This window comes from Tyto alba, unplaced genomic scaffold, assembly GCF_018691265.1.
Source record: "Tyto alba isolate M040663 unplaced genomic scaffold, T.alba_DEE_v4.0 Super-Scaffold_14, whole genome shotgun sequence".
In the NCBI taxonomy this organism is placed as follows: Eukaryota; Metazoa; Chordata; class Aves; order Strigiformes; family Tytonidae; genus Tyto; species Tyto alba.
In genome coordinates, this window is record NW_024881276.1 from 58,163,143 (window position 1) to 58,218,654 (window position 55,512).

The 55,512-nt window shown below is 40.9% G+C and overlaps 2 protein-coding genes across 6 annotated transcripts; both read left to right on the top strand.

The window, feature by feature from the left end:
• The first annotated feature begins 2,166 nt into the window (after positions 1 to 2,166).
• On the top strand, positions 2,167 to 6,763 carry TMEM139 (transmembrane protein 139). Its single transcript, XM_009965477.3, has 4 exons — positions 2,167 to 2,207; positions 2,417 to 2,519; positions 3,539 to 3,847; positions 5,191 to 6,763. The coding sequence occupies exons 3-4, from the start codon at positions 3,600 to 3,602 to the stop codon at positions 5,597 to 5,599; spliced, it is 657 nt and encodes a 218-aa protein (XP_009963779.2). The 5' UTR covers positions 2,167 to 2,207; positions 2,417 to 2,519; positions 3,539 to 3,599; the 3' UTR covers positions 5,600 to 6,763.
• Positions 6,764 to 8,576: 1,813 nt separating this feature from the next.
• Positions 8,577 to 28,091, top strand: CASP2 (caspase 2). 5 transcript variants are annotated; one of them, XM_042788853.1, is made up of 12 exons: positions 8,577 to 8,651; positions 8,972 to 9,122; positions 14,381 to 14,548; positions 16,255 to 16,330; positions 17,789 to 17,883; positions 19,373 to 19,549; positions 20,733 to 20,861; positions 21,381 to 21,471; positions 25,111 to 25,260; positions 25,350 to 25,459; positions 25,784 to 25,843; positions 26,075 to 26,170. In XM_042788853.1, exons 1-11 carry the CDS (start codon positions 8,632 to 8,634, stop codon positions 25,814 to 25,816), a joined length of 1,200 nt encoding a protein of 399 aa, XP_042644787.1. In that variant the 5' UTR covers positions 8,577 to 8,631; the 3' UTR covers positions 25,817 to 25,843; positions 26,075 to 26,170. The 5 variants fall into 5 exon arrangements, with proteins under 5 accessions (XP_042644787.1, XP_042644784.1, XP_042644788.1 ...); XM_042788850.1 differs by lacking the exon at positions 25,784 to 25,843 and having other exon boundaries at positions 26,075 to 28,091; XM_042788854.1 differs by lacking the exons at positions 25,784 to 25,843; positions 26,075 to 26,170 and adding an exon at positions 21,586 to 21,647.
• The last annotated feature ends 27,421 nt before the right edge of the window (positions 28,092 to 55,512 follow it).

Below are 55,512 nucleotides of genomic sequence, written 5' to 3' on the forward strand. Positions count from 1 at the left end.
TAATTGCTCGGGCTCTCAGAAATTGCTTCAGGACAAGGTTATAGGGAAGAACAGACTTAGTGATTACAGGGAGATTAATCATGCCGTGGTATGTACGTCACAAGCCCTTGGGAATAAAGCAAGCTTTTCTGCATACCAAGCTGATAAGTGAGCTTACTGTAGGTACTAAGTTAATTAGTAGCAGTCTGGGAAGGAGGCAGAGTAGATAGTGAGATGAAGTGGGGGAAAGGTGAAATGCTTCCTAGAGACTGAATGAAGAACAAAGATCAACAGTGAGATACTGTAAGAAAGAAAATTTTAAAAAGGAAATCTGTTGTCTTAACTAAAGAAATCTGCTGTTAAAGGAAGTCTGGTCGCCACAGCATGACTGAACAACAGAGAACAGAAAGCTTTCTATAAAAAACATCACTACTGCCCATGAAAGGGAGACAGTTTAAGATGGCAGTATAAATGTCCTTGTTTTCTCTCCCAGACTTCTACGCCTTCTTTCACAAACACTGCATAGTGATACGTCTTAGGCCTTTCCCAAGCCCCTCTGTGTTTTTTTGAATCTTGTCATCACCAAAAACTTCTTGATACAGCTATGTGATCATTTTTTCTTTGTTATGGATCCCCACACACTGTAGCCAATGACAGTCTGAACCAGACTATGGAGAGAATCAAAATGTCAGACAGATAAAAATTTCAGAAGTCCTTCAGAAATGCCAAAAGGCCTCACTTAGAAGCACTATGTTGCTCAAAAACTATTGCAAGGGTTAGATCATAGAAGTTCATCCTGCTTTGTATCCTCAGATCCACAAAGCAGTCAGTATCACATTGATAAACATGTTCAACTAATGCATTCACAGGTGCATGGCAAAGCATCATCCTTGTAAATGCACAAAAATCATTCCTAAGGATTCAGTCCAGTCATCCATGCAACTCCATGGGTAAAATATACAGGAGTTACTGAACTCTGAATTTCAACTGACATAAGCCCTGCAGAAAGGGATCTGGGGGTGCTGGTTGACAGCAGGCTCAGTGTGGATCAGCAGTGTGCCCTAGCAGCCAAAAGGGAAAACCCCATCCCGGGGTGCATCAAACACAGCATGACTCACCTTGAGTACTATGTGCAGCTCTGGGCCCCACAATCTAAGAAGGATGTGAAAGTCCTTGAACGTGTCCAGAGGAGGACAACAAAGCTCTGGCTGGAAGGTATGTCTTGTGAGGAGCTGTTAAGATCTTTGGGCTTGTCTAGTTTAGAGAAAAGGAGGCTGAGGGGTGACCTCATTGCTCCCTGCAGCTTCCTGAGGGGGGGGAAACGGACAGAGAGGTGCTGATCTTTTCTGCCTGCTACCCAGTGATAGGATGAGTGGGATTGGTTCTAAGCTGCACGAGGGGAGGTTCAGACTGGACATTAGGAAACATGTCTTTACTGAGGGTGGCCAAACACTGGCACAGGCTTCCTAGAGAGGTGGCTGATGTCCCAAGCCTGTCAGTGTTGAAGAGACATTTGGACAGTGCCTTTAATAACATGCTTTTATCCAGTCAGTCCTGAAGGGGTCAGGCAGTTGGACTCGATGATCATTGTAGGTCCCTTCCAACTGAAATTATTCTATTCTATTCTATTCTATTCTATTCTATTCTATTCTATTCTATTCTATTCTATTCTATTCTATTCTAATTCTATTTCTATTTCTATTTCTATTCTATTGTTATTTTCAGACACACACTAAAGGTTCAGATGATAACAGATTTCACAAAGTAATTCTGTACCTGTTCTGTTGCTTATCAGTATTCCTCATTCCCAGATACACCAGGGAGTAAAAAGGATTTTAACCCAGCCCTCTGTGAAAAAATTGCCCATTGCCTCCTTTTTTCCTTTTGTTTGTAAAATCAAAGAGGGCATAAAACAACATCTGTCAAACAGCACCCAAGCCGGATAGAAAAATGTATAGATTTACATTTTACAGAACACATAAATAGTTTTATGCCATGCTATGTGGACTGGGGCAGCAGTCCTTCTTGCTTTGTGAGGCAGAGATCAAGATTCCTCTGCTATGTGACAGGGAGAACATATTTTTCAGGGCATTTTCTCCCATTAAAGTGAAACAGACCAAACAGATCCAACACAGGTGAGCACTCCCCCACTGCTCACTCCGCCCTCTTTCCTAATGAGTTTCCTGCTTTTGTGGGACAGACCTAGAAGAGCTGTGAAAGAGTAGAAGGTATGTGATCATCTATAAATTGCTTTGGATTCAGAATCTGGAAAATTTAGTTTCTAGTTTCCTACACAAAATTCTTACAAGGGGATCTTCCCATCATTTGGTACCTTCCCATATTCACTAGTTTCCAGCTTTTAGTTTCAAAAGAAACCTTCATTGTCTCTACAAGAAAACTGCAAACAAGGGAGTTCTTACTCGTGTCCCATCCTCAGGTCAGAAGGGGAAGCAGCAGGGGCAAAAGAGCTTGCACATTTTACCTGTGATGAAGAGAGAAGTTGAAACATGACTGCTCCTACCTACCAAAACCTCTCTCTGGTAAGTATACACTGAAAAAGAAAGTGTTTCTTTTTTTCTGGCATTTGTATATATCCATTTAACTATTTTTGCCATAAATATGGAAGACATGTAGTGTGCAAAGGCACACAATGTAACATGGAACTATATGAAACTGTATATTTGTTTGGAGATGCATAGTCATAAAAAATATTGTGTCATACTTTTTTCCTTCACAGGGGTCTTCATGAAAACAGTGGGATATATGTAGGTTTCTATAACACATGCAAGATGACTCCTTAATGAGGGTATTCTTGAATACCACAGATCACTGGTATTCAATCCATATTGACTGCACAGTGACAACTGCTGTTTCTTTCACAGAGGTGGGGTTTGGAATGGGGGACAGGAGGGGCTGTCATGTTTGAGAATGGTGCGAAAAAGCCTATCAACAGAAAAAGAACTGAGGATATAGGCAAATATTCAAATGCATGCCTACATTTTGCTAAATGACATCTGCCAGCTATATCTAGAACCTAAGTAATGTTATTGTTATAATGATACACTGAAGTTAGACACTCAATTTACTGGGGCAGGCATCCCCATTAGTAAGGCTACTTTTCTTCCAGGACCCAAACTAGTATCTGAATGTTCATTATGCAATGTACAAATGTCCAGACTTAACCTTTAAAGTTATTTGGTGTTCTACTTTTGTAGTAACCTCAAATCTGCCTTCTAGACTGTTCTAAGTTCTATTAAGAAGCTAGACATTTTTACATAAGCCTGGCAATAAGTGCTGATGGTCTATTTATGCATTTTATGTCTTGCAATTGTGTATCCAAGCATTCCCATTATTCAGCATGCATTCCCATAGGAAATTCTAGTACCTTTACGCTGGCATGCATTTATGCAGATTTCCCAGGCTTATTGCAGGTATGCATGTCTGCGTGTTCTCATGATGGTATGTACTTGAGTATGTGAGTTCTTATTCTGGTCACGATACTGATAACGTATTTGTATGCTCATGTTTCATGTTGAAAAAACTATTCTGTCTTCCACAGTTGTCTGTCCCCTTAACTGCTCATCTGCTCTCAACCGTCTGCTACAACCATCTGTACTATCATGTGGTTAGAGACACACTGGAAGAACATCCGTCAAACCTTGTTGCTTCTTTTCACTGCTGCTCTTCTCATTGGGGTCACCATGCTGGCCATTTCATCTAACATCAATCCAGTCGGCTATTTCTTCCTAGGGGTAGGGGGATTGTGCCTGATCGGCTATTTGCTGAGTGTGTTTGTTGAGTGTTACCTGAGGAATCAGCACCAACATGATACAAATGAGATACCTCCAAACAGGCAAAGCCAAGCAGGGTAAGCAGCAACCTGGTTATTCCTCTTACTTTAACTCTTTCCTCAGCCATGGCCATTTTACACATTGTTTTGCTGCCCTTCCCCTAGGGCACCAAACACAGACTCCATTTCAGAAGGCAAAAGCTCTTTTTGGATTGTTTTCTTTCTTTCTTCAGGTAGAGGCTGGAAATGTCTATGCCACACATGTCCTGTATCTTGTCCAATATATATTTTCTTCCCCCTGAGAACAGATCCACTAACAGTTCCCAAGGTTAAACAGATCCAGGACTGGTTTTATTTTTCTTTGAGTAACTGAGTCTTGCCAAACAATGAGTCAGACAAGGAAAAGGGAAAAATGCTGAAGCAATACTGTATCTTAGCTGGGCTTAGCTCTATAAACCTTATCTCCAGAGCAACTGTTCTTCAGCAAACTTTTAAAAAGGAATCTGTAACTGGGTGTGTATCCAGTCTTAAAAATCCAACTTGACACTAATAAACCCTGATTTTGAGAGGCTCTCAATACTCCTTCAACTTTTTGGCTTCATGTACATTTGCAGGTTCTCAGCATCACCTAATTTAACCCCAGTTTGCCTAGTGTAGTTGAAGAGTTTAACTTTACGTGTCTCTGCTTTCTCGTTTGTATAATCCAGATAATCATTATCCACATCCATAAATGACTTGACATTATCAAATACAGGGTTTGTAGGAGGGCAAAAATGTTACGTGTTTAAAAGAAGTGTACATTCAGCTTTGATACCTTGGGGGCATGCTAGAAAATTAGTGTCTGTTTATTTAAAAATATGACCTAAAAAGGAAAATGTTTCTAAAGTAACATTTTTTTTCTGCAGGTATTATTTTTAGCACAGAAGAGTTATTCCTTGTTTACACTAAATGAAAAGACTTACTTTTCTCCATTTCTTAAAAACTGATGAACATTGAGCTAATATATTAAAAAAGCAAGGTTCTGTTTTATTCCATGAAATAATCGGTAGTTAGTAATTCTTAGTAATAAATTTTAACTGGTAGAAGATTTTAAATGAGGGACATCAAACTAAGCTTAAGATACGGAATTCACTGTGGTATACAGATACACTGTAGGTTTCTTCACTTATTCTGGGGAGTGTGGGAAAATGGTCAGATAAGCCATTCTCTAGACCAGAAAGCAAGACATTAAGTTGGCTGGACAAATGAGCTGATCCAGTGGCAGAATATCACACACAGTAATATCACATGAGATATCCTGCCTCTGTCCCATCTACTGACTGTCGCAGGGTCCCTATAGTCCATTACCTGGACTATCTGCTTCTGCATAATCTAAGCAGTAAAATAACCAGCAGAACTGACATTGCTCTCTTTGTGCATAGGGTGAACACCGCCTATGAAGCACCCACCTACGAGGAGGTGATGACCATGTCAGTTCCAGCAATATGGACGATTGCATCCAATCCAGGCTTAGTGCCCTCACCACTGAATGAGCCTCCTCCTTATAACGTAGTTATTGAATCATCTGCCCAAGAAGAGATTATGGTGGAGGCTCTTAGGGTGTCAGTGGCATCAGACAGAAGGCGCACCTCTGAGACAGACACAGGCTCCAGAATGCAGTTGCAGCTGGTGCTGCCCCCAAGACTGCAGCGGTTTGTTTCTGACATCCATGAAGTGAAAGGTATTGAAAACAGTTTTGAGCCACTAGAGCCACTCACTCCACCACCTGCTTATGAGAGTGCCATCAGCGATGAGGTCTTTGAAGATGCCTTCCAGCCCTCCATATTATGATGAATTTCACTTTCCACGAATGCAGAACCAAACACCCTCCACAATAAAGGGTGCTCCTAGAGGGAAGATGAAAGAGCTGAGATTTTTCACGCCTGAAACTGTGAAAGTTTGTCTCATCATTCTTTGAACCAGAGTTGAACTACAGACACAGCTTCTGATGCCACTGGAATCTTTTTGCATAAAATATAAATCAATGAAATACCACAATACTTTGTCTTGGCAGATACATAAAACTACTGTGAGGGAAGTTGTGTTATATATGGCAATAATTCTCAAACTGGAAATATACCTTTATGGGGCAGGAGAGTGAATCCTGAGAAGAGACAAGGTTGCCAAAGCAACTTCAGCTGTGCTGCACTGGAGCATGAATGAGGGGAGGGCGGCTGTCTTCATCTGGAAGCTGACACCATCCCTTGGGGTTGAAAAGCTGATGGCAAGCATGGCACCATGAAATGACTTCTTTTTTTCACAATGTTCTCATCCCACACAGGCTGCAGTGGTGGACAAGAGGGAGGTAATAGCAGTTTTTCTCCTGTAAGAGAGGCCAGCAGTGGGCTACATACATATATAACTGTCCTCTCCCCGGACCACCAGTCTTTGCAGCTCTACGGGAAGGTGTATTTCTCTGCTGTACTACAGTCCCAGACAGATTGCGTGAGATACTTTATTGTCATCATGACAAGTATTTGCACGGAAAGGTCAATGCTCCTCCAGTCCTCCGTAATGATGCTGTGCATGGAGGCTTCTCCCTGGCCTCTGGAATGGGACAGTCTGTCTGCCGAGGCCACAGCTGCAGTGGAGAGCACCTGAGAGTAACTGTCCCGAGGCACATGCGGTCTTCATCATGACAACTCTTGGTTGGAGCCAGGTTCTATTTCTCATTGATCAGTGACACTGTGCAGTCTTTTAAAATGGGCAAGCTGAACTGATAGGTTCTGCAGCGTTAAAGTGGTCCGCACTATGCAAAGAGACATTCGTGCCTGGTGAATGTCCAGATAAAAAAAAATATGGTGGTCCAAATTTCCTTATGAAGGAGAGTAGCAATTGACACAACCTTGTCACATACGACTGCATTGATCTTTAATTCATATAAGGAACCACCAAACCATAGGCTAGAAGCAAATAAATTATTTATTGTTTCATTCTTTATAGTTCGAAGGAAAAAAAGACCTTTTATGTTGTTTAGAAATAAACAGGACCACATTAAAAATACACAGTGGCATCATTAGTTTTTCCTCCCAAAAAATCCACTCCATCCTTTTGCTTGCATTCTGTTTATTTGATAATCCTGGTTTGGAAAAAAAGAGAGGTGTTCCATTTCTAAGTCCTCAGCTGAATCACTTTAATATCATTAATGATGAAGCAGCTATGATACCTCTATCATAGTGTTAATGTAAAGTGGTAATTAATTCACTCGCTAAGACTCAATTTTGGAGTTTCAGAAAGCAGGCATTCTTTATTACAGCGCCAGACACACAGGGGACAGCTCCTCCAATGTGTGTGTGTGAAAATTAAATCAACAAGCATTTATACTACCTTAATCATACATATTCATTGCATTTTTATCATATTCATAACTTTTCTGGGAACTCATTTAACATATTAATGTCTCTTGCGCATGTCTGTTGGAGTCTTCAGGTGGTCGTCTGGGGTCTTCAGATGAAGGCTCGTAGTCTTCTTCACTGTGTCTGCCACTTGACCCTTACTTCTGCGCAAACTCAGTCCTGTGGTCACATATATCTTGTCCTTCAAGGCTGACCTGGTCTGGTTTTGTTGCTAATTTGCAGCTTCTTTATTTTTGTTTGCACCTGCCACTACAAGGCCAAAATGACTCCATTAAGATTATTTGAGTTCCTTATCCTACAGTTATTCTAATTATTCCTCAAAAGATCAGTATTTGTTCTGCAGCACAATTGTTAAATGGTTAAAACATCTTAAATTGATCTTACTAATTGTATTCCACAAATATCTATTTTGTAATAATCTTAGTTCACAGGTATCAGTATTATGAGAAACAAATTTGCTGATAGAGGCAATGTGATTTCTTTAAAGCCAATCAATTCTTGCATTTTCTTCCTTTATCTACAAACACAAAAAAACAAACCACAATAAAAAGCACACAGGTATACCACGCAGGAATAGAAACTTTGGCTCTAAACTGGGCAACCCAGCACCTTTCTAACTGCACCACATTGCCAGGAGACAGAAATTCAGATGACCAGCACAGATAAAAACTAGCCAGAACAAAGACCAGTAACATCACCAGTTATGATCACTAGCATTTTGCCTTCAGCATCTCTAAAGGTTATTCAAGCCTTTGGACACGTGTTAAGTTTTAGTATGTGAAACTCCTGTACACCAAGGAACAACTGTCTGAAGCTTTACATGACAGAGCTGTAAATTTGCTTCTGCTAAAAGGACGCTCACTTGCTTTCCCCTTCATATTTCACGTGCTCTGCATGTTCTGCGTGCTCCCTTTCTCAGTTTTAATTTCTGAATGCTACTCGAGCCCTTTTTTGATTTCAGCTGACTTCAGCTGAAACATATGTCAACAAAACATATGTAACAAAACTCTGAAAAAAAAAAAAAAATCCCTGAACCGGTATGTTTGCAAGGAAAGCTGTGTACTAGTTAATTCTACTTGAACGCAGAACCCCTCCCGTTATTCTGACGTGCAAGACCCTGTGCCATAACCCCTGCCTCTGTATCACCACGCTGCACCCCGACTTCCCGCGGGCCGGTGCCGGGCCCGGGCCCGGGCCCGGGGCCGCCCTCACAGGCCACGGGAAACGCCCCATCCCCCGCGGCCGGGCCCAGCCGGAAGAGACGCAAAACCTCTTCCACCCCCCGCACGCCATGGGGGAAAGTGTTATTTGCGCATGCGCGCAACGGGTGGCGCTAATGCTGGTTTTGTTTCTCTGACGCAAAGGGAGGGGCGGTGTCGGGGGGGGGGGGGGACCGGCCTTCGCCTTGGTCATGTGATTTGAGGAGGCGGGTCTAGCGGGTGGGATCGCTGGGGCCGTCGGGAAGGAATGAGCGCGCGCGTGGAGGGGTGAGGGAAGAGCGGCGGGAGGGACTCGCGCGGCACGGGCCGTTTGGCGGGAGCTGGTCCCGGGGGAGCGCCCAGCGCCCTGCACCGGCACGCAGCTTTGCCGCCGCCTCGCCCCGGGTGCTTCGGGGGCCGGGGGTGGCGCGGACCGCGCCCTTCGCCGCCCATCTGCCCCGCGGGGCGGGCGGTGGGGCCCCTCTTCCGCCCGCTGTCAGGTGGCGGCTGCCCGCGGAGTCGATCTGCTTCTTCCCGAGCAGAAAGTCGGGAGGGGTAAGGGTGGCTCTTGCCGTTGAGTTTGGCTTAATTCTTCTCTCTCCTTCCAGGGTACTGGCGGCGTGCGGCATGCAGCAACGTCACCAGGAAGCGCTAAAGAAGAACCGGGTGGTGCTGGCAAAACAGCTGGTTCTGAAAGAGTTGATGGAGCATATGATAGAGAAGGACATCATCACCACGGAGATGATGGAAATGATACAGGTACGCAGGTTATACTTGACTGCACTGTGAGCTTTATTTCCAGTTCAGCTCATGTTGTTCTTGGCAGTTGCAGCATGGTGAAACTCATCTGTGTGTTACCGGCATATTTTAATGTGATTACATTTGGAGAACATGCAAAGCAGTGTGAGATTTGCTTGTAACACGGATGAGAATTGTAAGCTGCTTATGGCAATACGGATTTTGTCTGAGATTTACTAAATTGTTGGCTTGCATGTTGGTATGTAGTTGTGGCAGGGCACACTTCATGGGTCAGGTGGTATCTTCCAGTCCTTTGTTGTCATTTTGTGCCTCTCTTTTTTTCCACTTGTAGAAATGGGAATAATACCTATTTCTAAAAGAACACTGTGCAAGTAAGTAAATTAATGTATAATAAACGAGCTTCTTGTGACAGCTTTCACTTAAAAAGTTTGTACTTCATACGTGTCTTTGTAAATTATGTGAAGAACCTTACATAAGCTAGGACTCTCACTCTCGGGTGACAAATGCTGTTTGTAGGCTTTTGTTACTTAACCTGAGCAGTGGGTACTGCGAAGAGAAGTCATGGGAAATAGCTTGGGATTATTCCCAGAAGTACAGTAATGCACTGAAGACTGTGCAGGATGGAGATACAGGTTTTCAAAAAGAAAGCAAACTGGAAAGAAAATGACTGAAGGTGCACATGAAGTGCATCTTGGAGCTCAAGTAACCAACTGAGGGGCTTTTTAGTTCCTTATTAAGGTTGATGGTCCTGTTATAAGAGCGGATGCTGAAAAACAGAATTATGAGCTATTTGCTGGGCACTAGTGCAGAAGGTATGAACCTGAGACTGATAAGATTTTTGAAAGCAATGAAGAAATAACTTCCTGATGAATTTCAACTTGCTGCATGTCAAAGACAATGTGAAATTCATCATGGGACCTGTCATGGATACCTGTGCTCAGTTGTGGGAGATGCAAGCAGTCTTACCTGAAATAGCTCCAATGCCTGGTGAAAGAGGACAAAGACACAGAAAGACAGTGAAAGTCAGATAATGAATTGAGAACTGATTGTACAGGTTTTGGCTGTGATGTTAATTTCTTAATAGTAGCTTGTGTGGGGTTATGTTTTGGATTTGTAATGAAAACTGTAGATAACACAGGGGTGTGTTACTGCTGTGCAGTGCTTACACAGCATCAAGGCCTTTTCTGCTTCCCACACCACCTTGCTGGTGAGTAGGCTGGGGGTGCATCAGAAGTTGGGAGGGGACACAGCTGGAACAGCTGGCCCCAAGTGGCCCAAGGGATATCCCATACCATATGACATCACGCTTAGCATTAAAAGCTGGAGGAAGAAGGAAGGAAGGGGATGACATTCAGAGTTAGGCTGTTTGTCTTACCAAGTATGATGTTGTCTGATGTATGAAGTTTGTCTTCCCAAGTATGATTACACATGATGGAGCCTTGCTTTCCTGCAGATGGCTGAATATCTGCCTGCTGATGGGAAGTACTGAGTGAATTCCTTATTTTGCTTTTCTTGCGTGGGTGGCTTTTGCTTTACCTATTAAACTGATTTTATCTCAACCCACGAGTTTTTTCACTTTCACCCTTTTGATTCTCACTATCATCCCGCTGGGGAGGGAGTGACTAAGTGGCTGTGTGGTGCAGCCCATGGGGATTAAACATTGACACTGCTGAAGTACAGGTGGTTCTAGGGACGCTTAGTTGCTGGCCTGCAGTTAGTTGCTGAAGTAGAAGAGGAAGGGGAGAGGAATAAAAGGAGAAAAAAAGTCCTCTCGAAAGTAACATAATGCCAGAGAAAATAGTCTTTGGCAAAATGCTGCTGTAGTTAAGAAGTGTTAGACAGAGGGGAAGAAGACTAAGGGAATCTTCCCCTCCGGGTGTAATTGGATAAAAGGAGATGCAACAATAGTTAGTAATGGATTATCAGTAAAGAGAGTAGTGTTATGATAGATAAGTCAGGTAAATAGTAATAGCTTAGTGGAAAAATGGTGCGTAATACGACATACACACATAACTAAGAGCTTAGATGTATGTAAGTGGCAATAGCGGCCTGAACAAGAGAACAAAGTGACTTGAACTACTGCTGTAGAGTATGGATCTGGAAATTGCAGCAAAAATAAGAATGTGGCAGGGCTAGAGGAAACCATTCACAGCTGGAACAGCAGTACTGCAAAATATGCATTGTACCAGGAGGATAGAAATGAAGGGAACATTTGCAGGATAGTACTAATCATAACAGTGCTATTAGATAAGCAAAAAGTATTGTGCATTAAACAAAAAAGATCACCTGTGTCAAAACCACTTTGTCTTACCTTTCGTTTTTCTATAGTAAGTCTGTGAATTTGTAGTAGTCTTCCACTCTGGCTCAAATGTGAACAAAGGTCTTGAGTGCTGTTAGGTAGCCTATTCTTGAAAATGTATTGTGACACTAATCACCGAGTACCTTAGTGGAAATAGGAGATGAGAAATGCCACTGTGTCTGATGATAGAGCATAGGTTTTCCTGGGTGTCGTACCTGACTGTATATATCCCCTCTACTCCCCCAAAATGTCAGGAAAACAAGATGATCTGGATAAATAGCTAGATTTTAAATCACCTTGTCTTAAAATTACAACAGTTATACTGGTCCTGTTGGTTTGATTTAAACTAAACTGAAGAATAAACACAGTGGTTCTGGAAATAGGACACTTATTTAAATAACTTTTGCATCTAAGGAAAGTGAAATAAATTGAGGAGCTCCAGGAGATGAAGGAAGCATGACATTTCTTCAAGTGTGAGGTGCTAAACCAGTACTGAAACTTAACTGCAAATAAGACAAAGGTAGATGGGGAGGATGTTGGAGGAAGAGCCACTGAAGACAGAGGTGGTTGTGCTGGGTGAAGACCTCACAAGGAATATGAAGAGTAAGTAAAGAGCTTATAGGTGTGCACTGGAGAAGAAGTAATAAATAGGAGCTGCTTGCTTTGATGTCCAAAGTGAGGACAGAGAGTAGGAACTGACTAGAATTAATTTAAATTGGGTCATTCAGAAACTGAAAAATCTGAGGTTTTTTCAATTACTTATACTTTAAAGAAAGAATAAAACTAAAAAAAAATATATATTTACTGTATAGTGAAGATGACATAAATATGATTATCTAGATGAAGGCCCAGAAGTGTGGTATTTAAAACACAGAGCAAATATGATAGTGGAAATAAAGTGGGGCAGTGGAAACAGCTGTTTTTAAGATGAAGTCCAAAATCCACTTCATTAATGCCTTCTTGTCAGAGCTTCTGATGTTCTTCCAGAACTCTGCAATTTTGAAGATCTATCCCAGTTATGATAGCAAGAGATTTCTCTTGCTTTTTAAACAAGTTGAATACTTTTTACCGTAATCGAAGACTACCATATTGTGTAGGTCCAGGCATTTAAATGCTCTGTGTTGATCACTAGACAGTAATGAAGGGATCACTGGCTTTGTCAAAGTGAAATAAATTTGATTAGGATGTTTGTCAAATATATATCCTCTCTCCACAGATTCTGCTTGTATATTCAGGCTCAATAAGAAGACTAATACTATGGGATTTTGACAGGAATTCAGAGTTTATTATCATGCAACCAGTTCCTATTATGCAGATTATCAAATTCATCTGTGAGGGTACAAAAATAAATTAAGGATGTATTGGAAAATAAAATGAAAGAAGTCTGTCTTATGTAAGTTTTACTTCTGAATGTTTGCTGAACATTAGTATAACCTAAATGTGGTGTTGATGTGGAAGTCACGAGGAGGTGCAGCACTTTGGGTATTTTAAGGAAGCACTAAGGCAGAAATCTGCCAAAAGCTGACTACTGTACATACAAAGTGCAGAATATGAATGTTATGGAAATTTCTTAACTTCAATAAAACTTAAGATCCAATTCTTGAGGTCAGCTTGTGTCCTTAATTGTGGTTCGTGGCTTAGAGACATAGACTATGAAGACATAAAGTGAAGAGTAATGATCCTAAGCTTGTCATAAACAGCTACAGGTCTACTAGAAAGGAAGAAACCATTAATAGGTACTTTAAAATATCAGCTGACAATTTATTTTAGATAAAATAAAATTCAGTGGGCTTGCAGCAAGATACGAGTATATGGAGCTGGTTATCCTCTGTGGACGAATGGAGAAGTGTTACAAGGGAAAAAGGAGGCTGAAAGAAACTAGCTTGTTTACTGTAGCAATTCAAGACTGGTTTATAGGAAGAAACTTGATAAATAAGGGAAAGGACAGGAGAACACTGATGTCAAGGGACATTGTTGATACAAAAATAAATGCTATTAGTCAGTCATGAATGAACATAGGTCTGAAATTTCAGAATAGGTGTATAAGCATTGGATCAACAAGATTTTGCAGTATCCTTCCAAACAATATGCTGGGACAACAGCCAAACTACTCTTAACACCAAGCTTGATAAATTTTATGAAAGAGTCCAGATAATGTGAAATCTTCTGTAGCAGAGGATTTACAGAATGTGACTAGAGGCTTCTACCAAAAGAAGACATCTTGGATCTAAGTGGCAATTCGGAAAATACAGGATAAATTCCATGGAATTGATAAAATTTATTTTTGATACCCACTATTTTAGTACATGATGTTTTTATGTGTTTTAGATTACGCAGGGAAGGCTGTTACTGTAGAAATGATATAATTTGTTGGCAAATGCCATGTTAATATTCTAACAATTAGAATTTCTTGAGACTATTTTAGATACATAAATATAATTTTTTATTGTTTCTTTTTCTGATATACTGCTATATATTGCTTTATTGGTCTAAATGTTAGTATATACATGTGTAGTATCTTTTTGGAATTGACTGCAATAATAAGTATTTTACTTAATGCTTTCTGAGGGATTTGCATATCTGCATGAGATCATAAACTATTGGGCAGTCTTGGAAGTATGTTCTGGACTTCATTTATTCAATGAGGGGAAATAGACACTATTCCTACAGTAACTGGAAGTGAAGCTTAGAGAGAAGAGGGCATGTTATTGTGTGTGGTAATGTGTGAATTGTTGTCTTGCTGTGTTGTCATATACTCTACCCCTTGAGCTAAAAGGAAGAGAGGAGTGAGGGTGAAATCAGCTAGGAAAAGCTGTAAAAACGGATCTAGTGCAGGTAAACGTAGTGATGAACCATTTAGATGAAGTAAAAAAATTTAGTTGTTCTGAAGATTCACTGAAAAAGAATTGTGTTGGGGTGTTACTTTGAGTGTGGATTTTGTTTTTATCTCTGGATCCAGGCCAAGTCTGGGAGCTTCAGCCAAAATGTGGAATTCCTCAATTTGCTGCCCAAGAGAGGCCCTCATGCCTTCTCAGCCTTTTGTGAAGCTCTACGAGAAACCAAACAGCAGCATCTGGAAGCAATGATCTTGAAGGCAACATCCAACCTGAGTCACAAGATTGCAAGGGTAACACAGTTTTAAGAAAATAAGCTGGATAGACTGGATTTCAGATGAGCTTCAGGCACAAAGCGATCTTTTTCAAATGGCAGAAAACCAAAAATTGTTTACAAAGGGCAGGATGGGGTTTTGTTGCAAATGGAAACTTGTAGCCTTAGTCAAAGCAAAGGGGAAGGAATTTGGGAAGAAGAGAATTTGCACGCAGAATCACAAGATGGTGGAGGTTGGGAGGGACCTCTGGAGATCATCTTGTCCAAACCCCTTGTTTGAGCAGCGTCACCTTGAGCAGGTTGCCCAGGGCCATGCCCAGGTGGCTTTTGAATATCTCCAAGGATGGAGACTCTGCAGCTGCTCTGGGGAACCTTCTCCAGTGCTCAGTCACCCTCACAGTAAAAAGGTGTTTCCTGATGTTCAAAGGAAACCTCCTGTGTTCCTGTTTGTGCCCATTGCGTCTTGTCCTGTCATTGGGCACCACTGAAAAGAGCCTGGCTGTTTATTCTTTACACCTTCCTGACAGCTATTCATATGCATTAAGATCGCCTTGAGCCTTCTCTTCTTGAGGCTGAACAGTCCCAGCTCACCCAGCCTTTCCTCAAAGGAGAGATGCTCCAGTCCCATCATCATCTTTGTGGCCCATTGTTGGACTCTCTCCAGTATCTCTTTATCTCCCTTGTACAGAGGAGCCCAGAACTGGACACAGGACTCCAGATGCAGCCTTGCCAGAGCTGAGTAGAGGGGAAGGATCACTTCCCTTGATCTGATCTGCTGTCAACATTCCTCCTAATGCAGCCCAGGATACCATTAGCCTTGTTTGCAACAGAGGCACACTGCTGGCTCGTGTTCAGCTTGATTTCTAGCAGGTCCCCCAGAACGTTTTCTGCCAAGCTGCTTTCCAGCCAGGCAGCCCTCAGTGTAAGTTCATGCATGGGGTTGCTCCTCCCCAGGACTTTGTACTTCCCCTTGTTGCACTGCACAAGGTTCCTGGGTGTTCTTGCATCCAACATGTTCTCAATGGATGTTTCATCAAGAACCCAAAAGCTGCAAAGAAAATATTTTCTTTGAAAACTTTTAGGTTAGTGTTCAATGACTCTCTGAGTAGAAAGCTACTAGGAGGTAGTCTTATGTGTTGAGGAGAGAGGGGCTTTTCTTTCTTTATTTGTTATTTTTATTTTACATTTTCACTATCTGCAGTTGTTAGAATTGGATTAAAGGAAGAATTTAGCAAAGAATCGTTATTCTTAGTGCATTGACAAGGATAGAAACTTGAAGTAAACATATTCTGTACAAAGTAAGGAACACCAGATATTTTTGAACAGATATGTTCCCTTATTAAAATGTAGGATTTATTAGACTACCCTTTCTGTTTTTTTGTTTTCATTTATGCTTTACTGTACAAACAAATCTTGAAAGCAAACAAAAAGATAGGAATCACTGGACAAATCAATTTTTGGCAAAAACAGGGAGGATATGGCGACCTCAGTGTAAGGTTTCCAAACTGGGGATTTGGGTAGAAGAAGGGAAGGAATTTTGCATTGACAGAAAATGCTGCTGCTATCTTGTCATGATGGATGTGAACCATAATATTTTTTAAGTCCTATATATATGTATGTAACTGTGTATATCTTTGTCCTGTGATTCTCTATGATACAAGCCTATAGGTAAAAAATGGTTGGTTTATGCTACTCTTTTTCATGGATTTATTGGATGTCTTGTAGTTTGAACACTGTTACGGATCAAATCTTCCATTCTCTGCCAGTGAGTCGTGTAATTCAAAGAGGCCACGCTGGATTGGTGAGTCACACGTGACATCGTGAATTGGCTCTCTGCTTGGTTGCTTATAATTTCTTAATACTTTCTTAATTCAGTTCTAGAAATAAGCTTGCCACCACGTTGATCATCCCAGGAATACAAACTTGACAGTGAACTAACTATATTATGATCAGATGCAGGAGGCAGAACTGGGCTAGAAAATGAAAGAGAAATAGCATATTGGAAGAGAGAACCCAAACAGTTTCTAGTCGGCTTCAGTTATTATTACAAGAAATTTTGTTGCTTAAACAGTACGCATCAATAAAATTTTAGTTTTTTCAAAGATTTTCTTCTTTAAGGTTTGTAGTAGAGTTTAGTTGAACTAGAACTGTGAAAAGATACTGATTCGGGGCAGTATTCCTTAACTTAGACTTCCTTCTTAGCAAATAAGTTTAAGTACAAGGCCTTGTATGTTACATGGGCCCAATACAGATTTCTGTAGCATCTGTCAAGTGCAGCAAATCAGCTTTTCTATAGCAAGCATTTGTGACTTAGACTGGGGAGCTAGCTGTTGGGATGAATCTCCTTGCTAGTTTTTATGTTGCCTCTGGTAAGGCCTGGAGTACTCATGTTCCCTAACCACACCTTTAACTGTGTGCTAGTTACTGGTAACTTGTTTCTGGCGTTAAGTGTCTAGATTTTGAAGGCTTTTTTTTTTTTTTTTTTTTTTTATTTAGGTACAAGGATTTTAGGGTTGGGTTGTTTTGTTTTTTTAGAGCATATGTTTCTCCAGCCGGGAGAGCAATGCCTCAGAAGGCTGAAAAAGGATTTCAAAGGAGATCATAAATGTAATTAGCTCTGTTTCTTCAGGATGGGGGAGTTGAATGTTTGTCTGCAAATGGCAAATAGTTGATTATCATTCACCTCATCTGCTGTTATCCAGAGGAAAGGGTAGTTCAGAGGTAAAAAAAAAAGATATTGCACTTCATGGAAGTTAGAAACATCTAGTTTTGATCACTTATGCATGTGCTCAGCAAAAAATAAGTAATTGTGTCCAGGGAGCATGGGAGGCCTTTTATGAAAGGAAAAGCACTATTCTGTTTGAATTTTTCTAGCTATTTTGTCAGGCTAACTGTGAAAGTAATAACATACTGTACAAAATGACAGAAAGCACACAGCTCTAATTTTAGAGGAAAGTTCTGTTTTCATCTCTGTAGAACCAAATTTACTAGGCCTTAGATAAGGATAATCTACATACAAGACAAAAAAAGTTGCCAATTAAAATTATAAAGAAATAAGTATACAATCCAGTACTTTTTTTTTCTCCTATGTTTGATTGTCTGTAGTCCCTGATCAAGCAAAATTTTTAGAGGTATGAGCAGGATAATACAGGAATATGGCTAAGACCACATAGTTCAGAATTTGCAAGTTACTACCTTAATGTAGAGGTTTTGTAGTTGGAATTTTTTTTACTGTTGTTGATACGTTTGTTTCGCACAGAACCAATGGAATGTTCCTTAGATAATGGAGATCATCCCCCAGTTCCTCCAGTGAAGTACTGCACTGCTGAATTTTATAATGATCATCAGCACTTGGTAAGTAGTTGACAGAGCAAATCTCCTTAAGATATGAAAGATGTGAGGTGTTTGAACATATCCACTGAACATGTGCTACTTAAAGCTGAGTCAAAACACATGCTACATTGGGATGCAGATCAGTGATGTGCTCTCTCTGTAACTGGAAGGTGTTACCAGTCATGTTCAATTTGAGGTAGTTCTCATTTACAAGTGTGAAGAAATTCTGAGTAGTTCTGTAACTATACAAATCTCTGCCTCTGGTTTTTGTTCATGATGAGCTTTGTGAAATGCCTTCTATTTTGTTGCTCTGTGTAAGCTGTCAGTTTTATTGCCTCACTTATTTGTATGCATCCTCATCTCCTGTGTGATAGCACACCCGTCAAATGACTGTAAAATACTAGAACTGTGTTTCAACTAGCAGTCACAGTCTTGGCTGTTTTAACTGTCAACTGTACGTGGGAGAGTCCTTCCTTAGGCTCAAGAACCAGATCAGGATTCTGTGCTGGGTAGTACTGGGTAGAACAACCTGAATTTCTAATCATCTTCTGCAGCATTTGAAGTTATGTGGGTAGTCTAATTACTTTCTGTTCATTCTGTTTGTAAAGCATAGACTGTGGTGGGGTAGATTTCATAATGGAGCAGATACTTTACTAAGGTTACACAATGTGCTAACACTTAACACTTCTATTACAGGCTGTGTACAGCAAAACAGATTTATTTTTTTAAAAAAACTGTTGGGGAAACCTAATTAGGCAACATCAGTGTGAGCTTGACGTGGCTCCTTTTACATCTGTGCCTCAATACACCTTATTTGATATGTTCCTTTGGTATTAAATTTTGTTTCCAATTTACAGGAGTGTTAGTAACAGATTTACTATTGATTAGTTGTTGTTAGAGTGGGAGGGACAGAGAGGGAACTTAATTTGAAGACACCTCTCTTAGATGAGTTCTTTCCCTTTTAACCTTTGCCAGCCATGTAACTTTGAGAATCAGTGACTGGTAGTCCCTTGCTGTTACAGTTGCACTCACATGCTATTTTACATCTCTGCTCCCAACAGCAATTAAGAAATGTTAGCTAGATTTTACCTAGTGCTGTCCTCAGGCCTGTGATGGAAATGTATGGGGCCGTGCTGGGGTGAGGGTGGGGAAGGGGAGAAAAGTTAGCAAGACCTAATTTGCAGTTTGAAATGGGTGAGCTGTGTTTCTTTTAAAATGAGAAATAAGACAAGCTAGTATAACATCATAATAATAGTGTTGTAGGATCATCCCTTATGGAGACTTGCAAATACAGTTGTCTTTGGGACCCTTTGCAATACAAATGTTTGCTTTATTTATTAAAAAAACCCCACAACCCATTCAAAAATTTGATCTCTACTGTTTTTGTGCCTTCTCAATCAAGAAATCCTGCATATCATATCAAGTTGGTATGTAGGGATTGCTGGTTTACTCTTAACACTCTTATTTCCTTGTGTAGTTTAAATTTACCAATTTTAAATCTTCTTCTTAGGCATATAAACTGATATCGGAGCCCCGAGGCTTAGCACTTATTCTCAGCAATGTCCATTTCAGCAGTGAGAAGGACTTAGAATATCGCTCAGGGGGAGATGTGGACTGTACTTCCCTGGAAATGCTTTTTAAGCATCTTGGGTATCAAGTGACTGTCTTTCATGATCAAACTGCACAGGTAAGGTGGATGGATCCCAGTACTTCACAGCCAGTATGGATGAGAGTTTGTAACTTACATAAACATCTTAAGAGTTTCCCTTTGATATGACTAAGCTGGAACAGGAAGATGTGGATGGTCACTTATGAATAGAAAATAAGGCTAAATGGGATGATATCTGCTCACATACTGATAATTTTGAAGAAGCTTGGAAGGCAGGGTTCTTAAGATGGAAAATAGGATCACAGAGGACCACAAGAGGTACTATTCTATTCTGACTCCAGTGCAAGGGGCAAGAATTTCTAGACTGCACCTGGAATGTATGTTAAAACCACAAATGAATAAACTCCAGTTTACTCTAGATAGATTTTTTTTTTTTTTTTTTTTTTTTTTTTTTCCCCAATGTTCTGCTGTCCTGAAAGCTAAACTTTGCAGTTATAAGTGATGTTTTTATGTCCTTTCATTGATGGAGTCAATTGCCATCCTATTTATCAGTCTTCCAGTATCTTTGCAGTTAAGTTCCACTCTTTCAGTCTTTGCTTTGCTAGAGAAGTGGCAGTGCCTCACTGAGGAAAATTGGTAATGACCCATGACTGACTGAATCAAGCCAGTCTTTCCCTAAGAATGCAATTGCTGCCTTCTCCAGACTCGTTTCTTCTTACTCTTTTTAATGAAACCTGTGAAACCAAGTGGTACATAATGTGTTAGTGTTGTATTCAAAAAGGCAACTTTTGCAACATCATAAGACTTTTGCACCTGCCATGTTGTCAGAGTTCATAAAGTTTTTCATTTTAAATTGTTACTGTGTTTTGATCATTAGTGTTTGAATGCCTTAAGTACCAGAGTATGTATCTGTTAAGTTGCTCCAATATCCCGGCCAGACTCAAGTGTCAGTGTAAAACCTCTATAAAATATCAGCTGGTTTCTCTTATGTTAAATCCATATGTGCCAACTCATATAATTGCTGCATCCCCCTCTTGGCCTAAGTGATTCCTACTTAACAATGTTATACGTAGGATGGAATATTACATAACATTTTGCCGAAATTGCTGAAAGAACATTTTGCTGTTCTTTTATGAACATGTATTTTATATTGTCAGTTTGATGTATGTAGGGTTTATTCACAACAGGAAGACCATTTGTGGGGCCCACTTTCCCTGTGCAAGTCTGGAAAGCATTGAACTTTTTTTTTTCTCTCTCCCAGGACATGCGGAATGCATTGGAGAGATTCTCGAAGATGCCAGGTCATCGGGATGTGGATTCCTGTATTGTAGCTTTGCTTTCCCATGGTGTGGAGGGTGGGGTTTATGGCAGTGATGGCAAACTGCTACAGGTATATTGTTATGTCTTGATGTGTTGTTGTAGGTTCTCTCTTGGAAAGTAATAATGGAAAGAGGAAAAGTGGTGTTTGTTTGGTTTTTTTTTTTGGTTGGTTGGTTTTGTTTGGGTTGGTTGTTTTTTTTTTTTTTTTTTTAAAGTGAATTGATAGGAGACTGAAGATTCACATTTTTTTTAAAAAGGCAAAAATAAGGGCTTGTGGGAAGGAAAGGGCAGGGGGCTGTCTATGAGAGGTCAGTAAGATAAAGAATTGCATAGAAATAGGGCAAGTAGGGGAAGTTATTTCATTTTTTTCTTCTTGTACAAGTACTAGGTAGAGTGCATGAACTCAAACTAGTAGGAGCTGGGGAAGAGTGTGGGAAAGGGATGTGTTTGTCACATGGTGAGTTTGGAGGTAAGAGAGGAAATATCAAGACTAGTGAGGTAATAACCAAAATACGGGGCAGCAAGGTAAAACTGGGTTTGGCTCGTGGAAGGCTGCAGTGGAGAAAGTTTATGTTCTTTCTTCTTTCAGTTGCAGGAGGCTTTCCAGCTCTTTGACAATGCAAACTGTCCAAATCTCCAGAATAAGCCCAAAATGTTTTTTATTCAGGCCTGCCGTGGAGGTGAGTGCCCAGATACTGAAAGCCAGGTATTTGGTATACCATTAAGGCTCATTTTACGCACATACACACCCTCACATTCAACTTGCTGTCAACTCTCCTCTTTGCTTCTCTCAGGTGTAAGTGGGACCCCTATTCACCTCCCTCTGCCCTGCTGCTGCCACTGCATCTGTTGCTCTGTAAGTGCCTTTTGCTCTGCATGGGGTGTGTGCATTGACTTGCAGACCCCAGAGCACCTTAGTGATATAAAGCTCTATCATATCCCACTCATATATTGAGGCTTTTTCTCACTATGCCTGCAGTAGGGGGAGTGGGGCATATGGTGCATCAAACTGCAGCACAGCATGGAGCAGTACACTAGCACTGGAGTCTAGTCTGAGGTCCTGTCTTTCTCTTGATCCTGGATGTGTTGTCTCGTGTTGTCTCTTGAACTATCAAAGTCGTCTCAAGGTCTTTTCTTATTCTGTCCTGTTTTCAACCTTCAAATGACCTTTCCTTACACCCTTTTCTGCATACGATTGTAGAATTTTTTCATACTGTTGTGCAGAATTATTTTCTTGATTCTCATAGACTTGTTCTTTTTCAATTCTTTCTGTTCCTTTTTTTTTTTTTTTTAATTCTGCTATTTGTTTTCACTCCTTTTGTAACTAAACACGTGTTTGTACCTACCTTTCAGATCTGCTAATGACCAAACTTTTCCCTGAAGTGTTTGGGCTTTTAGAGATTGCTGTGAAACTGCAGATACTCCAAATAGAAGTTCTGTCTTAGAAAGCTTTGTTTTTTCCCCTTGTGATAGAGAGGATTTTCTAGCATGTATGCTTTTCCTCATTCTTTTCCCTTGTTCCTTGCAACTGTCTCCTTTTTAATTTTCAGCAGAGCTTTATAGTTTATCCTCTAACCAAGAGGATGTTTCATTCACCTGTTACCTTCTTGTGTTTAATTCCAATGAGGAGAAAAACTTAAATTCTACGCATTTTGGCGATCAAAAATATTATATCCTTCTAAGCATTTGGAAATACTATAGCATGCATGTTTACAACATGAATTGAATGTGATTGCTTTCCTTATGTTGTTCAACCTTGAGATACTCTTGAACAAACATGAATACACAGACTCATAACACTCTGGAAATAAGTGTAATAAGCCAAAATTTGCAGCTGACCTTATTAGGTTTATTTGATTGTAAGGTTACCATAATGGCCTGTTCACATCAACAAATCAGGCTTGGCTTTCCTGTTCCCAAAAAGGTTTCAATTAAGAGTGATGAGCTTGCTGTGCAAACTGCTGTAGAACTGGGATACTGCAGTAGGCAAAGAATTGAGACTTGAGCAACTGAAAAGGAAAAATTTTTCTTTGATTTTTTTAAAAAAAAAAAAATCTGCCTTTTTTAACCTCTCTTTTAAACCTTGATTAATAGTTGGAGGGAAAAGCTAGTTAGAGTAATTGAGCTGTCAACAAAAATGTGTACCTTTTCATGCTAGCATTCAAAGGTTAAACTAGCCAATACAAAGTTTCTTCAAAAGCAGCATTTAAAAGACTATAAATAGTGTGGACAACTTCAGAGTAGTAGTCAATCTCTCTATGCCATACAAGTTAGCTGAAACCAGTTAAAACAAAATGAGAAATGCATAGGTTATTAATTTTCCCTAAATTTATGTAATAGGCCTTATCTATCTTCTATCACTGACACACTTAAAAAAAAAAAAAGTAGATAAAGAAGAATTGGTACAGTCTACTTAATTTCCAAAGGGCCCTTGTCAGGAGTCTACTAAAGAACTGAAGTAGTCCACCTACAGTCCTGGATCAAAAACCAATTGCAACAGAAAGCAATGGGAAAAGACAAATAGTCAGATTTCACTGTGAAATAAAATGAGACCTTGAAACTGCTTAACATCTGCGTTTAATATAGTAGTTGATTCAGAAAAGTGAAGAACTGTGGTAAATAATGACAAATAGGTAGTTAGCAGTTATTTGAATCAGCTGGGAAAACAGCTATCTGGGAGCCTCAGTAAAAATTAAACAGACTTGATCAATCTGGGTGGCAGTAATTGGTGACATAAATTAGAGGCTAAGTATGCAGAGGGAATATCCTGGTAGAGTTAGTGCTTTATGCTTTTTATGTTGTTGACTGGAATGGTGTTGGAAGACATCTAATTCTGAAGCTTTAATGAAAAAGGTTTTGACTTTATACATTATGGGGTGAATAATACTGCTTGACTGTAAAATTACCTGAATCTTATCTGAAATAACGTACACTGTGAACAGTACACTAAATTTTTAAGAAGATATAGAACTAAAAGGATTTGGAAAAGTGTGATTAAAGGACATGAAAAAAAGTGGGGTTAAAAATGGAAGAATTTGCATTTCTACCTTAAAGAGATAATGAAGGAACTTGATGAAAATAATAATGAAATTTTGAGCTATGGAGCCTTAATTATAGAGTATATCTATCCTGTCAGACAATCACACCCCTCCCTCTGCTGCTTTCATTTTGGAGGAAAATAACAATGTTGCTGACTTATGAACTGACCACTTCCTGTGCACAATTATGAGATGCCTCCAATGCCACTGCCTGTAAAAGTGTTAGAAATCCAAATGCATTTCATAGGCAAGACCTGGCAACAAAAACCTAGAGCCATCATAACAGGAGGGCCTCTGAAATGGGCACTTATGCCTCCTAAGACTAGAATCTACTTACTAGGAAGTAAGTAGAATAGTAGGTTCTCATCTTACAACAAAAAGGCAAAACTATATAGTAAACCTGTAAAATGTAGTCTCATTTTTCATACGACATAGCTGGACTATTAAAGTTATTGCCACTAAGCACTTAGTCTCGATTACAATGAAAACTCTGCATCGTATGAACAACCACTTGAGAATATCTACACTTGTCATAATACATACTAATGAATCCTGGAAAGGACATTAAATGTTCTCCAGGTTTTCAGCTAATGTCCATGTACTAGAGTTCTTTCTCTCGTGTATGGGGTCAATTATTATGCATTTTACTATTGCATGATTTATACCCTTGATTGAAATAAGTGATACTATAGTTATGACTTAGTTCTAAGTGAGATATTTGAGCCGTGTTTTGTTGATGTCTGGGAGGTACACATTAGCAACTAAATTTATAGCTCTCATTTGAGTTCTGCAATAAGTAGGTAGTCAGCATTGCAAACTAGACCAGACATTTTTGAACATTCCTAAGGTAGGTAAAAGTGGAAAATACAAGCTTTTAGGACTAGGCATCAAATCCTTCTATACATGGTGAAGAACTATCAGAAACTTCTTTTTCTGATTATCCCACGATCTGCATTGGAAAGGGGCGGAGGAGGGGGTGAATCAACTGGTATGTGGACAGTCACATTGGGTTGATCAGGCTCAGTAGTTGGTGTCTGCATTAATTTGTGCAGAAGAACTTTTAGATGAGGTGAAAAAGCTTAAAGTTCATGCAAAAGTTTTCTGCTTGATAGTGGTTGTGTCATTGCTGACCAGAGGCCAAAACTAAGGAAGTACAGGAAAACTACACCAAATAATTCAGGATAATTTCTTCTGTTTTGTGTTTTTTTGTTTTGTTTTGTTTTTTTTTTCACTTCTCCTTCCCCTCCTTGCTTATTGCACCCCTCCTCCCCCACCCCCAAGATGAAACAGACCGGGGAGTGGATCAGAGAGATGGGAAAGAACGGTCAGATTCCCCAGGCTGTGAAGAAAGTGATGCAAACAAGGAAGAAAATCTCAAGCTGCGTCTGCCTACATGCTCTGATATGATCTGTGGATATGCTTGTCTGAAAGGTACTGGGGAGAGGCCCTAATTGTTAGGGCATAAGGAGGTTTTATCCATCTGTTTTCCCCAGAAACTTTATCATATGCTTTCTTCTCAGGCACTGCAGCCATGCGAAACACCAAGCGTGGATCCTGGTATATTGAGGCTCTCACCTCTGTGTTTGCAGAGGACTCCCGAGACACTCATGTGGCTGACATGTTGGTGAAGGTGAGTTGGAGTGTGTTTCTTCTCCCACACTTACCTGGTTTCTGAAGAGCCTTCCAGTGCTTCAAATTGTTAGAATTAATCTACTATTAAAGCAATTGTTCTGGCCTTTTTTGTAGCACAATTATTACTACTTTCCCCATTTGTGTGTGAGTATATATACACAGACATACACAGTTCCATGGCAGTTTAACCAAAGCAAAAATGCTGTCTCTTTGACTTCTTCCATTTCACTTATGCAGTCTCGTGGTAAATTTACAAGAAGAATTAATCTGGCTTGCCAAGAATTAATTTTTTTCTATAGAAATAGCTTCTTTTTTTTTCAAGTGCATTCATTCCCTGAACTGGCTCCTCACATAGCTGCACAAGCACTTGCACTCGCATAAGGTAAAGATTAAGAAAATGGGGGAAGAGGGAATGAAGATAGCAGCATGACCATGGCAACTTGAGCCACTGTGGAACTGCGCCCCAGTTCTTTATTCTTATAGTTTAGAAAGACAATGCATAATGAGATAAACCGAATAATCTATGAGTACAGAAAGCAATGACGTTTTTAATTGTCATCTTAATCCTTCCAGTCATTTTATGTTGTTTTTTTTTTTTTTATCTCACATCTAGGTGAATAGGCAAATCAAGCAACGAGAAGGTTATGCCCCAGGCACAGAATTTCACCGCTGCAAGGAAATGTCAGAATATTGTAGCACACTATGTCAGGACCTTTACCTGTTTCCTGGCTATCTGCCAGGACAATAACCCTGCCAGCTCTGTTGGAAGAAAGATACTGCCAAAGCTGAACTTTGAGTATGGATGTCTGTTTTCATTCTTAAGGGCTGTGACATCAGATGAGCAAGCAAGGAATGCTTTTTTTATATCTGGCCAGTCCAATTCTTGATGTCTTTTTTCTGAAATATTCTGGAAATTCTCTTTGTAATCTGATTCAGTTCAGGTTTTAAAATTCTACTGTCCTGATTTATTCCGTACGTATAGAAATAGATGGAAAGAGGATCAGCACTGGAACTGGGAAGAAGTGGAAATATCCTTTGGAAGGAGACATAAGGACATTTGTAAGCAAAGTGAATGTGAAAAGGGAGACAGACTATTCATACAATTTTTTTAAAGTTAAGCCTTTCTGAAAGGAGAATTATTCATAAAATGCTACTTAACCTATGCTTGCATTTTAAAATTTTTAAATACGTTCTGTCTGGTTTTTTTATACAGGACAGTCAGCTCTTGTGCATGTTAGAAAAGGGCTCCCTTGTGAAGGAGAGTCATTTCGGTCTCTAAAATGGAAGGTTATTGTTTTCAGTACTTAACATTTTCCTATACGTCTTGATCACTTAAAAGTCTATTTTTGCACATTCTTCTGTAGCCAAGCTATCAAGAGAACTACGAGGCATCCCAGGTTATCAACGAAACAGATGGAGATCCAGGATTTCTCATATAGATGAGTTAAGCCTCCATAAACTACCTGAGAAATATGTTTTAATCTAGAAATTCTAGATTAGCTCCTCTTAGTCCCAAGAGTGAACAACTGCATGGAGTATTACTTTTGAGGAATTTGTTTGCCGTAGTGCCTGTGTGTCACAGGCATAGCATTCAATCCACCAACTTCTCAGGAGTCTATAAATTGCACTGTACAACTGAATCCCAGAAACCCTACAGCCTTGTTCAAAAGGCTTTTGTTTAATTAACAAAAATATTCAAGGCAGCTCTTTACAGTCTAAGCATTTTGCGTGGATTATTTATCACTGCCATTTGTTTCCCTTTTAAATGAAAGGGAAGTTTCACACTGTTACCTTGTTACGTGAGTTTTTTCTCTTCAGCCTTGATCATTTAAAGCTGTTTATTTAGCTAATATTGTTTGCAAAGTGTCTTCTCAACTGATCAGTAAGAAATGTTGTGGTATAATCCGTCACTTCTTTTGGAAATTTCCTACACTGTCTTTTCATGCTCTAATTTCTCTTGCATGTGTCCAGATGCAGTTACTCCCATTTTTTGTGACGTGGGAGATGGGCATTGTTCTTTTTTTTGTGATAGAGCCTAAATCCTGATATATTGGATTACATATGGACTACAGTCTGTTCACTTGAGCCTTGGTCCTCTCCATTTTTTAATAGTAAGTTGGATTAGTTCCTAGCTTACTCTTTTTATGTAAGCGTGGGTTTTAAAATATTTTTTCAAGATAGAATTATGAATAGAAAGCACAAAGGGATATGGAGGGAGGCTGGAAAATTAGTCATGTGCTTTTTTATTGTCCTGACTAGGAAAATGAAGGCTGTGTTTCCTCCCCCTGACAAAGGCATGGCATTAACATGTCTCTTGCACTTATATATTACACACAACATGATAAACAGAGCAAGGATCATACTTGCCAATCGGTGCCTTACTTTAAGATAGCAGTTTAGGGGCTGTTGTACCTCTCTGGAGTATAAGCATGTTCTTCCTGAGTGTTCCCTGTTTGAAATTGTGCAATATTTTACAGATATGTATATTGATGAAGCAGTCCACTCTGATGGATTAGATTTCTGTAGGATTGCATCAAGTTGCATCATCACTGCCAATTTCATACGTTCTTTTTGTATACTTGTATTTTACTGCCTCGAGGTGTCAAAATAAAGAATTCTTCTTTGATTAATATGTGCAGTAGCTTCCATTCGGAGAGCTACACCTCTGTGTGGAAATGAAGCTTCTATATAAAGAGAATTTTGCATCATTTCTTGAGATGGTATCTCCCAGAGGTGCTTTTGAACTCTCAGGCAGAAGCCTGCTACTTGGTAGCTGCAACCAATATGGGCTACTTATAAATTTTGGCAACACCTGGACAGCACAAAAGTGAATACATTAATAAAAATATACAAGACAGAACCAACAAGTAGGAGGCCAGGTTGGATGGGTCTTTGAAGCAACCTGGTCTAGAGGGAGGTGTCCCTGCCCATGGGCAGGGAGCATTGGACCTAGATGATCTTTGAGGGCCCTTCCAACCCCAACCATTCTGTGTTGTGTCTCAGCACATAAAATACTTAGATGGGGAAAACTGTGGACTTGTTGTTCTCGAAGGAAGAGTTGGTGCCAAAACGAAGGGTTTCTGAAAAAAAATGAGGAGTCTAGGAAGGACCCAGAAAGAAGGTGAAGATACCAGATGGAGGAAAGATCCTGGAAGAGGGGAAAAATTCAAGGGTTCAGAGCGCTGCATGGAAAGGAGTGCCAGGGGATGCCCAGAGGCTTTGGCCTGTAATGCCCAAGACTGGTAATGGGGTGCAGCTGTACAGCACAGAATCAACACAGCTTTCCACTTCACCTTCACAGACCAGCAGTGGTCCACTGCTGGGAAGAGAAGCTGAGACTCAGGTAATGCACCTGGGAGAAAGCCAGTGAGTGAGTGTGAAATAAGAAGGTAAAAGCTCCGTTCTCATTAGTTCTAAAATAATCCCCAGTGTCCAGATCCACTAGAGGTTGCCATTTACTCTGTCTCATCTGTGACACTTGGAAGGGTGGTTCCTATCTTTTAAGTTCTCTTTTTATTGAAAGAGTACGTTGGTTTTTCAATAACTCCAAATTCTGGTACAGGAAATCCTGTGGTAATACTAGCAGTGGAATTTCCGCATCTAAGTGTACAGAAAGTGTTTCTAGTAGTCTGGAAGATGAAGTAAACAAGATGTTTGTATTCTCAAATAAATTTTGAGCTACTACCATTTTTAAGGAATTACCTTAATAGCTGGGATAGGAGGAAAGTGCTAACCAGTTCACATTTTGGCTCGAGACCACAAGAATAATAAGGTCAAAAGTTTTGTTTTGTGGGACGGGGAGTGAAAACAGCAAACAGGATGTAGACAGGGTATTTTATAAATCTTGAGTAGCATTAAAGTAATTCTATTTATTAATAGAACAATTCAGTAAGTGAATACAGTTGTAGTAATTCTAAACTGATTTAGTTTCCTTATTTGCCATTATGAAAAGTAATAGATACTCAAAGGATTTGATTTTATAAAAATGGTTATTGATCCCCTTAAAAATTGGGTTGTATAGTATGGCATTGAAAAAAGGTATGCTTTCCAAAACATCAAAAGACTTGGCTAAACATCTATAAAACATCTTCTAAAATAAAATTTATGCCAAGCTGAGACTCCTAACGTACACTGTACCCATGTTGTGCAATGTGTTCTTACACTTGTCTTCAAGGAATGAGAATTCTTCACTGCATCACAACCCTGAGTTAAGTTAGAAGGAAACGCAAGGCAAGATATTGTTATGTAATTAATAATCTTCATTACATGGTGATGATGCCATCACCATATGCATACAGAAAACAGTTTCTTTAAAAGGAAGGGAATGAAACAAGACTCTCCAGAGAAGCTATAATCAACCACTGTCACAGGATCAGCAGCCTTGGTGAGTCTTTCACTAGGAATGAGCACTAAGTCCTACTCAGTGCAATTTGGCCTAGTGTTGTTGCTTTTGCCAATGCTACTTGTAAAATTCTCTCTTGTGAAGGTTTGATATCCTTTTGTTTCCATTTGTCCGCATGTAATACCTTGCTTATGGTCACTGTTATATATAACTTAGTCTTCAGACTGTATTTTTGCATAAATTGATACACCTGTGTGCACGAATTCTTAAGAATACTTCCTCTGTGTAAATCACTACATCTTTCAAAGGGCTCAGAGTTGTATTCAGACTTCTCTAAGAAAAATAATTGAAATTGCTGTGGTTTACACTGTTGATTTTTTTTTTTGTCACTCCTAAAATTTACAATTTTCATCTGCAAAATGAGAAAAAGTAACACCTCCCATAGAAACCATGCTTTGACAAAGGTAAGCATCATGCTGCACTGAGAAAATGTTTAGGTTTGGACCTGTTATGTTCAGGTTGTAAAGAAAAACATAAACTAGCTATCTGTTAGTATTCAGTCACTTGTAAAGTGGCTTCAAGGGCGACGGGAAAAGGTCACGGTGAGAATGGGCTTAAATTTTCTAAATTGATTTTACATAGAAATAAACAGTTAAAGGATGTTATGAAGAGGGTCCCAATAATAATAATACGGAGAGTGGCCCAAGTAACGACAATCACCCCGATGCGGCTACATGTCGTCCCCCTTTATTGCCCGAATCGCTGGGTTATATCCTTTGCACAGCAAGCACCCGCTGTTCACGCCCCCCATACCCCTGGATTATTGGTCGTAAGCAACTTATCATGCACCCAAAGGCAAACTGTGATAGGCAAGCATCTTGCAGTTTGCTGCATACTTGTGCTTAGCGTAGCCAGATACATAGCTGAGAAAATTCCTCATTAACAGATACAGTTCCTCACAACACAGCCCTTCAAGGTCATCCTCATAACACAGGTGTTGTTAGCAGTCTGATCTCAGGCCTGGATTGTCCAAACCTTGCAACAAAATATCGTGGCCATTCTCTGTCAGAAATTCTACTACATATCCCCCTTTTTCTTTTTGGACAATCCAGACTTGATTCATGACCTTATCTGCTTTGTGAGCCTGCTACCTGCAAATTAGTCCAGCCTGATTCTTGCTAGCATGCTCATCCCACGGGTACCTCACACTCACAGGTGTATCTGGATACCTAATAGCCCCGATGGGACCCAGGGCCTCCTGCTTGCTTGTTAGTCCACATTTAAGTTTACCATCAGATTACATGCAGACATTCCAGCTTTGGAGAAAATACACTCCCCAGAGCAGCTGGCACCCAGCAAAAAGCCTGTGATCCGCAGTCATTACAGCTGCTGGTGCTGACCCCCTGCCCCCACCTCACCTTGCTCATGCTGGTCCCCTCAGCAGCTGTGCCCAGGACACACACTGGTCCTGTCCTAGGGGCTGTAGCAGACACTCACCCATTCCTGTTGCTGACACCACCAGCCTGGGGTGCCTACACACCTGGTCTGGCTCCAGTTGCCAGCACCAAGTCCCCTCATATAGGTCTGACCTGTAGCTAGCACTCTGGGCTCCCAACGAGTTGATCCAGAGAGCTATGGCTGCTCCAGCTACTGATGCTGAGACTATGTTTGCTCCAGTTGCTGGCCCCACGGCCCCTACACCCCTGGTCTGACTGCAGTTGCTGATGCCAAATTCACTCACAGCAGTCTCCCCAGTTGCTGGCACCTCATCCTTACAGCACTCACATACATGGGATAGTGAGATTTCGTGGAAAGATAAGAAAGGATTTAACAAGAAAATAGGACAGATTGGTAATCAAGAGCAGCATTGATTCAGACAAGCACACTGATCAGCCTTGGTTTTCACAAAACTGGCCCCTTTCCATCTATTCCCCACTTTGTTCCTCCCCAGGCCTTTTCCTTAACAAGTTTTGCATAGTCCCAAAGACTCAGTTCCAGTGCCTCAAATCCTTAAGTTCCTCTTGTTTGGTCCTTTCTTGTTATTTACAAAGTTCAGTCTGGCCTTCTGCAAAGATGTGCCTCTACTTTCTTAGTGTCTGGAGGCATTTGGTCTTTTGCATGATTCCTGTTATCTCTTGTCTCTCAGGTCTGGGTCTCTGTGGTTTTGTCCGTGGCTTCCCCATTTTCTTTATCATCATCTGAATTGAAAAGGTCCTTGACTAGATAACCTTAATAAAAGAGATGCTTTCACCTTTCATGTATTCTTACATAACCCTTCTTTATTTAGTAGGAGAAACAGCTTAGGAAGTCATAGAATCATAGACTGGTTTGGGTTGGAAGGCACCTTAAAAATCATCTAGTTCCAACCCCTCTGTCATGGGCAGGAACAGCTTCCACTAGATCAGGTTGCTCAAAGCCTCATCCAGCCTGGCCTTGAACATTTCCAGGGAGGGGGCAGCCACAAATTCTCTTGGAAACTTGCTTCAGTGTCTCACCACCCTCACAGTCAAGGATTTGCTCCTTATATCTAATCTAAATCTACCTTCTTTCAGTTTAAAACTGTTACCCCGTGTCCTATCACTACACTCCTTGATAAAGAGTCCCTCCCCTTCTTTCCTGTAGGCCACCTTTAAGTACTGGAAGGCTGCTATAAGGTCTCCCTGGAGGCTTTTCTTCTCTAGGCTGAACAACCCCAACTCTCTGTTCTCATAAGGAAGGTGCTCTAGCCCCCTGATCCCCTTCGTGGTCCTCTGGACCCACTCGAGCAGAGCCATGTCCTTACGTTGGGGGCCCCAGAGCAGGACACAGCACTGCAGGGGGGTCTCATGAGCACGGAGTTAGAGGGGGAGAATCACCTCCCCCGACCTGCTAGCCGCACTCTTCTTGATGCAGCCCAGAATACGGTTGGCTTTCTGGGCTGTGAGGTCACATTGCTGGCTCATAGTCAGTTTTCCATCCACTACGACTCCTAAGTCCTCCTCCACAGGGCTGCTCTAAATCCATGCATCACCCAGCCTGTGTTTGTGCATGGGATTGCTTTGACCTATGTGCAGGACCATGCACTTGGCCCTGTTGAGCCCTGTTTGCCCAGGCCCACCTCTCAAGCCTGTCAAGCTCCCTCCAGCTGGCATTCCATCCCTCCAATGTGTTGATCGCTGGCTATTTGGACAGTTTCTCTGTATTCCTCCCAGCCTATCTGGCCTTGCTTCCATCCTCTGTAGGCTTACTTTTTATGCTTGAGCTTATCCAGGAGCTCTTTCATCCACGCAGGCCTCCTGGTGTTCTTACCTGACTTCCTTTTTGTCGAGATGCATCGCCTCTGAGTTTAAAGGAGGTGATCCTTGAATATTAACCAGCTTTCTTGTGTGCCACTTCCCTCTAGGGCTTCATCCCATGCTACTCTGCCAAGCAGATCCCTGAAGAGGCCAAAGTCTGCTCTCCTGAAGTCCAGGGTAGTGAGCTCGCTGTGTGCCCTCTCCTCCGTGCCCTAAGGATCTTGAGTTCATCCATTTCATGGTCACTGCAGCCGAGGCTGTTCTTGAGCTTCACAGTCTCCACCAGCCCCTCCTTGTTGGTGAGAGCAAGGTCCAGCATAGCATCTCTCTTCGTTGTCTCCTCTATCACTTGGAGAAAGAAGTTATCAATGCATTCAAGGAACCTTCTGGATTGCTTATGCATTGCTGTGTTGTCCTTCCAACAGACATGGGGGTGGTTGAAGTCCCCCATGAGGACCAGAGCTTGTGAACGTAAGGCTGCTGCTCTCTGTCTACAGAGGGCCTCATCTGATTGGCCTCATGAAGTTGTCCTAAGTAACTGTCTGCTTTGCCTTGATATAGAATTTATAAATTTCCCTGATTGAAAAGCTTTATAGAGTGCAGAGAACAAAACCCAGAAGGTGTCTGTGAAAAGAGCTGTCTCCTGTATTATCTGCTCCATTCCCCACAGGCCTCTGGGCTTGCTGCTGCCTCAGGATACGATAGACATTAGCTGTGACTCAGTTGAAGACGTAGCAGATACCATGGCTGCTCAGTGCCCTGTTTCTCAGGGCATTAGTTGAGAAAAGCACCCTGATTCTGCGCTTTCTATCCTATTAGTTCCTCCTTGCATTTCTTGTGGCAAATGCCCAGAAGAAACAGAAGGGCATTGAGGCAGGACCTCTCTCTACTTTGCACATCTATGGACGTTCCAGGATCTTCAACATCGCATGATCCCTTCCTGAATGTGATGTTGAGCAGCTTTGACTGGCTTTAGGTATAACAAATTTGACTAAGCATAGCTTTTTTGTTGTCTTCTATATTCCCATGTCATTTATAGTCAGAGAATAAGAAAAACACCCCAACATTAACACAAGAGGAAAATATGAGATCTTTTCAAGGTAGTTAGTTCTCAGGATTGAAATTACATATATTTAGATATTAAAATATTCATTCTTTTAGTGTATCTGTCTGTCACAAAATGTTTCAATCGGAGGATGGGAAAAATATTAGAAAGGTGTCCTGGGTTGAGTGAGTAGTGGGGGTTTTTGTTTTGTGGCAGGAGAGGGGGCCATAGAGATGGCCCCCTGTGAGAAGCTTCTTGAAGATCCCCCAGCTCCAAGTCAGCTCCACCTCTGCACCAAAACTGAGCCCATCAGCTGCGCCTCTGCGATAACGTATTTAAGAAGGGACGAGGTGAGGAGCAGTGGGACTGGTGAGGAGGAGTTGCTGCAGCTGCATGAACACCAAGGTCAGTGGAGGAATGGAGGAAGAAAGGAGGGGGGAGGTGTGCCGGAGCAGAGACCCCACTGTATCCTGTGGGGAGACGGCAGGGTGGCCCCCCCTGCCACCCACAAAGATCTACAGTGGAGCAGACATTGATTTATGGCCTGTGTTTTTTTTCACCTGGATGATCAAGGTTCTGTGCCCGAAGAAGGCCGAGGTCTTGTGGGAAAAGGCAGCCCCGCTGTTGTAGTTCAGCACTGGGAGGATTGCAGCATGCGGGGGAGTCCCACGCCGGAGCAGCTCAGGAAGGGCTGCAGCCGTGGGAGGGAGACCCCTGTGGAGGACTGTCTTCTGGGAGAGGGGGAACACGATGGAGGAGGGGGAGCAAGTTCCAGAACCCTTCCCCCCCCTCAATGATGGAAGAAGCGGCAGCACTGACTGCACCCCCCATTCCCTGCCCCTGCGCCACTGGGGGAGGAGGTAGGGATATTGGGAGCAGAGCTGAGCCCGGGAAGAAGGGAGGGGTGGGGGGAAGGTGTTCTCAGGATGTGTCAATGCTTCTCACTGTCCTACGCTGTTACGTGTTGTCAGTGTCTGTAATAAATGTATGGTTTTTGTTCTTCCCCTAACAAGTCTGACTTTTGCTCATGACCATCTCCGGTGGTTAGCTGCTAACCCGGCTCAAACCACTACAAAAGGAAATGGAAAAAAGAATCATTAAGAGTTGAAACCTCGTGAAGTCAGCCTCATGAAGTTCAACAAGAAAAGCAGAGTTCTGCACCTGTAGAGGAGTAACCCCATGTACCAACTTATGCTGAGGGCCACCCAGCTGGAAATCAGCTTGGCAGAAAATGTCCTGGGGGACCTGGTGGAAATTGTGTTGAACATGAGCCAGCAGTGTGCCTCTGTTGCAAACAAAGCTAATGGTATCCTGGGCTGCATTAGGAGGAATGATGACAGCAGATCAGATCAAGGGAAGTGATCCTTCCCCTCTACTCAGCTCTGAGAAGGCTGCATCTGGAGTCCTGTGTCCAGTTCTGGGCTCCTCTGTACAAGGGAGATAGAGACATACTGGAGAGAGTCCAACAAAGAGCTATAATGATGATGACGGAACTGGAGCACCTTACATATGAGGAAAGGCTGAGAGACCTGGGACTGTTCAGCCTGGAGCAGAGAGGACACAAAGGCATCTTATCAATGTGTATAAACAGCTGAAGAAAGGGTGTAAAGAGGACGGAGACCGGCTCTTTTCAGTGGTGCCCAGTGACAGAACCAGAGGCAATGGGCACAACTGAAATGCAGAATGTTTTCTCTGAACATCAGGAAACACCTTTTCACTATGAGGATGACCAAGCACTGGAGAAGGTTGCCCAGAGAGGGTGAGGAGTCTCCATTCTTGGAGATTCTCAAAAGATGTCTGGACAACTGGTTCTAGGTGGCCCTGCCTGAGCAGGAGAATTGGACCAGATGACCTCTAGAGGTCCCTTTCAACCTCAACTGTTCTGTGATTCTGTGTGAAAAAGATACTGAGTGTTGGTTATGCCAGTGGATGAAGGTTCATGAAGGTGCAAAGACTATGAGGAAGGCTGTTTATTTGTGTTGAGGTATTGTGGTCAGGGAATCGGCAATAATGAGTATGCTTTAAGAAAAATTATGTTAAACGTGAGGACACCATGTAATTTACGTAAGGAATAGTCTTCCAAGGCTTGCTAGGAGAACTTGCCCTTTCAGATACTGACACTTCACAAAGTTGTCCCTGAAACAGGTTGTAGGAATAATCCTGTTCAAGTTGCAGGATGGTTCTCTTGTCTCTAATTGTGGTAGTTTTTTTTATTTCCATCCTCTTCTTCCCTAGTCTGTCATCAGCCCCATTCTTTCTATGATCCCCACTGTTGACCCCTTCCAAATGCAGTGAAGAATGATACTGCCTGAGGGAGGAGAGGGAAACCTTACCTCCTGTTAATTTACTGAGCTGTCCTGGTGCCAGAGCAGCAGGGATATTAAAGAAGGGAAGCGGCTGCTGTGCCCAAGCACAGACTGAAAAGGAGGGGGGCAGGGAGTCTCTTGTTACAGTCTCCCTCTCTGTCTTTCCTTCACCACTAACCTTCTCTCTCAGGGTGCTCTGTGGGATTTTAGCTGAAGCCTTGCATCTGTTTCAAACTTGTGATTTTGCTGTGGAGAACAGACAGGAAGACATTTCCCTGAACAACCCCTACTCCACAGGACGTTATCTCCAGAGATATGACTGGGGATGCCTCTCCAACAAAAGCATTCCGATACCAACAAACTCTGGTGAGTACAATGCCTGCAGGAGGACAGAATGTTTCCTACATGATAGCTGTTCCCTTCTCTGCTTAATTGGCTAAATACTTTATTTGCCTACAAATATCTTTCCCTGCTTGAATTGGGAAGAATCTGTGAGAGTTCTTCTTGAGCACGTGCTCCAGTAATGTCTTCCTCCAAGAAAGAGGCCATATTCTCCTTTTCTCAGTATGAAAATGGGAATCCTTGCTAATCCCCACGGGTCAATAATTTACATCACTGAATTCACAAGATAAGGAAAAAGTTCTGGAGATACTCAGGTCTGAGTCTGTAGGGATGTCTAGTCTGCAGAGATGTATAGAAATGCAACTGTTGGTGGTGAATGGGTTTCCCTTTTCTAGACAAACACAGGTAAGGCACCGAAACTTTTCCCTGCCTTTCATTACACCTCTCAGAAGATGTGGTTAGGATTCTACCATGCTGGGTGTTAACGGTCACTGTGAGAGCACAGAGCATGTTGCTCAATGGCATCTTTTGGGCACATCCCAGTGGGGTCTTGCACTGCTTTGTTTTATATGTATTTGAATGCAGGCTGTTGCCTCACTTTCTGGTTTAAGTACTTTAAGATATTACTGCCAACTAGGAGAACTAAGATTATTGTACCTCATGAGTCCTCACCCTTCTCTAGACAAGCTGAAGTAGCAGTTTTTACTGTATCTAAAAAGCCACTTCCTTCATTCACTCAGGTGAGAATTAGCATCATACACTCCAGATTGCCTGAAGAACAGCATGAATGGAATCCCAACCTCTAAAAATGAATGGTAGCCTGTTTGTACCTGAGCATGCAACGTTTTGGTAGTATTTAGAGACAAGTAAGACTGTGTTGGGGCTGAGGAAAACATGAAATCTCATCTTTGAGCTACTGCAAAAAAAGATGGAGAGACTTTTTATAGAAGCTAGAACACCTAGTTTACAAAGGGGAATGTATGATTGCCTTTCGTAACAGAAAGCTGAGATGAAGACTAGGAGAGTACCTTTCAGTCCAACATTTTCTGTTGCTGAAGCACTGCTCTTGTGTATGATATAGTGCCTTACAGATGAATGAAGAATTGTATGATCTTTAGTGTGACCATATAGTCCTTTCTGACTGAAAGCTTTATTTCAAATCCAGACTTCTGTAATTAATGTAAATTTCTCAGTTGTCCACATGAACACATCACAAACACATGCCCTTAGCTCAACAGCGTTTTACTAAGAATGCTATTTAGCACTTGTCAAGTACTAACACTGTTGAAGAAGCCAGTCATTACAGTGGAAAGGCTGGATTATGAAATATTTAATCTCTGTTGGTGTGGCTTTCTGTAGTCCGGTACAAAGAAGTGGTATCCTCAGTGTCAGGGTCAAGTAGCACCAACACTAGAGCATTGAGACCGGGCCTAATATATCATATAATGGAAGTATAGTGACCCGTTTGCATAGTATGCAAACATGTAAGGTCTGTGGAGGAAAACAAGAGTTGGGTTGTGAGATCAAAAATTCAAACTGAGCTGGTTTCTGAGATGCTCAAATTGCATGGGGTACTAGACTGTAAGGAAGCACTACAAACCTGAACAAAAGCAGTCATAAAGAAGAGAGCATGAAACAGCAAAAGATGCAGAAATAGGGAATATCCTACTTGGCTATATTTCTTCTTTAACTGTAACAATCACATGAATCTCTAGAATTTTTAGTTTTAGATGATTTAGAACTAGACTAGGCAGGGTATTTAGACTACTGACAGTTTTCTTGAACGCTTCTGGGAAGACACAATTAGTATTAGATTTTTTGAGTTCAAAGATTCTGTATAACTTAAGGTAAGTCTTGGACAAAATATTTATACTTTACTAAATAGCTATTCAGGAGAGAAAGGAAGACAGTGTGCTGCATGTTCTTCATTTATTCATAAATTTATCCCAAATATTTGCCACTGAGAGCTTTTTTTGGCTTCTGGACAGAACAGAACAGTGTAATAAATAGTAGCTGTTTGATACCTCAAGTGTCTGCATTGTTAAACCCAAGACACTTAGTTCTTTACTTGAATGCAAGTCACCCACATCATTGATAAGCTTTAAGATAAGGAAGAAACTAAGCTACAACCTATTTCATTAAAGAAGTGGCTATAAATTTAGGAATTCTTTGAGAATGACCATGCATACTTGAGTCCTTAGGGATCACAGACAGAGTAGCAGCTAGTTATTCAGAGCAGGTAGTTGCTGGATCTAATCCAAGTATCAGTGCTAAGTAAATGCTGAATCACTAACCTTCATGAAGGATTAATTATGTATCAAACCAAGAAAAATCAAGAACAGTTATAAGGATTAGTTAGCAAGTGAACAAAGGACTGTAATTACGGATGTAGGTGCCTCAAGTGGATCCTGGACACTTTTGGGACTTGAGTGTCTTAGCAATTTACACCTAAAATACTATCTTTAGTTCTATCAGCTATCATCATTACCACTTTCCACTTCATGTAGTCAGTCATATTAGTTCTTTCTTGTTCAGTGAGTGAACAGTAGCAGAGAGCACTTCCAAACTAATGCTACATATACCAGTTTTCATACATCAAGCAATCACTGCTCTCTGGGCATGCTGGTCTGTAGTAAAAGAGAGACAGTAGGTCATCCCTTGTTTCAAAGACTAGGAATGATGTCTATCTTCCTCTGATTTAGAAAATCTATTGCAGTGTCATAATGCAAAACCTGTCACTTATGAAGCCCTTATACCTTGGGATGAGAAGAGATGGCAGACTGGCTATTTGCTGGTCAGCCTTCAAGGTCACAAGTCAGCTACATAAGAGTGCCAGCTCATAGCTGACCATTTCTTGTCCTTTGATCCCTTCTGTGATTAAAGTATCTCTGTTTATATAACACGGCGACTTTATTAGATTTTTGCCCCTGGCTCAGACTTTTGCCATTTCTCTCCCGTATTCTTTTTTAGCCTTTTCTTTCCCAAGTGTTCACTGCCTCTTTGCCATTTACTCTTTTACCATTCTCTTGTTATCCTCACATACCTTTTTCTCATTCTTCTGTTGCGTCTCCTCAGTTTGTTTCTCTGCCATTACTGCTCTCAGTATATATGAAGCCAAGTGTTAGATTTCACAGCTGTGTTTTTCTCTGTGCCTTCCTCATATCACTGCCATTGGATTCTGTTCTAAAAATATCCCATGTGACCCTTTCCCTGTGCTGTCCCAAGGCAGTAGGGTGATTCTGAACAGCCCACCTCTCCTCTTTTTCTTTTTGAAGATGCTGTCAATCATATAGGAAGTAATGTTAGAAAGCAGAAGAGACCTGGAGAACTGAGGTCATGAGAAAGATCACGTGTGATCTTGTGATTTCTACTGTTAATTCCAAAGCTGGAAAGGACAAAAGATACAGACGAATGCAGGGCCAAACTCTACAGGACAAGACACAGGCTGCTGACAATGAGAACAGAAAAAAAATAAAGGAATTCTTTCTAACTGTTTATTGCTGTTTGACTAAAAGTGCAGGCGTTTAGGAGCATCACCTACTGCTATTAGGGAACAATTTTTAGCTTCTCATAATCAATCTTTGTGGGGAGAGAGTCGGTATTTGCTGGCTTGCAGGCTGGCCTCTGCTGAAACTAACAGAGGAGAAAAGAAGAGGTCCACTGCCCATCTTCCCATAAGTCAGACTGGAATTTAGTATCTACTAAAGCTAAAGGCTTCCTATTCACTTATCCACCATATCCACCTTGCCATCTACTTCCCCTTGCTTTGGCACCTGCTGACTCATTTCTGTAGGCATATTTGAAGATCTGCATTGATTTCTCTCCCCTCTTCCCATTACAGGGATCACAGAAGAAATACCTTGCCTTGTCAGAAATTCGCTGAAGAAATCAGTAATAAGACCTTGTCCTGGCTGCTTGGTACAAATGTCTGGGGAGCTGAAAGGCATTTCCCTGAAATGTACACATAGTAGTACTCCTCTAACTGTCAGCCAGTTACTGGACAAACAGACCTCCTGCTTTTGTGCTGTGGGACTGTGCCTGGACCTTTCCTACCTGAGGGATGGGCCAGTTTCAGAATCCCAGTTAGTAACAGCATGTTTCCCATATCACCCGGCATGCCAGAAGGAAAGCTAAGGAAAAGAAAAATGAGAACAGGCCTAGTAACCGTTAGCTTCTTCTTGAAATAACATGGATTTTATTTTTAAGATTTTAGTAAGGTGAAATACACATGGCATTCTTTCTGGATTAGGAGCAGGTTAAAGGGTGGTTTGAGTATAGATTTACTTCTCCAGAGTAAAGGCCAGGCCCTAGAGACAAATCATGAGGCACTGTTTATATCTGTCCTATTCACCCTGTGTGCAAATAATTTATGAAAGAACCTCTTTCTGCTATTTTCAGAAAAGTATTTTTTTCACCCATTTCCAACATTATTCAGGTACTGTGTTCTGTCGTGGAGGTGTCTGGAATTATATCTTTTAATATGTTATTTCCAAACAAACCAAGGTGTCCGGTGGAAATCTCACACACCAGGAGCTAGCTCAATAGCAGTGGTGGTGTCTGTCAGCACTGCAGCTGTCTATTCCTGAGAAAGTTGTCACAACTATAGCACAATAGCAGTAAGAATATCTTTATACTTCAGTGAGTTTGTCCAGCTACATGTGCCTTACTTATAACGTTATAAAATTTAAGCTTTTCCACAAACTGTACGGACCTCCTGTCCAAGCAAATAGATGTCAAGGGCTGGCAGCATGCTGATCAATCTAACCCTTGCCATTGATCTTTGTGCTGTAAAAAGTAAAATAAACTGCTTGTGTATAAAAGGCATAAGGGGTCATCCCACATTTGTCTGAAACCGAATTGGGTAGCTGCATGCTATAAGCTTTTCTACATGGACAAAGAAAGTACATCATTGTTTTGACTGCTGATGCTTGCATACTAATTTGGCAGTACAGCAGGTTAAATTATTTCAGACAAGTCTGGGGCAGAGGTGGGGAGCGCAGAAAGACCATGTACTAGCATTCCTGATACTTCAAAAAGTTACACTTGTTGCTAATTGACAACAACGGTAGTAGAGGGGCAACTACAATACAGTGGTTACTGTCCAAGCTGTACAGCAGGTGGCATACAAAGTACAGTACATGAGAAATAATGCATCAATACAGAAATGCACAGCAAATACAAATACTCAAGGTGAACTCAGCTACTGTGGTGAATCTCCACAAAATCACAGTGAATAATGTATTTTTAATTCCTCATCTGTAACGAACTCTCTTATTTACCCTTATTTTTAAAGGACTCAGAAAAAACTGTCATTTACTTCTATTACAGAAAAGCAAATTAAAACTATTTGCCTGCATCTAAATTCCAAGAAGTTGTGACTTTAATAGAACAAGATTCATATTGTCTGACTAACAATTTCTTTTGGTCAGCATACCTCACAAGATATAGCAAAACAAACCTTCTCAGTTCACTTTCTCTATATCACTCATGATTTTATTCACATCCAGCCCTCATTGCCCTTTCCAGCCTGGGAGGTTCAAGTCTGCTTAGCTGTTCCTCATACTGAAGCTATCCCGTAATTTTGACCATCCTCTGAAACTCTTCCATTTCTACTATATTCTTTTTGAAACTGGGGGAAACGGCAATGTGAATATTACTCAAGATGTAGTTGTACATTACATTCAATTTGGTCTTATCTTCCTTCTTCCTAGCTCATGGTTCTTAAATTCTGAGGCAGTCACTGTCATGACCATCCCGTTTAACCTCAAGACCTTATTTTTGAATAGTAAAAGTCAGCTTAAATAGTAACAGTTGGACAATTCTTATGTATGCAAAGCTAGAATGTCTGTTCCCCCTCAAAGACTTCACTTTACATTTATTGTGATTGTTTTCATCTGTCATCTTATTGCTCAGTCATTCTGTTTAGGTCCTTACACAATTCTTCAGTCAGCCTTTGTTTCTACTCCTCTGAATAACTTACCAACAAACTGTGAGCCTTTTTCCAGACCAGAGAGGTATTTGATATTACACTACTTGGCATCACGTTTATTATCAGTGGTAGAGGAAAAGGTACTGAGCGTACACTGCTCTTAGTTCCACTTCCATATAGAAATAGGACATGTTAGAAATCTCATTTCCATTAACTGTAAGTCCATAATGCTCCAGGCCCATAGGGTAAAAGAACAGCAGGTTCACCTAAGCTTTCTGGGAATGGTAAAGGCAAATGCAAGACTAAAGTCGTCACAGCTGTGCAACATAGTAGTGACAGAAGAAACAGCTGGTGTGGTGTAGGAACTTTATTCCAGAGGTACATGGAAATCTTTCTGTTGGATAGATTAAACAAGGGCTAAGTAAATTTCTCTTCTTGCCTACGGGTGTGTTTTAACTCTTCATGTGAAGGTGTACACTGTAGCTGAGATGATCTATTGACCTCCACATGTAACAGCTTCTTACATAAATGCTGCTTCTTTGACCTATGGTGAAGCCATTCAGAGCACAATACCGAGCTGTTAACTGCATAAAGACATGAATCTTTTTCCATCAGTTTACCTTTCACAATTCTAAGGGCAGACATGTCAGAGGTGGTACAAGTGAATGTGACAGTCCTTTATGCCACTCAAAATTTTGAGGCAACTGTGAAGGTTCCAGCCAACACTGAATAACCTTGAATTACTGCGTCTTCTCTCTTCTTTAACCCAGCCTCTTCTCTATCTTAATGATAAAAGACAAAACTTGACACTTTATCTGGAAATGTGGAATAAGGGAGACTAAGTTCAAGGTATGATATATTACTGGCTTTTGATTAGGCATATGCACAGTGTGATAGGCAGTCTCTTCTACACAGGACTTGGGTAGCATGACCTCTTCTAGCTTGACCAGCAGCCCTTCACCAAAAGCCCACAGAAAGAGAGTCAGAATATCTTCAGGAAGAAGTCCTTCCCCATAGTACCTTTCATTCTCTATTCAGTTCTACTCCATGTCACCCTTATTCTTTACTTTTATTTTTCCATCACAGTGCGAAACTGCCTAAATGCTATGTAGGCTACCCGTAGGCATAAACATATTAAATAAATGCCACCCTTGAGGCATGACTCACAATAGTTCAAACTTATGAGGCAGTACAAGCAGCTGCCCCGAATGCCCCACTGGGTCAAGCCTTGTGTGCTCTGCCCCACTCCTTCATCTCAGCAGCGTCTTACGGAGCAGAACCCCAGGGGTTGGACAAACACTGAATTAATCTTTTCCTTTGAAAGTGCCAGTTCTGGGAAAGAAAGGGAAGGAATCTATATATCTTCAGTTGGTAGCAAGAGTTTCACTGAGTATAGCTTGCTTATTATTTCTTAATGTGCTGTTTCTTCCAGTCTTGTTCGTTTCATATTCCACTCAGCCACCTAACTCCTGATACCTTATAGAACCAGATATCTTTATAGCAAGTATATAGTATAATGTTTGTATAATGTATTAACAGAAACTCTGACATACTCTGGAACAACCTTTCCAAATCCTTCTGCAAGGATTTTTGACTCTTCAGAACCTCTAGCTGTTTCCACTTCCAACACAACCCCTTTCTTCTTCTCCCAACTTTCCCAGATCAGTGTGTTTGGCTTTACAGTAAATGGATCTTGTCTAAAACCAATGAGCAATCATCAGCTAATGACATTTTACTACTGAATGTGGAGGACTGTGGGACTGACACAACTGATTCCATAACAGTATATCAGCTGACTATGCTTTTCAGGGTGAAGTTTTACAATATAAGGTAATATCATCTAACGACAGGTCACTGTGAAGAGGGACAGACTTATTTTCTTCCCTCTGTTCTTGGACATGCTTTCCTACTGCCCCTGTCATGATGGATCTAATGCAATGTTAAATTAGCCCAGGCCATTGATTGAACTGAAATCTAACCCATCAAAACAATTAGTTTTCCATCAACCCAACTTGGTCACCTCTCAGTCACTTGATTGCTCAGACCACATGAAAGCAAGAGAAAATTGTTTAGTAATACAGATTCTTGCTATGGACTGTTGTAAAAGTAACCTTGTACAGGAGGGACAGACCAGCTGCAGGAATCAGGCTTCTGATGCTGAACATTAAGAAGACTGTCAGCACATTTTCAGACTGAAGATTGAGAAGATAACAGGTGCAAAAGCATATTTTCTTCAGGTAGTTTCTGTGAAGGACAGCAAAGTTACAAAAATTCTGTGTCCTCAAGTGCAGGGCAGATCAGAGTCTGTGAACAATCAGATTAGACACAGAAAGCAAATATGGTTCAATTTAAATAGAGTACCAAAACAAGAACCAAAGTAGTGGTATACATACTTCTATGCAAATGCTAAAATTATGAAAAACAACAGTAGGACCAGTCTCTTATCCTGTTAGGATATACACCAGGCATATTAAAAACCTTGTGGCAGACAATTAATGAGAAATTGTAATACCAGAATGCAAAATATGCAGAAAGATAAGGTAAACCATAGTAGTGTTAGAGTAGTACTGTATGCTGATGAGAACCTGGATCAAAGTAATGAACTCAGCATCCAAATAGGTTGAAATTTCCAATGTAAATAGGAAGTGTATAGTGTTGGATCTGCATCACTGCTGTCTGAACCTAGATTGCAACGTTGTGATATGTTGATTGAGATCAGAGAGCCAGGTAGGGCAGAAACTACAGTAGTAACAAAAAACTGCAATGACCCCATATATTGGGCAAATGTCACATTGGGATGTGAAGTAGATGCAATCAGTGATTGTGGAATAGTCAGATGGGAAGTCCACAAAAGGTTATGACTAGATAGCCTCCTAAACAATTCAACAGTTGAAACCACTACTTCATAGTTACCACAATGTGCTTGGAGTCAATACCCCTGTGGAAGCAACAAGGGTCAAAAAATCCACTAGAATGGATCAAACAGAAAACCACACAAAAAATGAAGAAGTCTTTTAATCAATTAAGAGATGTGACCAAATAATGAAACATATCCAGAAAAATTGGAGGTTACTGCAGGACACCACATTGGTATCTAAAAAGAACAGAACCACATAGAAAGCCCTCAGTCCTCCTTTAATCTTCTTCAGATCCTTAAAAGGAGTGCTGTCATCTTCCAGGATGCTTCTTAGAACCTTCTTTTTATCCAAGGTGTAGAGGAAATGTGTGCTATGATCTGTCTCCCAGAGGAGTTACATGAATAACCAGAAAAAAAATATGCCAGGACAAGCAAACTTCCAAATCCTACAGCTTATCCCACTTCTCCCAACATTCACTGTAGAGAAATGGATCACAAGACAGGCAAATGCCCATCTAGCTCCAAAACCTCCTGTTAAAGCTGCCCTGTTGACACGTCCTTCTGCTGGCAGCCAGCTCTGTGTGTAGCTGTGGCAAAATAGCCAGGTGCACACCATTTCCCAAAGCCTTTGGCCCTGTCTTTCCACAGGTCCTACAATGCCCATGTTAAAATGGCCAGTAAACCAGCAAGAAGTAACAGCAACCCTCACAGAGAGTGGAGAGTAGTCTGGGAAAGACAACAGTTCTGTGTCAGAGGCTGTCTGTGAAATGGTCCTGTGCAAGATGCAGATTGTCTAGTCAGGAGTGGCTCAGCCTGATCTCTTCCACTTGAATATAGGTGAAAGAAGCACTATTATCTGGTTGGAGGTGATACCAGGTGTTCCTTAGGGAGTAGTGACCTCCTGCTTTCCTAATGATATTTGCCTCATTTCCAATGCAGCTCTGTGAACGGGGTAGAATCAAAATTCAGAGCCAGGACCAGACACTCCAGTGGACTAATACTGCTGACAAAGGCATCCTGATAAAAATGACATTGCATTCTGATATTCAGACATATCAGAACACAGATATTGAAGACATTAATGTACTTCCAAGCAGATCTGAATGTGCAGCAGCTGATTTAGCACAACGATCATGTTCTCCAGCATTCAAGACTATAGCTCAAGAGAGGACGGGGTTGTAATGATCAGTGTGGCGAAGCTCAGTATGAAATTGTATAAACAGACATGTCTATCCAAGTGGTCCTGCCACAAAGTACAATTGGACTGCCAAAGTGAAGGTCTCTTTCAGAAGCACAATGAAGAACCTTCCTGCCCAAAGCAAGGTGAGTACCCCACCCCTACACAGATCTTCCTTCCAACCCATGGGGTCTAATGATGGGATTTTGAGCTGATTCACTTGGAGGAAGAGGGAATAAAGGTAAGGAACCTTCTGGCCAGTAGTGATGGTGCCAGTGGTACCAGCAGTGCTGTATACTGGCAAGTTCTGTAGCCAGAGCTGTGGTTCCCAGGGTACAGGGAAGCACTCTGCCCCCTGGGTTCACTTTCCTCCTTGAATAGGGCATTCACTGATGAAGATGAGGTTGTAATCTGCCATGGCAAGGGCCAGCTGCATCTTCTTCCCAGAGCAATGAATCTTCAGTGGGTGGCACAGCTTGTCCCTCAGCGTGATGGGTCTGAGAAGCCTTCAGACTTGTGTGAGCTCACGGTCCTTGTAGTGCCCAAAAGCCTGTGGAGTGGGACATTTCTGTCCTTCTCCTGTCAAGTAAAGGTCCCCAGCCCAGCCAGTGTGTCTGGCAGAGAGAAATTGCTCTCCCCCTGATGCAAGGACAAAAGCAGAGGGAGTGGGATTTGAAAAATTTCACAAGGACTTTTTGTTTTCTGACTGTTCCTTACCAAAATATACTATAGACATAATGCTACTTGTGGAATAGAATATTACTCTGATACAGATAAGCTAAATTTGTGTTACACCCCAGACCAAGGGAAATGTCTAAACAAGATAGCACAAATACTCTCAGTGACTTTTACTGACTCTGAACACCGAATAACACACATGAACAAGACTGTAAGCAATGTTATTAAACATACAAACATGGCATCCAAAAATCTAATTTCTCATAAACAATCTGATTTAGCAGCTTCTAGAACTTATTTCAGTTTTCAAGTTAAATGAAAATTGAAATTGTTCCCATCATTTATGCTCTGCACTTTCTTATTCATTGACTCATTATCCTTCCACCACTCCTGACTTCCATCAATAGCTTCTAATGTTGTTCTACAGTCACTCCCTGGATTCCTATTCCAGGTTTAATATTTTTAGCTGGCATGTACATTAAATGTCAGCACTGGGTCACAATGGCATTTGTGGGGCAATTCCTGAACTTTCTTCTTCTGACTTATCTTGTCCTGGGCTTGAAATACTAGGCTACCTGTCTCTGACATCTGGAGATTGTTGCTCCCTCATGGCCCTGGGGTACTTTTTGCAACTTTTTCCCCTTATGACAGTCAAAATTGGCTCTTGGTGGTAAGTATGCAGCAGCTTTAGTTTAATGACTTCCACAGAGAAAAAACTTTCTGCAAGTCTTCATACCAAAGTGTGACCCAAGTACTTCAACTTGATGCACTTGCTTGACACAGTTCTTCCCTTTCCCCAACACTTTCCCACAAGTCAAGGCAGGGGACTGATAAAAGAGGGAGGGACTCCAGTGAATATCATGCTGATTCCTGATGATCATCCCTATATCAGCAGCCAGTGATAACAGCAAAGGTTATTGCCTCAGGGGAATTGCTTTGCCCTCATTTGTGGTGGATTTATTATTCTGGCTGCCAAGGGAACTATCTTCCCTCTGCTTACCTTTGTCTTTATCCTGTATTACTACCAGGGATTGTTCTATGGGAAACAAGCAAGATCCCTGCTGTGCATCAGGGTTAAGTGGTTTTGTTTAGATATCTGCGTTTGGATGGGAGAAGAAGGAAAACAGGAAGCTTAGTCAAAACTGTAAAAGATTTACTAGCATAACTTTGATAGTAAATAAGATATTTAAAAAATCTTTAATGGTAGTGATAACACGTCTGTGCTACAACTTTTATACTGACATCATTTATCTCAGCTGAGACAGGACAGGACAAACTAGTACAGTCAGCAACTTGTACTTGGCAACCATGGAGTTCATATAAGTAGTCTGTAGCATTTATTCTAATAATGGTGAAAGTCTGAAATGTAAGCAAGACCCAAGTGTTACTGAGAAAAGGTTTATGGTTACTTATGTCTCTGCTGCAATCAGAAAAGACAATCCCTTTCTTCATTTCTGGTGTGTTACTGACCCCTTCTTTTTTAACTTTCATGTGGCCATGCATCAGCTGGAATGGAGATCTGAGCTGTCTGAAAATTGATTTTTTGTTGCATCAAGCTTCTTGATCACTAGTTCCAGTACCTAACAAATTAAGACTGTCCTTTTCAATCAGTCTGCTCCTTAAACCTCCTAAACCACCCTCTCAGAGGGATCAATAGATTCTGGGGTCTCAAAGTGATTTTTCAAGCATTTGAAAGTTGAACATATATGAAGAAAATGAAATAAATTATCTATGTTCTTATATATGTCTAATCCTAGACATGGCCTCCTGGAGATATCTGTCCATACTCAAGGTCCCTTCTTCTTGCCCAACCCCAGATCAAGTATACCCCTAACATGTCCTTGAAACCTTCCCTTTTCATCTCTGTGCAAATAATTTTTTTTCATAAGCCAGTCCTCCTCCTAAACTTCTCAGCCATGACCACTTTTTTTCCTAGCTCGCCATTGCTTTTATGAGAGACATCATTCTTCTCTTGAAATTAGCCAAGTCCAATACAAAAGCAGGAGCCCTAGCAAAAACCTGTTCCAGACCAGTTCTACACAGCTCATCACTGCATTTTCTTTCTACCTTCATGATGTCGGTCATGTTGCTGTGTATTTGCATGATTGACAGATTGAATGTGCAATTATAAAATTTACCTGTGCAACAAGCAATCTACAGAGAGGAGGGGAAGAAAGGCACTTATAATCTTCCATGCACTGCCAAACATCTCTCAAGGACAGTTTTAGCTGACAACAAAATACAGGTCATGGTGTAGGTGACTTATTAGGGAACATTCACCAGCTGTTATCAGAGCTCATCATCTAAATAAATACACAGATAAAGAGTAATTTCCCAGAGAGTCTGTAGATTCCATGTCCTGGAACAATAACAAATTCACAAGCTTAGAATTATCCCTAATATATTTTGTTCACTAGGGAAGAATTTGTATTTCCTAGATGTTCCATAGTCTCTTCTGCTAAAAATGTCTTCAAGAAGCTGATTATTTCAGAGAATGTTTGTGATGCAACATTATTCTCCTAGAAAATAAGAAATCCATTGAACCCACTTCAAACAGTTCATTGAGTGTTTGCTAGTTCTTATTGACTTTAGCTGATTTTGAATGCATGATACAGTGATAAATAGTCTTCTGTCTCTCAGCAGTCTGTTTTTACTTTTCATCTCTTTTTTTTTTTCCTTTAACTTTTTGATACTTGTATGTACACTGTACCTATTTGATTTGCTCTGTTTTTTCTAAGACAATACAATCAGATCTCTATCCCACCAGTATGACACCTCTTCATTTGGAAAGCCATTAAGCATATGCAAAGAAGAAATGATTTAATAGAGGCTACAGGGTGCTGTAGGGTAGAGAGTCACTGAGGGAACTGAGGTTTGCAATTTAAGAAGGGGACAGCTGTAGGGGAGGAGCCATCCAAGTTGTGGAGGTGCAGAAACAGTCTCCCAGGCAATCAAGTGTAAGCACAAAATTTTAGCAGCTCAGAAGGTCACAGAGTTAATTGCAACCAAGGTCGCAGTAGGTAGGGGAGAGTTATGTATGAACTATATATTTACTTCTGTGCTTCCTGACTTATGTGCTTGAAGTTTTCTCTATTTAAAAAAAAAAAAAAAAATCAAATAATCTTATTTTTATTCTAGTAAAGACTGTTCTGGTTTGAGTTTTGAAGCCTGCCATTCTTAACTGGACAACTCACCAGGACATCTAGTCAGATCCACTTTAAAGTTCTGGATGAACTGGGATCCATTTATAAAACCTAATTTTGCTATATTCTCATTCATCTGATTTTCTGTTTCTTGCTCTTACTGCTGGGTTTAAGTTATCTCTGCTTGTTCTTTTTGGTCTCAGTTCCAAACTGTGACCACACTGTGATGTAAGACAAGACAACCTCAAATTAACAAGTAATTTACCTTAGGTACCAGCATCAACATAGATATAGCTTTGTTTCATTTGATTTTGGGGTGAATTCACAGTGTGATCTATGTAAACAGTCACAGTTGGGTGGCTTCTATAACCCTGCCCATTTAAAGTACATTTGTTTTTTGCCAAGTCATGGCATATCATACTGTCATATCATGTCATACCACAATATCATCATGTCATATCATGATCTGTTTAAGTTTCCTTCCAAGTTCATCTATTCCAACATCTACTTCAATTACTTCAGTGGCTCCTGTGTTCCTATAAGTATTTATCTGCTTTCAGTAGTGGTTTGTTTGTTTTTTTTTTCCATTCTGCCTCTCCTTTGGTAACATCACTACCTCCCTACTTTAGTTATCAGAAGCTGATGATTCTCAAAATGTTCCCTGTTTCTGTCAATTCTGCTCTATTCAGTCTAGCATTAGTTGGTACATGTCCTCTTGAATATTATCATATTACCTTGTTATTTCTCCATGACAAAAGCCCTTAAACTTTTTAGACTTGTTCGTTCTACTTTTTACTGCAAACTCAACCCTTCCTTCAAGCATTCTCTGAAAGGTCTCTGTCATCATCACTCCATATTCAGCCTTGCTTGCAATGTGCTCTTGCACAGCTTAAATTTCTGTCTTTTGCTACCATTCAAGCCTTAGTCCATGGTCTATTTCTTTCTTTCACTATAAAAGCTGTCTTTTCTCCTGGTCTCCCTCCCTCTTCCTAACCCTTTTCACAGCATTTTTTCTCTCCCAAAGCTCCAGTTGCTTCCTGTGGCTCTTTGAACCTTCCATGGATATCTTGTCCAATAACATGTCCCGTTTGAGCACCTTGTTCTTATCTAGACATTGCCTTATCTTATGTCTACTGAAGCCTTTTTCCTTCCTTTTCACTCTTTTTTGCTCCATCTGAAACTATTGCTTGAGGCAAAGTACACATGCTGTGACTTCTTGTTATCCTGCATCTCATCCCCTCACGTCCTTCTGTGCTTTCTTTGTCTATTATTGCCTCTGTGTTTATCTCTTGGAGCCTCTGTTACTGTTAAGCAGTCCTTCTTTTGTCACCTTTCTCCTCTTCCTCCTCCAAAACTCCCTTTTCCCCTTTCACATTTACAGTTTCTTTTGTCTCACAGCCTACCTTTTATATTATCTCCTTCACAGCCTTATGGACCTCTCGGACTGAGCTCTCTTAAGCATAGAATATTATTTTTTCTTTATTCTTAAATGACTGCTTTTCTATTCTGCATGCATGGTTCTGAGTACCAATAACTCTGCCTCCACAAATTCAACTCCTTTCAGTCTAGGGCTCTGCATTACCATCTGCTATAATGTCTGTGTATGCAGTATTAATGGCAACTGAAAAATAGACATTATGTTTCATTCCAGAGGAAGGTGCAGTCTGGTACTGGGCCATAAGGTTTGCATACAGTGAAGTCATGAAGTGGTCTAGATATTTTAGAATGAATCTTCTAGAAAAAACAAACAAACAGAAAAAGCTCTAATATAAGCAGAAGGCTCAGAATGTATGATTCCTGATAATTTTGTGGGCAGGGCACAGAGAACAACATTTAGCTTGTCACAGTTGATTAATAGCACTGGGATTTCAGGTGATAAATTTACCAGGGTGGGACCATGAGAGAAGCACATATCTTCAGTCATCCTTCCCCCCATACTGTCAGAGCTTTCTCTATAAAGACAGTAGGATGGAAAGGCTAGGAATTCTATTTCTGCATCCTGGAAAGCATTCATGAGAAAAAAAATAAAGGCAGAGAAAGGGAGACCTGAGAGAAAACTGGGAAGAGAGAGAAAGATAGATGGCTGACTGGAGAAGAGACCCATCTTGGGTGAGAGTTATTTTAACTTCTATTCATTTCTTTTTCCTCACCTAAGACACTAATTTAGGGTGTAGCTGTAGTTTCATCTGTCATGAAGATGTTCTGCTTGAAGGAAGTACCACAGAAACAAACTTAGGAGTCCCTCTAAGACTTGTAATATTCAAAGAAGAATGTGATGTATGAGCAGGTTGCATAACTTTTCTCTTGTGAGCTATGGGGCAGTCTAGAAACTTTTGTGAGCCCTTTCAAGAGTCTCAGGTGCACCTGAGGAGTCTAGTTATATGTACAGGTCATCTGTGTGTGTGATTAGTGCAAGATGGTTATTACATTTTCCTCTTTTTTTAAATCTTCCCCCATTTCTGTGCTGGTCTCCTGAGTCTGTTGGTAACCTCTCAAGCAACAGCAGTACTATGTGTCCTAGTAGAAGGGCAGAGCTAGGCCTTGGCAGTAGAAAGCAGGACAGATGAGCAATAAAGAAAATATGTAAAGAACTGTGGCAGGAAATTACAGGAAAAGTGATAGGGGAGATTTGACAGCAGTTGCTGGGCAGTAGCAGTGCAGAAAGGCACATCTTTTCAGGGTGTGCTCAACATTTGGTACTTTTGGGACTCTGCTGATCTAGACAAGACAATGGGTAGAGCTGGAACAATATCTTTCATTGGGTCAGCTCTGCCAGCTAGAAGAAGTGGACAAGCTGTTTGGTCTACAAGTTCTTCTTTGAGTCTGAAATAGAAACAGCAGATCTCAAAGCAAATACAAGTTGAAAGTAATTGTTTTGAATTTAACTAGACTAGTGTCAGTGTGGTTGTGACAAAAGATTATTGGTACCTTGTGGAATAGAGAGGATGTTAATAGCGCTTACAGAGCTGACAAAGAGCTTTTCTCCTAGTGGGGAGAGAGAGAGTGGTGATTTATAAGGTGTGGAGGATGATAAGTTTAGTGTTCTGGACACAGGAAATAATGTGACATAAAGTCAGTATCTCTACATAAAGTATATATTTTGTCATGCACTGGAATGATGAATTTCCATTCTCAGTCTTTTCTTTGTTAGACAGTATCTGGCTACAGAGATCAGAGATAGAGAGATTGTTTGATGAGAAATGCTCTCCCAGAAGGAATTAGATAAATGCTAGGTTCTTAGCTGCAGATGTCCTTAGAGCTAAGTCCTTAAAGTGTACACATGTACCACTGTGTGCATAATGATTATTCAGTTTCATCAGTATAATTACCAGTCTACTATTTGGTGCACTGGATGAGGTGTAGTACATTGTGAAAAGTATGAGTGAAGGTGCAGTGATTTTGTGGGTTGTCTTCCTCATTAGGTTAGTAAAGGTTTCTTGTTCAAATAGCATCTAGAGCTATTTGGTAAATGTTGGCCTTGGTGTCCTTCGTGTCTTTATTAGGGAAGTGAGAGAGGTTGGATCTGGTTTGGAGGATGAGAGGGACAGTTTTTGGAAAAAAACATTTCAGGGTAGTATCATCTAATTTTAGGCTACAATTATATAGTTATTTTCCATGGAAATTCTACAACAGTATCATGCAAGACAGACAGTAGAGTTTGATTAGCTGTCAGTAAGGGGTTCTTTTTTATACTGAAGCAATTTCTGATGTGCTATTCTTGTGCCTTTTGAAAAACAGATCTAGAAGAGTGCACCTTTAGGTAAAGGTTCCCATTAGTTTTCTCCAGTGGCTGTGGTGAGTGTTTTCCTCCAGTAAATGTAATAGTAACTGAAGATCTTGTGTTGTATTACAGCTTTGATATTTGCTGGGCCTTACTGTGGTTGGTCTTTAGGTTTTCTATATATGATGTATGTTTATATTCTATACAGATTTTTATATTTTATACACTATAGAGTATATGTTATACATCGATTTTTATGTAAGCCATACTGACATTGTTCTTCCAAAAGCATCTCAATAGGCTGGGAGCAGTTAATGCCTTTATGATGGAAATCTATGAGGGTATCCAAATGTTCTCTGATTTCCTAGAAACAGTCACTGAGAAACTCTTCTTTAAGGTAGTTTATTACAAGTTTTGTCCTACTGATGGGTCACAGTCTTCCACCAGGAAACATTGGTTATTGACAGTAGAGTGCTGGTGAGGATGAGGCCTATATGTTTTGAGGCAGCACTGATATTGCTTTTGTAAATGTTCAGAGCTAGCCTGGCCTGCCAATAGGTGTGGGTTGTACAGACTACCAATATCCATATGGATATTACTGTTAATGGATATCCCTATGGATATTGTTAGCAGAAACATTGGAGTAGGTGATGAGGTGGTTTATGAAGGAAATCAAGTGTGTCTTCCTCTTGGAGACTTTCTTTGTAACCCACTCTTGAGGACCATGCAGACTGAGAAAAAGCACAATGAACTTCCAGGAGAAATGTTTTACAGGGGTCTGCAAAATTAAATAATGAAATTACTGTTCTGGACCTAAAAGAAGGGTGTTTTGCCTCTCTCTCTCCCTCATCCTGCCTGCAAATCTCTTATCCTGAAGTGTGACAAGCTTGGAAACCATTATTCTGGTGAGGTGATAGTGTACAAGAGGAGGAAGTTAGTAAGAGCTCTTTAGTGACTGCATTTGAGCCCTGTGGGGTCTTCTTTTCTTGTACACTATTTCTGGGATCTTGAACTCACTGCTCTTTGTTGATTAATAGCCATCAAAAGACATATGGTTGCAGGCATCACACTGACAGTACTGTGAGGTGTCTCTAGGCCATGTTGCTGGAACGTGCTTCTCATTTCTGTCACTGGCTTGTAGCTTACTGATGTTGGCTGAACTCATTGCTTTTTTGCCTGGATGAGAAACAAGTGGCAGGGTGGAGAGGAACAGCTGTTAAATGCTATAGCCTGTGG

What these genes read in the sequence shown, in the direction of transcription:
- TMEM139 (XM_009965477.3), top strand. Translation starts at nt 3,600, where the DNA reads ATGTGGTTAGAGACACACTGGAAGAACATCCGTCAAACCTTGTTGCTT. An exon ending in AACAGGCAAAGCCAAGCAGG is followed by an intron (nt 3,848 to 5,190) that starts GTAAGCAGCAAC and finishes CTTTGTGCATAG; the next exon opens with GGTGAACACCGCCTATGAAG.
- CASP2 (XM_042788850.1), top strand. Translation starts at nt 8,632, where the DNA reads ATGAGCGCGCGCGTGGAGGG. An exon ending in ATGAGCGCGCGCGTGGAGGG is followed by an intron (nt 8,652 to 8,971) that starts GTGAGGGAAGAG and finishes CTCTCCTTCCAG; the next exon opens with GGTACTGGCGGCGTGCGGCA. An exon ending in GTGATGGCAAACTGCTACAG is followed by an intron (nt 20,862 to 21,380) that starts GTATATTGTTAT and finishes TTCTTCTTTCAG; the next exon opens with TTGCAGGAGGCTTTCCAGCT.